Source organism: Anopheles aquasalis, chromosome X, assembly GCF_943734665.1.
Source record: "Anopheles aquasalis chromosome X, idAnoAquaMG_Q_19, whole genome shotgun sequence".
Lineage (NCBI taxonomy): Eukaryota > Metazoa > Arthropoda > Insecta > Diptera > Culicidae > Anopheles > Anopheles aquasalis.
Genome location: NC_064876.1, coordinates 7,174,503 through 7,245,411, shown reverse-complemented (window position 1 = coordinate 7,245,411; position 70,909 = coordinate 7,174,503). Strand labels below are relative to the sequence as shown.

At 47.4% G+C, this 70,909-nt stretch overlaps 4 protein-coding genes across 7 annotated transcripts in view; 2 read left to right on the top strand and 2 right to left on the bottom strand.

The window, feature by feature from the left end:
- Positions 1–10,854, top strand: part of LOC126571102 (uncharacterized) — an 11,252-nt gene extending 398 nt beyond the window's left edge. The window contains exons 1-5 of one of the 4 annotated variants that reach the window (XM_050229389.1): positions 570–732; positions 1,084–1,359; positions 5,364–5,462; positions 9,654–9,842; positions 9,921–10,854. In XM_050229389.1, the coding sequence (XP_050085346.1) occupies positions 1,189–1,359; positions 5,364–5,462; positions 9,654–9,842; positions 9,921–10,130 (669 nt within the window). In that variant the 5' untranslated portion in view covers positions 570–732; positions 1,084–1,188 and the 3' untranslated portion in view covers positions 10,131–10,854. Of the gene's footprint in view, positions 1–569; positions 737–1,083; positions 1,360–5,363; positions 5,463–7,255; positions 9,347–9,653; positions 9,843–9,920 lie in introns of those variants that run through there. The other 3 variants (XM_050229373.1, XM_050229380.1, XM_050229397.1) reach the window with 3 other exon arrangements.
- Positions 10,855–12,263: 1,409 nt separating this feature from the next.
- On the top strand, positions 12,264–13,223 carry LOC126571190 (uncharacterized). The gene is made up of 2 exons (XM_050229511.1): positions 12,264–12,634; positions 12,724–13,223. The coding sequence occupies exons 1-2, from the start codon at positions 12,290–12,292 to the stop codon at positions 12,817–12,819; spliced, it is 441 nt and encodes a 146-aa protein (XP_050085468.1). The 5' UTR covers positions 12,264–12,289; the 3' UTR covers positions 12,820–13,223.
- Positions 13,224–32,158: 18,935 nt separating this feature from the next.
- LOC126577682 (luciferin 4-monooxygenase-like) lies at positions 32,159–34,329 on the bottom strand. The gene is made up of 4 exons (XM_050239546.1): positions 34,186–34,329; positions 33,882–34,092; positions 33,463–33,820; positions 32,159–33,369 (listed from the first exon to the last, which is right to left on the bottom strand). The coding sequence occupies exons 1-4, from the start codon at positions 34,327–34,329 to the stop codon at positions 32,361–32,363; spliced, it is 1,722 nt and encodes a 573-aa protein (XP_050095503.1). The 3' UTR covers positions 32,159–32,360.
- A 19,671-nt stretch (positions 34,330–54,000) lies between these two features.
- On the bottom strand, positions 54,001–63,636 carry LOC126577609 (uncharacterized). Its single transcript, XM_050239418.1, is given in 4 exon segments — positions 54,001–54,022; positions 55,822–56,179; positions 59,662–61,839; positions 61,842–63,636. Coding segments are annotated over 4 exon segments (4,353 nt in total).
- Between the last annotated feature and the right edge of the window lie 7,273 nt (positions 63,637–70,909).

The window sequence follows — 70,909 nt, the reverse complement described above, 5'->3', positions numbered from 1 at the left end:
CTCCGTTTGGGGTACGCCGATCGCAACCCAATACCCCGCCCCAACCGATTCCGATTCGATCGGAAGCCTCGGCCGAAAGCCCAAAGGGAAGGCGATAGGTAGGGGAGTCTCGGCCCAACCTTGACCAGCCTTCTTGCTCCACATACCCTCTCCCTCGGGGTGTCGGAAAAGGGGAGAGAAAAGGGGAGGGGGGGGGGGTGTGGAAAATCGAAACAGAGAGTGAAAGGCTTCCGAGCGACCGATCGACCGAACCCGGGTGGTGGCTCGCTGGCGCTCGGCCATTTCTGCTCGGCCTCCACCTCCCACCAAGGGTGCCTGCGTGCGTGTGTGCATCGTGGTGGTAGGCACACTCTTCGGCTCTTCGGATTCGCGCTGGAGGAGATGGAGGAGATAGCTGCTGGTTAGCAGCACCGCTGTGCTGCAATAGGGGAAGGGATCGATCGGGCGCGCTGGCGCTGGCCCTGATCGGTGGAGCAGGCGCGCGCCCGGGTGCGAGCGCGCGCTTGCGCGCGCTTGTGTATGGTGCGCAGCGGCGCGTTCGCGCCAAGCAAAACACCAGCCATCGGTTGGTGCAGCCAGCATTTGAGTGTTTGGAGCTGTTAGAGCCACTTGCCACAGTCCACCGACAGCCGGGCGCAGTCAGACGCCACGCAGCCACCAGCTTATCCGGTCAACCAGTGCGCTCTCGTCGACACCAGACCGAGCCGAGCCAGAGCCGAGCCACAGAGCCTAGTTGGTAAAGAGTGTTTGACAACATTCGCTATTCGTTTGTCCGTTGTTTCCTGCTTGTTTTTTTTTGTTTCTTCCGGGAAGCAGGGTGTTTGTTCCTCCGGGAGGGTGGTTTACACTCCCAGCAGTTTTGAGGGGGTGTTTTTGGGGCAGTCAATCGCAGCCAAGCTTCTAGTCGAACCCGTACTGATTACATCCTTTTTGTCTCTCTCTCTCTCTCTCTCTCTCTCTCTCTCTCTCTCTCTTTCTATCTATCTTTCTATCTATCTGTTTATTCTTTCCGTTTCTTTCTTCATCCCCCACCCGCTTCAACCCGCTGCATGTCATCGACACGTACGACGAACGGATAAGCAGACATTAACGCAGTAGTCCTTAGCAGTAGCAGCAGCATCCTCCAATCAATCGGCCAACACGCGTATAACCGACAGCAGTAGCAGCAACAATAGTAGCAGAAGAAGCATGAAGCCATTCCGCAGCTGGAGTAGCGCCACGGTCGCGTTGGCCGCCATCGTCCTGTGTGCAGGGTTAGCGGTGGCCGCACCGGGTGTACGCGTCAAGCGAGGTGAAGCAGAGACCGGGGAAGTGGTCGGAACGTCAGCCGATACCGCCGTCAACCCGCTCACAAACGAGGTTAGTGTTTATTGGCTAGCGCGCGCAGCCCTTCATCATCACCCTTTCCCCCCCCCCCCCCACTCCACCCTTCTTATTAGGCTTTGCGCATTTTTGTTTTCGTGTGACTGTGTGTGTTGTGTGTGTGTGTTTGATAGTGACTGGCGATCAAATCAATTCCGTGATTAAATCCTCGACACCTCGCGCGAATACGGCCCCCCGGGAGGCCTCATTGCTTATGCGGCCAGTATCGCCCCAGCACAGTACATCATCTTCTTCATCATCATCGCAGCCGTTAGCTCGTGGTACTTGGCATGCGGCATACAGTGCAATCCTCCCCCCTCCCCCCTCTGTCGGAGGGGGAGGTTTGGTGGCCTTTCCACGTGGCCTCTCGTGGCCATTGCTACCGCCGAACCGATCTTGCCTCTCTCGATCTTTTTCGCGGGCCTGCCTAAGTAGGACAGATCAGTCATAAGCTCACCTCGAGGCCCAACGGATGGTGGGGGGGTTTGTTGGAGTTGATGTTGCCTGCCCGAGGTAGCCGATGTTCGGCCGTTGGTCGTTGCCCAATTTCGCCGAACCGGTTTGATCGGCGCTGGCGATGCTGTTGACACCCGGTGCACGCGTCTGCATACCTTGCTACCCCTTAAACCCCTCGAAAGATTGTGGAATGGGTTGTTCTCGAACGGCACAGCAGTAGCAGCAGCAGGCTATTAGAACCGGGCCACGGCTACCGCCGATCGATTGATTGTTTAAGTCAGTTTTCCATCGAGTGCACCCCGATTGCTCCATTTTGGGCTCAACGCCACCCCCGGGGTATGGGGAGAGAGGCCAACGCCTGCGATTGCAGCCTTGCAGCGTTTGCGTCACCGGCTGCGGCGACGGCGATGGTGCACTTCGAGCGCTGTGCTTGTGCCTTTTACGCGTTTGCCGCGCTCGTACGCCCCCTGCTGCTGCTGCTGCTCAGGGAGGTGAGTGTTTTGCATGTTTTATGCGAAATCACCCCTTCCCGCTGCTTCTCCTTCTCCTCCTCCTCCTCCGGATTTTGCACCTTCGATCGAGTACCTTGGCTCGGACACTCGGATCCCTTTCATTCTGGTTCGCGCGCTGTTGCGCTGATTGGTTAACTCTACCTTTCGGTTCAACTATTTCTCTCACCCTTGCTCTCTCTCCCTCTCTATCTTTCTCTCTCTCTCTCTCTCTCTCTCTCTCTCACTCTTGCTCTCTTTTCTGCGTGCAAACACGCTCCCTCGATTCATCGGTGACCTCGATGGCCAGGACGAAAGTGAACCAAGTAAAACCGTGACCGAACCGCGGGCTTCAGCACCGTTACGCCTTTCGCGCTTGTGCCGCCGCCTCCACGGATGGAGTCCATGCCACCGGAGACGTTTTAAACGCATACTGGCCAGCCGGGTTGGGGCCAGCTGTCGCGTATGTGTCGCGAACATACAAATCCTTCAATGCAAGATGTTTCAACCTCATGCATCACAGGGACAATCGGAAGATCTTGATCTTGCGAGTACCTGCAGCAGCAGCAGCAACGCTCGCAACGCACGATGAACACCAAAGGCTCAAGGGGGGGGGGGGGGGGGGCGCAAAGAGAGCGCAGTTAAAACCGAAGGGCGACGCACATACGCATGTCTACCAAAACTGGGTGATCCACAATCGGAATAGCCCGATGAGATGTGGCTCTCTCTGACGCGACGTGAACCACGCCACCCACCCCGCCGCCGACGTGCAAGAGGGTACGAGCGAACGAGGGTTGTTACCTGAGCAGTGGACGGGGCGGGCAGGACACGGTCGATCACGATTCGTAAGTTGAAGGTCGCCCGACGCGAGGCTACGATTAACCGAAATTGAGGCCGCGGCCGCTGAACTCATCCCCAAGCACCACCACCCCCGATGAGAGAGGTGCGAGCGAGCGTGACGCGTTGCTACACCCGCTGCCGGCTCACCGTTGTGTACGTTATCTGCGTTTGCGTAACGTTACGGGCGTTAAATAACGCCCAGTGATTGCAGGATCTGGTTTTTTTTTTTAGTTTTTTGGGGCAAACCAGCTCATCTTGTGTATAATGCTCCCCCCCCCTCCCCCCGCTCACCCAACAACCCCTGGAGACCGATGAACCGGATGGCATGGCTAGGAAAAGCAACCTTCCGCCGGAGCCATTTTTTTCGAGTAAGACAGTTTCTACACACAGCCAAAATTTGGCGGCTAAAGTCAAAATTGTCGGCAAAAGTCAAAAGCTCCATATAAAAAAAATAATGGTGTGTGTAGGGACGCTTGAAAAGAAGAACTTCAGAAAAACTACAGAATCATCGCGAAATAACTTTAACACACCTGCAAACAGCTTTTTTTAAAATGTAATATGCTTTAAGCTGATCGGCAGACACATAATGCTGCGCTCCAGTGTAGGCCGTACCGTAGATGTAGATTTGTCTCCATCTGCCATTATTTTTTCCAAAATGTTGGAAAAATGAAGTTCTCTTTTTTTGACTTTAGCCGCCAAATTTTGGCTGTGTGTAGAAACTGTCTAAGGAGACAAAATTGCATCCCCCTTTCAACCCCCTGCTGGCTGCAATTATCCACAACAGCAGCAGAAGGATGGCTTTCCGTTTTCGGAAAATATTTTCGTATACCTCTGCTCGCGTGTATATGTGTGTGTTGGCTTTTGTGGGAGCGGGTTCAACGATTGAATGACGCAAAAGAACCGGGCAGAGTTGTGGGATATAGAATCGATTGCGCACGGGAGTCAAGTGCACCACAGCAACACGTGCCCTAGCTCCCCAGCCTTCATCAACACCAAAACACACATTTATTGAGCAAGCGTTGTGCGAGGCGGGGCAATTTTGAGGGTTTTTGTTTTTGCCTTTTTGGCAGGATAGGGGAGAGGGGCAACGAAGTGTGCGCACAATCTCATCGGACGGCGTGCGTTACGTTACGTCGATGGGATTCGTTTGTCCATCCGTTCATGTTTTGTGTTCGCGATTATACAATCGAAATGGGGCTGCCGATGGCCGGTGTTCACCTTCTTCGAGCAGGAAGAGACCCCGAGCCACACTCGAGAGAGAGAGAGAGAGCGAGAGAGAGGCCTCAAGGTGATGCGACGCACATTTAACCGTTAACGACGCAACCCTCTTGGAGACAGGTGGTCTGTAACGGGGTGGTTTGGGTTGAAGAGGGTGCTATAAAGCGAGGTGGCAGCACGTCCAGCTCCATCCATCTGCCAGTCTATTAGCATTCGCTCATCTCAACACTCTCATCATTCGGCAACACTCAATGTGCGAGCGACGTAACCGCAGTGCTAGCTGTGAGAGCAAATGAGAGAACGAGATAACAAGAGAGAGAGAGAGAGAGAGAGAGAGAGAGAGAGAGAGAGAGAAATGCGCTATGTGTCTCAGGACGATGCCGTAATCCGTAATCGAGATCACTGGAGCTTCTTCTTTATTCCGCATAGGGAGAAGAGACGAAACGAGGTAAAAAAAACAAACAAACCACCCTCCATCCTTCCTTCCTACCACCTCTTTGCACGCGTTATCGAGATTCGCTTTTCGCGATTTGCTTTTCGAGGCTCACTTTCTCTCACTAGCACAGCTTGCTCGCTTGCTCGCTCGCATCGCTTTCACTTCACGCCAAACGCGGTTACTGTTACTGCTGGTGCTGATGGGGCTGCTGTTGATGATGATGATGATGTAGACAGATCGCTAAGAGGCACAAACGCGGTCACGCACGCAAGCATTGCCAGTATTTATGCAACATCTCGTTCCGGGGAGCGAACCGCGTGCGCTCTTTCTCTCTCTCTCTCTCTCTCTCTCTCTCTCTCTCTCTCTGTCTCTCTTTTTCTTTCTCGATCTTGACATACATCGCGAATCTCGCGCGCGCGTTCCTGATCCCTGGCTTCGTTCTTGGCCGGGCCCGGTTTTTCCCCCGTCCCTTGCCACTATCCCGTTAGTGTACTTACTCTGTATTATTTGCGCGTTTCTTCCTTTCTCTTTCTCTGGCTCCCTGTCTGGCGGCGGATCCACAGGATGCGGTAATCATCGGAGACGACCTTGACCGTGACAAGCGAAAAGTGCCGGATCCGAAGTACGAGACCAAGAATGCCATCCTGGGTTTCGTGTTTGGAGTGAGTACCCCTTCCCCTTCCCCAGTTATTAATCCCCCAAATTCGGCAAAACCATAATCAAGTCCCTACCAATGCGACCAACCACTAATCAAGGCTAAGCCGCCCCTTTTTGGCGCCATTTTGTTTTCAACTGTTTTGCCACTAACCCGCTACTAAACTGCGCCTTAGCCTAAGTTTTGTCTAATCTTAATAATCTCGCTACTACCACAAGGGTGGTGGAGGTGTTGATTGATTGATGAATGATCCGTTGTTATCCGGCGGTGACGGTCACTCACAACCCGGTGCCAGGCACCGTCACTCCTTCTGCTCTTTCTTCTTTTTTTTTCTTCTTTTTTTCTTCTTAACATTGGAACCGGTGCTTGTTGTTGCTAGCGTTTTTGTTGTGCGGGGTGAGCCATTAAAAATTGAGAGCGAGATCGAGACCCTCCGAGATTCGATTCGCCGCCAGCTAATGAGCGGTGCAGACTGATGTAGGCTGCTCTCATTTCGCTACGGCTCATTCACGCACGATGACCTTGGCACGCACCTGTCGACACCGAACGCGTTAGTTAGTTTTTTTTTTCTTTCTTCCTTTCGTTTGGGTCTCGCTCTTTCCGATCCGAGCAGTAGCTCTGGTCTGGCTCTGAAGGGTGGAACTAACGCTCCAAGAGAGTCCGAGAGGCCGCTTATTGTACGACCGCGATGCTAGAAAAGCAGCAGACAACAGCAAACAAACAGCAAACGAGGGAACACCCCGGCCGTTCGTCGCTTAAAGTCTTTCGAATGGAATTCGCTGCTCCACAGACCGTTGCATTCTATCGCATCGCGGCTCTGTTGTTGTATTTTCATTTTCTCCCTTTTCGCGATTATTTTTCACTATTTCCTTTTCCTTCTGATGGCCACCGGGCCACCGGTTTCGCCTTCGTGGTTGCGCTGAAAAGCAAAAAAAAAAAACAAAACGTCGCGAGCTGCTAAAGTGCCCCTCGTTCTAGTTCTAGTGTTAGTGGCGAGGGGCTGCTGCCGATAAAACCGGATTAGTTGCCCCCGGGGATTACAGCACGCAATGGTACTGTGCCGTGTAACCGGATCACACTGGATTCGGAAAGACGGTGATGGCGGCCTTCACCAGTCGGTCAGCAGTTGGTTGGAATTTGACTTCGAGTTTTTGTTTTTTTTGTTTTGTTGACGAAGGCCAGCCTCGGCGCCCCAAAACGCCTTCTCCGGTGGTCCTTTGGAGGTGACCTTCGCTCGCACACCCTCCATGCACCCTACCAGCCACCGTCTTTTTCCATTTTAGAACCACACTTCGAGAGCCGCTGTTGCTCTTCTGAATAGGGGGGGGGGGGGGGGGGGAGGTAAACAGCCAGCCGCTCTCTTTCTCTTTCTCTTTCTCTCTCTCTCTCTCTCTCTCTCTCTCTCTCTCTCTAACAAACACCACCTTGTTGTTACCGTTCTGCACTGTACTCAGCTTCCGCTTGGTCCACCTTTGTTTGGTTATTCTGGTTTCTGGTTTCTCTCGGAGTTGCACTCGTCACCCACCACCACCAGCAGCAGCATCCATCACCCGTCACCTCGACCAACTCGACTAATTCCAAACTCTCTCTCTCTCTCTCTCTCTCTCTCTCTCTCTCACCCCTCTTCCTCCATCCATTCCCATCCCATCCTTCCCAACCCATTCTTGACTACCCTTGGCAACTCTTTCCTGTCACAAACAAACATACAAACAAAAAACGCTTTTTCGATACCGAATGGCCATCTGCGGCAACTGACGCCTGTCCTACCAATCAATGGCGTAACAACAACAACATCCACAGAAAATCAACTCATTCATCGACGCAAAGACGCGCTTCATCGACAAGCTGGACCACGCCAACATCGAGAAGAACAAGCAGCACCACATCGAACCACCGAAGCCAGTGCCGGACTTCCAGTCGTTGATCTCGTCCGTCATCACGCCCAAGGTGCAGTTCATCACGTCGAAGATCGGCTCGCTGAGCGGTAGCTTCCTCGGCGGTTCGTCCGGCGGTGGCCACAGTGACGACGGTGACGGTCACGGTAGCGGGGGTAGCGGTGCGCCCGCGCTCGGCAACATAGTCTCGTCGCTGCTGAAGCTGTCCGGTCCGATCCTGTCCGGCTCGTCCGGTGGCGGTGGCCACGGTGGCTCCAACACGGTCTCGCTCGGCGATCACGACGATGACGACGAGTAGAGCGGGCCCACCATCCCACATCCCCTTCCCACACTCCTCGGGTATCTAGATAGATAGGGAGGTACATGGCGCAGTTCATCGCAGCATTCACCCTCGCCCTCCATTGTCATCATCTCCATCACCCCCCCTAAGCGTCGATCAACCGCCGGAAGCAGCAACCGGAGCAAGCGGACCCATAAGGATCATCAACAAACCCGCAACCACAAGCAACCAATACAAATTGCAAAGAGGGCGAGAGAGAGAGAGGAGGAGAAGGAGGAGAGCGAGAGAAAGAGAGAGTAGGAAGCCACCACACATTAGTGGCGTGCTCGTGACGTCACAAGGGGGTGGTGCAACACCGCTGGTGTAATGCCTCTTATTTATGTTGATTAATAATCGTAGCCACCTACCATACCTGCGCCCCCTTCAACACCTTAGCTTCTACAAGCCCCGCATCTAAAGGCCACGTAAATCCTGGGACACCTGGGACGTCTCGAGGGTGGCCCGCCTGTTTGGGGGTGTGGGGAGGGAATTCGAAAACGGGACCCATTCTTCGGGTACTAGCCAGACGAGCCAGCAATCAGTCACAGATGCCTCTATCTTTCTCGTTTTCTATTTCTCTCTCTCTCTCCCCCCCTTTCTCTCTCTTTCCCTCTCTTTCTCTGTCTCACACACTTTCTGTCTCTTCTGATCTAAGAAATCCCTGTCAGCAGAAGCAGGGCTTCGATGTAACTCCTCAACTGCACTCTGTTATCCCTTCCAGTTACTCATTTCCTCTTCATAGTTTTCCCTCCGATAAGGCGTTTTTGGGACTCCTTACGAATCCTGGTTCTACTGCCTTGGCCGCTTCCAGCATGCGAAGAGAAGAAGTCAATCTCTCTCTCTCTCTCTCTCTCTCTCTCTCTCTCTCTCTCTCTCCCTCTTTCTCCCTCTTTCTCTCTCTCTCTCTCTCTCTCTCTCCGTCTTTCTCTCTCTATCTTTCTCATTTTCTCTCTTCCTCAAACCTTTAGTGGAGGTAAACAGATAACAGCAGTACGCGTCACTTTCAACCGACTCTATCCGCGTACCCTTCTTCACCCCAATATTCACACCTACCCCCCGCCCCCAACCACCCCTTCTCCTCGGTGTAGCATTTGTAGGTTGGGCGCTTTCTTCGCTCTTTTGCTGGTTTTGTTTTGTTTTGTTTTTCTGTTTGTTTTCTTTTGATTAGTTGAATCCGGCCTCCAATAGTGTTTAGCAATTGCATGCGCCATGCTGAATGGCAGGGTGCGGAAGGGCCGGGGGAGCATGTAGGGAGTATAATTTAGAATGAATGGATGAGGGAGAGAGAGAGATAGAGAGAGAGAAAGAGCAAAAAGTAGGGTTGAGTGCGAAACAAATCAAATGGTAAAATGAAAGAATGTTAGTAAATCATACACACGTACATACGTAAACTCACACTAAAAAAATTATAAAAAATAATGGAAGGAAAAAAGGTGAAAGTAGAGCTTACACTAGCTCAGATGCCTGTTTGTGTGTTTGTGTGCGCGCGTATGTGTGTAGATAGCTGGTGGTGTGCTACGATCTAGCAAACCAGCCGAGCTTGAACGCTTGGTAGCTGCACATGCTCACCCACACCCACTCGCACACACACACACATGCTTACACACGCTCTTAGCATTCGTAACTCTTATAACGAAATGTAAATAATGGAATTAATAAATGGAGAAAAAACCTTATTCACAATAACCCCTCTCGTCGATGCCTTCACTCTGTATGTATGCGTGTTTATGCGTGTCCGATGGCCACTGTAAATAGGTATGTTCTGGCTCCGTTTTTAGACTGTTCACTGTTGTTGCTGACTAACGCATGCATTTTGGGGTGGGTGGGCGCCTTGAGTGGGTCCTTGAGTCCTGGGTTTGATCGCACGATCTCTCAATCGATTGGTTTAGATCCTGATATTATCTGCTCTCTCTTTCTCTCTCTCTCTCTCTCTCTCTCTCTCTCTCTCTCTCTCGCTGTTTTCCTGTGTGTCACGCATGTGTAGGCTAGCAAACAGTCGGCCCAGGCGGTCAAGGACGCGATCCATCCGACACGGGCTCCCATTCTGGTGACGACCGACGACACGCCGGATTTCGATCGGCAGAAGGTGTCACTCCAGGTACCGGACGCACTGTTCGGTAGCTCGTTCACGCTCGTCACCAACCTATCCGGCCGCTTCGGGGACCTCATCATGGTACCACCCTTACTCATGCCTCACTCTACTCCTCCTTCTTCCCCTGTCCTAATCGTTTCGTTCCGTTCCGATTCGCAGAGCACCGCTCGTCGGACTGGCGAGTTCTTTTGGGTGTTTCAACCGCTGTTCGGCAAGCATCTGACGATCGAGATACCGACCACGACGACCACAACGACGACGCCGCGTACCACCACCACCACGACGACCCGGACGACAACACCAGCCGCCGGCGAGACACCGCTCCTGCTGGACCTGCTGTCTACCGCCACCGATGCGAACGAGATTTAGGTCCCCCTGGGCGTGTGCCCCATATTTATTGCACCATCTACATCACCAGCGAACTCACAAACCGTCAAAACTCAGGCATATCGAGCGCACGTGTTCTTTCTTTTCTTTTGTGTTATCCTTAAGCTGGCTAGGAGGTAATGGAACAAACAAGCGAGCGGGAAGTAAGATAGTGTAGCGCACCTATATACGATAGTAAACTGGCTTTACTGGCTAACTAAACGCAAACCCTGAATGTCAAGAATGCTGCTTTCGATAAACCCGCAATGCCCGCTCGAAGTAAATACGCCCGAAGCTATGCAATGGAAACTATGTATCCTCGGCAACGCAGCATCCACAAAAATTGGCACAACGAAAAACCACGAACTGGAAAATCATCCCTCGAAGTCCCTCGAAGGTAGCAAAAAGGGACATTTTGCCTTCGAGAGACTTCATTCCATTCACTTGTGCACTTGACGCCACCGTTCCCCCTCCGGTCATGGTCATCCTTTACTTGCTGGCTTGTTGAACAAAAAAAGCAAACAACTTTCACGGCAAAGCATGTTCCGAGCTTGGACGTGCATGCACGGGTCTGCATTTCAAAAGTAACCGAGTTCTGACAATGTTGCCCAAGATCGTCATGTTATGTGATTTCCTAGCCTCGACACTGGACTGGACTGGACACAGTTTTGCAGTGAACTGGCTCCTCAAGGTGTCCTTGATAACTTTTTTCAAGCATTCCCGTTTTGTGAGCTACACATTTCCTAGGGTAGGTTCTGATCAGCAAGCGCATTCCGCTCGCGTTGTGCTGTGATCTGCATAGCCAACCACTTCGCTAGAGAGGCCGTCTGTGGCGTCACCCTCCGGTACTTCACCTGCACCTAAAAGTCTGAAGATCTGATCTTGGTCAGCAGGAACAGACGAGCGCCTGTCCCGGAGACGTATCAGCTTGCGTATTCATAACTGATTGATCGTTATTTTGTTGTCCGGGCTTTTTTTTGTAAACATACGTCCGTCCTATACATGAAAAAAAATAATAATCCGTATTTTGAAATACTTAGAATGAAGATTTGATCATTGATCAGTAGTTAACAAAATGATTGTTCTACGATATATTGACTTCTTTCTGGCTTTTTCTTTACCATTCGCCGGTGATTCTGATTTTATTCTTAAAAAACTTGGACGAATACCATACCAGGAGATCTGCGTGCAAAATTAAAACAAATCACAGTGTGATAGTGCAAGGAGAGGGCTAAACGTGGGTGGGTGGGCATCAACATTTCTCGGATCCAAGCTCTACTAACTGTCTTTTTCAAAAGATTTCCTATCATATTCGTTTCCTCTTTTTTATTAAAAGCTGGTTCGGCGGTTTCAGTTGAAGGAAAACGTAAATTGTGCCGAACATGCTCGTCATTAGACTCCATATTGAAAGTCGCAGTCATGCCAGACACACATACAGTTTTACAAGAAAATTACACACACTTTTCTAAAGACTTACTTACTTACTTATCCGGCGCCACAAACGACGAGCGGTTTTGGCCTGCCACAAAAGATTATTCCACCTGATCACCAGCGGTCGCCGGCCAATTCGTGATTATTCTGGTACTCTGACTTGACAATGTCGGTATCAATCAAAGTAAATAAAAAAAAAGAAACCGTTCAAATAACCGGTGATTTTCATCTGTATGGGAAAAACGCAATTACATTTGAATCGACCTATCAGACCGGTTGCGGGCACTTGGTTCACCCCAGGCCCGTCATGTGACCTTGATCCCCTTTCGTGTAGAGTGCTTAGAAGTGGAGAAGTGGCCCTGTGTCCTAGATCTGCGCACCGGCTGGTAGCGTCTTCAGATTGAGTCAGAACAGCTTCTCAACAGCCGTCGTTTGGCGCGCAGGAGAACAACTTTCACTTACCATAGGGGCTTAAAGGGCCGCAGCCACACATGTTCATGCATGTGTTGTGTTCATTGACGCGCTAGGTCGCGGTGAACTGGAATCTGGGCTTGGCGACCTTGGATCAATGTGCAGCGCGCCTGCGTGCCTGTCTGATGCACTGTGCAGGTGTCATGCACCGCACTCTCTTCCTCTCTGCAGCGCTCTGCACTCTGTAGCGTGGCAGTTCCGTCGGCCAGCCAGGCAGGTCGAGACACAGTCTCAGTCAGTGCACAGCGTCCGTGCTCACGATGTGGTGTCCCGTAACGGAGATCCTGCCAGGTAGCAGACAACCGAAGTGGATCCTGCTGTTTGCGATGGGCCTGGTGCTAGTGGTCCGGACCGGACTGGCCCTTCCCCTCCCATCCACCACATTGAACGATTTTTCGATTGCGGCGAACGAGCTAGATACGACCGATCGGCTGGAAGGATCGATGACTTCCACCGAGCTGACGACAACGACGACGACGACAACAACCGAGAAGATTCCCGTGTTTAACCGGCGCCGGGTGTCGCTCGAAGTGGCCTCGGATCTTTTCTCTTCTTCCACCAGCCTAGCGCTCGGGCTGAGCAACATGCTCGGCGACGTGGTTCGGGTAAGTAAGGATCAGCTCGAACCTGACGAGCTAAACCTGAATTCCGTGTTTCCGTTTTTTTTCTTCTTTATGCCCCGTGTGTCTCGCAGCGAACGTCGGTGCGTATCGCCCAGCTAGTGCGGTTGTTCCAGCCCCTGTTCGGCTACCATCTGATGATCGACGTACCGAAGGAGCTGGATACCTGACGGCCGAGTCCCGGCGACCACCCTTCCATGACGAGCACCAGCAATATTGAGCTATTGAGATTGAGCATCAACATAATGATAATAATTTATTTATGTGTATGAGTCTAGTGTGTGTACGCGTGTGTTTGCTTGTTTGTGTGTGTGTGTGTGTGTGTGTGTGTGTGTGTGTGTATGTGTGAGCTGTACATGGCTTAACTTAAGGGGATATACAATAATTTAACATTTGTTCGTATAGCTCGTAGTTCCGAGGCTACTCTTCTCGGACCCCCCACAGCTCCAGGGGTCCAAGTCCTCCATCAGGCTCATCAGGCTGCTTCAGCTGTTTGCGGCCGCTGGTGGTGGGCTCGGTGTTGGTATTTGAATAAACAAATGACGACCGGCGAGCGGTTGGAAAAGCTTCGCGAACCTCGCTGTCCTGATGGCCGTGTTCTGGTGTGAAGTGATACAGAGTATGTGTGTGTGTGCGTGAGAGAGAGAGAGAGAGAGAGAGAGAGAGAGAGAGAGAGAGAGATAACTGATGAACGAAAAAACAGGGAAAAATACGTATAGCTACATCTCTAGCAAATTGCACAATTTCAGGGGTTGAATATTTTCACTATCTGGGCGGGTATTGGGGTTAGAAGGGTAGTATTTGATATGGAATAACTTCTTTTCCACTACCACCCCACCCCGGTGAAGAATTTTCCATGAAGAGGAGTCTCTTTGAGACGTTTTTTACTTTCTGGCACATTTAAACGGCGTTTTTACTAATTGTGCAAATTCATAGAGATGTTTGTTTTGTTTTTGTTTTTGACCAAAAACCGGAATGATTGTCGCCCTTCTTACCGTGATGATGTCTCCAAATAGCTTCGCCGCCGCCAGGACAAAGTTGGTCGCGTTGCCGAACAGCTTCCCCGGTAGCTGCAGCATGATAGTACCGTCCGGGTTGAACTCTGGCACGTCGCTACCGTCACTATCGCGCCGCTCAGCGATCCGCTCCTGGCGGACCTGAGGTTTTCTCGTGGTTGTCGTCGTCGTCGTACTTTTGGTCTTGCTACTCGATGGCACCGGGCGCGTTTGCTTCAGCTGCGCCAGCAGATCCAGTATGGCATTGGCCGCGGTCCACTCTTCGGGCCGGAACTTGGCCCGTTTCGTCCGGTACACATCGTCACCGATGGCGTCCTGCACAAGCGGTAGCAGATGAATCACGGAACACCACGATTAAAATGATGGTAATGAAAAGTTAAGAAATGAAGAAGAGGAAGAGGAAGAAGAACGGCGATGACGACGACGACGACGATAACGACAGTGACACGTGCAGACGAAGCAAATGTGAACGCGAACTAAGCGAAACGAGTGAGCGATGCTCAGATTGAGGTTATGGCGTCATAGAGTCCACTGTCATTCCCCGAACTGACAAAACAGGACCATTGTTTGTTGCTTTGTACTGGGCGGGACGGATGGTTGATTACGACACACCACACACACACACGGATGAGTCATTGCGCGGGGAACACAATGGGTTCGATGGTTGGATAGTAAAAGCGACAGTGCCTAGCGCCCCTGAATCTATGCACCTACATCCGGGATTGGAGTTTAGTTTTTTTTTTGTTACGGAGGGTTTTGTTATGATCCTACGCCCTCTCTAGCATCACACTCGCACGCACGCACGCAAGCGCACCGGGAGATAAGACACCGGCCATTCACTCGCGCTGACAGCGGCTTTTTGTGTCACGAATCTGTCATCCCTGGTGGCTGGTGGCAGAAAGTGGCTCAGGTCGCAAACAGCCGTCCATCAGCCGGTACAGCCTCACCGCATCTCTCTTTTCTGCTGGTTTTTGATTGATAGCAAGCCTCTCCTGTGAAAAAAAAAATGGCATTCACAAGCCGCAGAGAGCGGGGCTGAGTGCCACCAGGGAGTTGATTTGACAAGCGTTCTCCGATTGTTTCGGCGTCGAGCGATCGCGCAATCTGTGCGCATGCTCATCCGTCTTCATCGGCCTTTTTGTAAATAATTTTAATAAACCACCGGCACCCCCCCCCCCCCCCCCCCCCCCCGGACACCCTCTCTTTCCAGCGAAAGCGAAAGTCGGACGGAGATCCTCGATCCGCGTGCTAGTCTGTGGATCCTCGATCGCACGATGACCATTTAGGGGGCGGCATATTTAAGGTGATGAGGTGCTGGGGTGGTCGAAGGGGTGGTTAAGTGCAGGAGAAGGCCACCGTCGCCATCACGCGTCGCCGTATGGATTGATTGAATTCAACTGGAACAAATGGCTGCTGGTGGTGCAAGCATTACGCTGCTGCTACTGCATTGAGCGCACATGAGTGCAGCCGGTTCCGCGCAGTGGTCTCTCACACCCCTCCCCCAACCAACTTTCTTCCTCCTTACTATCACACTATCAGAAGCCATCGCCCTTAGCCGGGGGGCCGGCCGGGGAAGGGGATCCGGGTTGCTAACACCAGCAACTAGGTATTCACTTTCACTGCTCGCGTCTGTTGGCCGGCCAGCCGGGGGTTGTTGGTTGGCGCGCACTAAAAATTACACAAGAACCGTAGCGGTTCGGGTACGTAACCGGCTGTGCTAGCGTGCACGGCTGTGCAGCGCGAGAAATGGAGGGTTGCACCGAAGCTGGCCCATGCTGGAAGCCGGAAACCCGGCGGCGGCGGCGGCAGCGTCATTTTGAGGGCAGCTTTTACATGTGTATGTGTGTCTAACACGCACGTGCATGATGTGACGTGACCGTATTGATGGTGAACTGATTGGTGGCGTTGCGGATCAGCATTCGTGGGTTCGTCGCTTCCGGTTGAAGTCTTTCGTTACAAATCGCCCATTCCGAGCCGTTTTCCGCTGCTTTCGGCGCTCCGATGTTGATCGTGGGTGTGTGTGTGTGTGTGTGTGTTACACACACACACAAAATCACACACACAAAATCACACACACACAATCACACACACATACAGTCAATCTGGTGGGATCAGCATTGGACTTGATCGATGGAGAATCGGAGTAAAACGCACCTTCGACTGTACCGGGTCGAGGGATTGGTCAGCGATCGCCACTCGGTAGTCGGTTGGGTTGGGGTGGACCGGGGCTGCACTGCACCCTAGTACCAGGAACAGGAGGAGCAGCAGCTCGGTCAGCAACCGAGTAACCGACCACCGGCAACAATCCGGTCGGCATCCACCTTGGCGCGACTGCGCCATCAACTTGCGACTGTGCCCCCGGGGGGAGGGGGTGGTGGGGACGGACACTTTTCCAAAGGGCGAAAACACACACCCACACACACACACACACTCACACACTGTGCACTACACACTTCTCAAGGGGTGCTCCGAGAGAGTCCTTCTAGCGATCGTCGGGATGCGTTGGATTAATCCTTGCATCCATTATCTCGCATCGAAAAACTTCCCGCGATCCGAGCTGTGAGCCTGCGTTCGCTCCGACTCGTGTACCACAAATGATGCGCGGCCGGTGTCGACCGGTTGGTTGGTTGGTTGGTTGGTTGGTTGGTGTGTGGGCCCTCTGCTCAGCGACCGCGACACTCTGCGTTGTGGTGGTGGTGGCGAAGGCGAAGTGGCGCGCGAAGTGAAGCAGTCGATGATGGTGACGGATGGTCGGATGGTCGGATGGACGAAGAAGGAACAAAACCACCTCGCCTCCTTCACCCCGTACACCTTCACCAATGTTTTGCGCGTTGATTTAAGGAAGGAAGGTGCGTAGCAGCAACCGCAGCGTGGTGGCGGTGGCGCGACGCGGTTCAGCGCGTCTCCGCCGGGCCAATGTGCGTTCCGGCATCATCATCATCAGTGACCTCTCTACCATTGCATCTCGTAACCAGAAGCAGCAACAGCCTTCGTTAAGATAAGGATGACTCGACTGCGACTTGATCTACAGGACGAAAGCGCAAGAGAGAGAGAGAGAGAGAGAGAGAGAGAGAGAGAGAGAGCCGGGCCTTGATTTTGGAGGGGATGTACTTGTAACCCCTAACCTTCCCTCTCCTAGATCCAGAATCCTTGCAACAGCAGCTCGCTACTGCACACGCTTTCTGCTCATTGCCATAAGCAGCATATGGTCTTGTCGCGCTCGGTTACGCTGGTGATTATGTAGCGTAGCGTACTTGCCATGCCGGGACACACATACGCACGCACACCAACAAGTATAACCAGTAACGCCTTTCCGGTGACCAAGCGCGATAAGGTTAAGCAACGAGCAGTGATAGCAGACTGAAGAAAGAAAGAAAGAAGGAATGAAAGGGAGAGGGACTGGGGAAAGTAATCGCATGTGATGGTGAGGGGAGTGGGGAGGGCGGGCGGGATGAAGAGGGGGTTGAGCGAGCGAGCAAGCGAACGAGAGTTGTGTTATCGCATCACATCGCACCATGAACGATCGCATTTCCACGCGATTTCACGCGGAACCAACACACACAACATTAAATTGCACCTCTCTTTCTCTCCTCCTCCTCCTCCTCCTCCTCCTCCTCCTCCTCCTCCTCTCTCTTTTCTCTTTCCTCCTCTCCTCTCCTCTCTCTGCTGTTGTTGCCTGCAGTTCGCGCATCGAATGCATCGGTGACCGGTGTTGACCTCATTTCCATCGCAGCCTGCAGGATCTACAAAGAATAGTGACCAAAACAGAAGATGAATAAGAAGAAGATGGAGAAGACGCGCAACAAATGATGATGAGGATGATCCCAAGCAGACATTTGAATCGGCTGTGCGTTGGAAATTGGAAACAACGCTATTTTCGGGACGAATGTCTCGGCTCATGGTCTCGAGTCCTCGAATCGAGAGCAGTTGAGAGCTGTCAACGTGTTGAGCGCGAATGCAGTTCGGTAAGTCGTTCCAGCTAAAAAAGATGGATTTTACACCGTGTCCAACATATTCTCTTATCCTTTTTTGCTGGACGATTTTGCTATGTTCACAGCACCTAGTTCAAGTATCAATATTGTTTTCGCAAATTGTAGTGTTTACTTAACATTAACTGGACGAGACTTGTATTCTCAGATGAAGAGCAATTTTTCTAGAGCAAAGTTGAAACGTCCAAAACGATGGACTGTGGTCAAGAATGTATCAGATAATCAAAGAAAAATCCCAAGGTTTTTAAAAAACGCTTAATGTGAGGGTTTGGGGGATTACTTGCAAGCGCAGCAAATATTTTTGAATGAAAAAGTATAAAAAAATTACTTAACGTGTTATAAAACAGATAGTTCAGAGAAAGTGGTGAAACATAGCTTGGAAACATTACACGGGACGACGTTGATGTTGGAGGAGAACTGGTTGGTTCATAACTGGTGCAGGAACAATTTAACCAGATTTTTACCGAAGAATGAATGGTCTCCCAGTTCCCAACTGGACTTTATCTTAACCCACTGGACTTTATCGTCTGTTTATACAATTATTGAACCTAAACGAACAAAAATTGTCTAATTTTATTCAATTTGAAGCAACGATCCCAAAAAAAAGGGAGGAAAAGTCTATGACAGTCGTCCGTGCCACGTGCGTTGGACTTTACAAGCGATTAGAAGCTCGTAAGAAAGGGTGGGAGGGGGCTAATTCCGAAACTTGGTTTTTAATTGATTAGTATAAGTTTCTTTTTAAAAAACACTCAGAAGATAGAAAATGGTCCACCCGTTGAGTAAATATAAATGATTGAATTTGTATGAGAATATATTGGACACGGTGTAATAGTAAAAATCAATCATTTGCCACGGTCTTTTCAGTGCACTCGGATGCTGAAGATGGTATAGATGCCCTTAAGGACGGAGGACATTCCTTTAACGATGATCGACTTGGGTCTGTTTGGTCTTCAGCCACGGTTCTTGGCGAGCAGAATATGTCGTGAAATGGTGTTTCCCGAGCTAATCAGTGCTTTTCTGTGGCACGAATGGCTTTCATGTTATTCTAATGCGTGATAAATTAAAAAACATAACCAGTTATAAATAAACAATTATTATGAAAATGTTTTCTGATGCTCGAAAGAAATCCTTCAGGGACAGTACCAAAACCCCACCGGTTAGATTGAAATCGATCGATCGATCGAGGACAATTCATCGCCATGCCATTACTGAATGTTCTTGGACAATATCACGCCTTTGCTCCACTTGCATGGCGCACTTTCCTTACTTGGAATGCTTTATGTTCCCATTGCTTGTACCGAAAGTCTTCAAAAGTCCGCTTTCGGTCGTCCCGTTGGTTTGGGGCTGCGCATTTCATCATGCATGCTACCAGGCAAAAAGGGGTGCTTTGGAGGGTTAGACAGGGGCACCCATTAGTGGTCGAGAGAAAAGAAACCCATCGTTCGGTATTCGTTCGGTTCGGTTCTGTGCGCTGTAGCTACCAATGGAGGCATTTGCGGTGCTCTTTTTTCCCCTCTCCATGCGCAGCATCCGAACGATCGCATTGCTTGGCGTAGGCGTGTGTCTCACTAATGTACACATACTCACGCATGCGAAGAAGGTGACCTGCCGCGTTTTTTTTTATTATTTTGTTGGGGCAGGTGCGCCATGTTCCGAGCTCAGTTGTTTGCTCAATCCGAGTCGGAGACAAACGAAAACGTGCTCTCCGCCGTGAGGGTGGCGATGAGGTGAAAGAATGATGCGGTGCGGTGCGGCGGTTCAGGACCAGCAATTATTATGCTGCCACATTATGATGCGAGTGAGCCTCATTTCTCTTTTCTTCCATCTTCGCGTTCGTTCATGCGTTTGTTTGCTTTGTTTTGGAAGCGGAACCCTTGAGGGGGTGGGAAGGAGGCTCGAGAGAGAGAGAGAGAGAGAGAGAGAGAGAGAGAGAGAGAGAGAGAGACGCTTTAACCTCCGCTTTGCACGCGCTGGTGACACGCGACCACCTATGCGATTCTTCCCCTTTTTTACGGCCGGGACGGGACGGGATGGGAATGCGAAATTGCACGGAACCATCTCTTCTTCTCATGTGTGAGTATATGTCCGTGTAGCGATCATCTCTAGCGTGCTGCACGCACAAGTCATGTGAGTACGATCATGGGACGTGATGAGATTCATGACCACCTCGTGGAAGAGGGAGCGAGGGATGCTCGGGGGGATGAGGTCGCGCAGAGAAAGTTGCGCTGCGCTGGAACACGATCAACGAGCTGCACCGTTTTTTGAGGTCACTCTAGACATGACTTTTGGTCCCTTAGGTTACCCCGTATATTCATATAGACACTATTAAATTGAATTCGCACCCCATTCCATCAACCCCGCAACCCCTATCGAAGCCCCCCCTCCACCTTCGTCACCATCATTCCATTCGCCAGCGCGATGCTGGCTTGATTCATTGCTGCTCGATTTTCGACGTTCGCTTGCTCTTCATTTTCTTTTGCTGCTGCCGGTGTTGTGTGCCGGTGTGCCAACCGTCGGGGTCGGTATGGTCACACGCACCTGATCCACACATAACCACATGCGCTCATCGACAACACGATCGTGCGTATCGATCGTGCGACTACTGTTTCCCGCGCTAACCAAGGCCAAGGACCGTGTGATTAGCGGTCCCTCTGGGATCTTTAAAGTCACCCCCTTCTCCTCTTCCTGTGACCTTTCTGGGTGGTTGATGAAATGTCGATCGCTCTATAATGCAACCTCGGAGACCCGACCTTTGACATATTAACGAGCAGGCGACCAGAAAACGGTTGGTGGTAACAGTGCGGTAAGAAGGGGGTGGAATAGTGAAGGGTAGTGCTACACGGGCAGGCATCAAATCAATTTGGAACGCACCATTCCACGCACCGCACCGGCGTCAGTGCGGAGTGCGTAGCGCGCTGATCGCACATGGCGCCGCGTCGCGTTAATGTCGCTTTAATTACTACCTCGCTAAACACCCTCATCCCACCTTCATACTACGCCAACCCTTTTCGTGAAATTGTGCGAGTGTGTTTTTTGCTCGATTTTCGGGGGCAATTTTTGGTTCAGGTCGAAATCGATTCGGTGCCTGGTGCGTGCTGATAAAGCCTGCCACCCAGCAGACGATGATTATCTGCCAAGGATGGACGGCGCGAGACCGTGGGGACTTGGCCCCGCTATGGCCGTACGGGGTAATGATCGCAGGAAACTCCCCGGGGGCTTTTTTCGTAACGAAACGGAACGAAATGCCGTTCCGTTCCCTCGAAGTTTGGCGAGGGGTGTTCGCGGCCGTGGACGGACAAGCTTCGACCAGCGAGAACAAATTGTATCCGTGCGTGCGTACCGTACGCAAGCTAATGAAATCATGTGGATGGAGAGGTTGTGAGCGGTAAATAAATGGTTTTTCTTAAATTAGTAAATAAATTAAGGAGGGCTTCGGTCATTTCTAGCCAAAAAAGGCTCTTTTTTGACGATTTTTTGTGAAGAAACCATTCAGCTTTATTCGTTGTGTGAATGGCATATCAATCTAAAACTTTTGAAGAATATTTAGAGTATTTTGGGTGAAGATACATTGCAAACTTCATCCATGGCATCAAATTTATGAAGGTGCGTCTGCGAAAAAGTACAATTTCCGGTTCCCATCGTAGCAGCGTGATGGGTCATCAGAAAAATACAATTCGATATTTGTTTTATAGATTATAAGTTTATCCAGGTTGCACCGTTGAGTTTTTGTTGAATTTCCTATTTTTCGATTTTTGGCACAGTTTGAAATTGAAAAAGTGATGTTTTTGCAATATTTAAAAAAAAGAGTTTTACATAACTATTTTAACCCTGCTGTTACGTTCGGACCATTTGGTCCAATTTTAGTTCTTTTTTTTATATCTTTAAAACTAAAAAGTCGATCGTCTTGAAATTTTCAAAATGGTATTTTTTCAGTAAATAACCATAAATACTGGGTGCGCCATCAGGATGTATCCTATTTTAAAATTGAATAACTATGTCATTTTTCATCCGATTTTAAGAACTAAACCAGTTTTATTTAGGTTATTCTATGCCATTTATTGTGCCATACTTAAAATATGGTATCGTTCAAATAACCGCTTTCTTTCGCGCACACAAAAGCGGCCTTTTTTCGGGCATTTTGTATTGTTTTGACAGCATTTAGGGAGTTATTTGGCATTTTTAATTCTTATATTTGCTTTAATTTGTTTGATTGCCTTCAATTTGTTTGCAAAAACCTTATTTTTCAAACAGGTTTACAGAAAAAAGCCCAGCGCCGAGATATGCGGCGAAAGAGGAAACCACTATTTATTCATCATCCATTGCACGATCGCAGTTTCCATTATTGACCGATTTTTTTAATGTAAAGTGTATTCGACTTTAAAATAGGATACATAGTGATGGCGCACAGTGTATACATTTGAATTCATGATTACATTTGAATACATGGTGAAGGTGATGATCGAATGATTGTCAATAATGCATCTGATTAAGCGGATGCCTTGGTGATCGTTACTTCAAACCTTTTTTAGCCGCTGTGCATGCCATATATATATATATGTCACTGTCTTCTGAATAGCACCAGTTGCTTGTCTATTGTTACATTTTCATGGCATTTGTAAAAGAACTTCTATCCATCGATCGAATAGATCTCGAATCGAAATGAATTTATCGGTGCTACGGTTTGACTTCGTCGAACGACATCACAACGTTTTGCTCTTACAAGCTTTTGAAATTTCTCTTGCGACATGATAGCACGAAACCATGGACAGCCAAACGTACCATCAAACATACTACCATGATCAAAAATAAACCGGAATTTTGTATTTATTCCTCGCGAGCTTATCAATTTTGAATTCTGTTTTTTTATTACGTTTTATTACGGCTCTGTTAGTGATGTACATGCCAAGTTTCAGCTTGCCAGGTCTTCATTTACGTCTACAGCAGAGATTTGCTTGCATTAAGTTTTTACGTCATGGCGATTTTTAAAATGGATTCAAAACATGAACAACGTTAAAAATTAAATTAAGTGTTCCGACACATTAAAAATGATACAAAAGTGTTATGGTGACAATACTCTATCGAAAACACAGATGTACGCTTTAAAAGTGGTCGTGAGGCTGTTGAGGACGATTATCGTCCTGGAAGGCCATTGACATCCAAAACTGACGAAAACGTCGATGAAATCCGAAAATTGTTGATCGAAAAGCGCAAATTGACGACAAGGGAGATAGCTGAGATCACCAAAATATCATTTTGCTTTATCCGCAAACAAAAAAATCTGCTTTGTGGTGTAACAACTCGTTGATTCTCCATGACGATAATGCGCCATCTCATAATGCGTTGATTATTCGTGAGTTTCTCGCCAAAAACAACCCCAATACCATTCAACAACCGGCCAATTCACCAATTCTCGCACTATGTGACTTCTTCCTATTCATTTTACTCAAAAAACCACGGAACAAAAAAAAACGGAGGCACTAATGGTTATACTACAATTCGACTCCAGAAAAGTTTCCAGGAGTGGATCAAACGCTGGCACAAGTGCATTGCATCCGGCAGGGGACTACTTTGAAGGGGCCGACTACTTTGAAAGGGACAATTTGAATTTTAAAGAAAAAACAAGTACTTTTCTTTTTATGACAAAATTCCGGTTTATTTTTGATCATGGTAGTATATTGAGGTTGTGAAGCGATTGGCTCGGGGAACGGTTTATCGCTCCACAGCATTTTCTTCTATGCAACGAATAAAGGATCTGTCGATCTTGATTGATTTTGTTCATTTTCAATATTTTCGTCACTAGCTGATATACCCGATTTCATACCGGTGCACGGGTTGGTTTCTTTTCATTGGTCTATTTTTCTTATCATATTTCTAGAACGATATCATTTGTACAGGGTGAAATGACAGAATTATTCAACTGGGAATTGAATTATTCTATTGGGAAAAATGACAGAATTATTCAACTTTAAAATAGGAAACATCCTGATGGCGCACCCTGTAGAATCTATCGCGTCTATTATTTTGAGTTTTGTCTTGAGAGCGTGCGGGATATAGAAGATACAGACCAAAATAAACAGAGTAAAAATAATAAATTGACATTGATGATTTATGATCATAAACAGCAGCCAGTTAACTCGGCAGTTAACTCATAACAAATCCCCCATTTGGGCAATGTGCAAGTAATGAAAGTTATCTTCGTTAAAACAACAATTTAACGGTAACGCTAGATCCGATATCTTGTGTTAAAGATCGATGCCAATTGAATTCTTGTTGCTAACTGGAAAGCTATGCTCTCCATTTCCAAACTCAGCTTTCATTTGGCGGAAAAGCCTTGCGTGCTGGAAATGCAATGATTTGTGTCTTTACACTTTGCATTCAGACTTTACCAATCCTGCTGAGAGGGATAAACACGCAAATTGTGCCACATAGTCAACGAATTTGGTTTTGGTATCTTTTTTATAAGTTGCGGTCGATGTACTGCTCTCTTCTCTCCATTTCTCTCTCTCACTCTCTCTCTCTCTCCCCCTCTCTCTCGTTCTTTATCTCTCGTTCTCTCTCTCTCTCTCTCTCTCTCTTTCTCTGCCTCTCTCTGTATCTTTCTTTCTCTTTGTTTTTGGATCAATTGGAATTTAATTAGTATACAGGGTGTACCATAAAAAAATGAGAATGCTTTCATTGCTCTGTTTTGAGTATTTTTTCAACACCAATATGGCATTATGGGGTATCGTTGTGTTCGTAAGAGTCTTATCTATCAAATGATGTATAATAAGTACCCGTGCAAAAGATGTCTGTCCGGAAAAATGTATTCAAAGGCGACAGTGTCGAGTTTGCTTCGCGCCCAAGAGAAATCTCATAGATATAACAGCGGTCCTCAGATGTAATCTTGGCATTGTTTACAGGATTAAACGTTCTATTCATGAAGGGCCAAGGCCTAGGAAACACGGTAGTGGTTGGCATCGATCTGAGCGCACTGAAAAAGTGGTAAGATCGGTTAGAGCAAAAGTTAGCGAAATCCAGTGCAATCCATATGAAAGCTTGTGGATCGCTTTTAGCAAAGAGGCTGTAGTACGTTTCGTTTGGTGGTCAGAACTCAACTGATTCTTTATTCAGTGATTAGATGTGGTGTTAGTAATGGTAGCAGTGGTATCGTGTTTATTCGGTAATTAGGTGTGGTGTTAGTAATGGTAGTAGTGGTATGGTAATCCGCCACACTACTCCCCCCCTACTTTTTTTTTTTTTTTTAGACTTTTTGGGGGACCTTCACTACACGACCGTAACGTGTTCGGTAGAGCGCGGGCTCTTTATCTGTAGTGGAACGAACTTCTTCCGGCTGGACCGCATGTTCCTCGCGGTCCAGGAACGCTGCTTTCAAACGGTCCACCGAGATAGGTTTGCGTTTGCCTCCCATCTCCACGATATACACCTTTCCCCTGCGCTCCATCACGCGGTATGGGCCATCGTAGGGCTGAGTTAAAGGTGGTTTCACTGCTCCGACCCTTACGAAGACGTGGCTACATGTGGTCAGCTCTTTTTGCAGGAAGGTGCATGGCTTCGCATGGTTGCTTGATTGTTTTGGCCGGATTTTGGCCATGTCTGCCTTGAAGTTTGCGACGAAATCTGCTAGGTAGATTGCTTTCATGTCTTCCGTTTCCTCAAAAAACTCTCCTGGCAACCGGAGCGGTGTTCCGTATGTAAGTTCGGCGGTCGTCGCTTCCAAATCCTCTTTCCATGAAGTTCGCATCCCTAGGAGGACGAGGGGTAGAACCTCTGTCCATCGCGGGTTTTGGTGACACATTATTGCTGCTTTTAGTTGGCGGTGTACTCGCTCAACATGCCCGTTCGCTTGCGGGTGATACGGAGTCGTCCGTAGATGTGTAATGCCGAGGCGTTTCACTAAGGTGTTAAATAGCTCCGACTCAAACTGCCTACCACAATCTGTCGTGATCTTTGCTGGCACCCCGAATCGAGCTACCCAACCTTCGATAAATGCTTTTGCTACCGTTAGTGCTGTCATGTTGTGTATCGGAATTACCTCCGGCCATCGTGTAAACTTGTCAACGATTGTTAAACAATATGCTTTTCCCTCTGAGGGCGGAAGTGGTCCAATAAGGTCCATATGTATGTGTGAAAATCTGCTGTTAGGAACCAGTATCGGGGTTATTGTAGATTTGTTGTTCCGTTGCACCTTAGATTTCTGGCACTGAATGCAATGCGTGACAAACTGTTTACAATCGCGACGCAGTGCTGGCCAGACAAATCGCTTTGATACTAGTTTAGTTGTGGCTCGAATGCTCGGGTGTGCGAGATTGTGTATTTTCTCGATCACACGTTGGCGGAACTCTTGTGGCACAAAGGGACGGACGTCTTCTGCTGATGTGTCGCAATATAAAAGCGTTGATGCATTTGGCATTTTTAGTTGTTTTAGCTTTACTGACGTACTGTCTGGTGGACTTTTTAAGAACTTTTGTAGGTCGGGGTCGGTTTCTTGTAGCTTCGCCATGCTCTCAAAGTCGATCGTGTCACTGTCAATCGTTTCAATGCGACTAAGCATATCCGCTACGTTATTATCTTTGCCTGGTACGTGTCTAATGTCCGTTGTGTATTCGCTGATGAAACCTAATCTGAGCAGTTGAGTAGGACTAGCCCTTTCTGGTCGTTGACGAAATGCAGTGGTTACAGGCTTGTGGTCTGTAAAAACAGTAAAATTTCGACCCTCTAATAGATCCTTAAAGTGCCGGACTGACTCGTAGATCGTATACAGTTCTCGATCATATGTGCTGGCTTTAGTCAAGTGAGGTGTTAATTTTTGCGAAAAGAAGGCTAACGGCTGTGACTCGTTTTTTTGTATTTGGTGCAATGCCGCGCCGATGGCTGACCCTGATGCGTCCACTTCTAGCACTAACTTGGCCTCCAATGCTGGATGTGCCAGCGTGACTGCATTTGCTATGTCCTGTTTGCATTTTTCAAAAGCTTGTTCTTTAAGATCATCCCATTCCAGCGATGTCTTATCTTTCTTTTTATTCCCGGTTATCATACTTTGCAGAATTTGCTGGTGCTGTGCTGCATTTCGTGTAAACCTACGATAAAAGTTAGCTGTTCCCAAAAATCTTCTGAGCTCGTGCGCTTCTTTGGGTTTTGGGATATTTATGATCGCTTTTACTTTTTCGGGGTCTGTACTAATTCCTTCTGGAGTAATGATGTGTCCGAGGAACAGTACTCTCTTTTGCCCGATTTGGCACTTACTCAAATTGATTACTAAGCCGTTTTCACGTAACTTTTGAAATACTTCTCTCAGGTGTTCTAAATGCTCCGTTTCGCTTTTCGATGCTATGCATATATCATCAACATATGGAAAAACGTATGGCATATCTCTGAATATGTGGTGTAGGAACCGCTGGAGTGTTTGCGCAGCGTTCCTTAAGCCAAACGTCATATATTTGAATTCATATAAGCCAAATGGTGTTGTGATGGCTGTTTTTTCTATATCTTCTGCTGCCACGGGTATCTGATGGTACGCCCTTTGGAGATCTACGCAACTAAATATCTGTTTGCCATGTAGTATCGTGGACATATCTTGTATATGTGGTACAGGGTAGCGATCTGGGACGGTTATTGCATTTAAACTCCTATAGTCGCCGCACGGACGCCATGTACCATTTGGTTTTTTAACCATGTGCAAAGGGCTTGCCCAACAACTTTTTGAGGGTTGGCAAATTCCCATATCCACTAAATACCGGAACTCCTCTTTTGCTACTTTTAGTTTTTCTAGAGGAAGTTTTCGAGGTTTCGCAAAAACCGGTTGGCCTGTGGTGATAATTTGATGTCTCACTGGTGTTTCTGGCGTTTTGTTTCCCTGTTTTTCTTTTAATGCCGTGATGTCAGCAAAATCCCGAATAATCTTCGCATACGCAGATGTAACGTTATATGCCGATATGGAAGGTGTGCTGTTAATGTTCTGTAGTTGGCAGCTCTTACCGTTCGAATTTAGTGACAACGTGTTTCGGCGGACGTCCACCAGGAGGTCGAAATTTCTCAAAAAGTCGGCACCAATTATTGGTGAATTTACATCAGCAATAGTGAACGACCATTCGAACGACCGTGCGAGGCCCAGATCTATGGTTAGCTTCTTTTCCCCGTATGTTGCTATTTGGCTGCCATTTGCGGCGTATAACGATTTTGTTGTCGACTTGTTTCCCCGTTCCGCGTATGTCGGCGGCAGAACAGAAATCTCTGCTCCTGTGTCGATGAGGAAACGATAGTTTGACTTGTTGTCAATTAGAAAAATTCTTTCGATTTTAATCTTTTTTAAGATTGATGCTTGTGGTGTCGTGGCGTTTAGATGTGTTGGCGTGTGCGTTCTTATCAGCGGTGTCGAGAATGTTACTCGCCGCGGGTGTGTTGGTGTTGAGCTACAAGAGAAATTTGTATCATTGCTTACGTTGCTGGTGTGAGCGTCTACTTGCCCTTTCTGCCGCTCTCCAGCTGCTCGTCGAAAAAAATGCAAGGCATATCCCTGCGTTCTGGCTTATGCTGTTCACATTTTGTGGACTCCTTTCCGAATCGCGCATGGTACCAACAAATAAAGTTTCTCGATGGCGTTCCTTCGCGTTTGGTTGCGCGAGAGAATCGGCCCGGTGTCCTTGATCGTCCTCGGGTATCTCTCTCTATTCTGGGTGATTTGGAGATGAGTGCCTCCATGCGGTTTGTGAGCGCTTCCACCTGCCGTTGGAGTTCGCTTATTCTATTCTCCACCGTTCTATTTCCTCCTTCTCGCACTTCACTAATACTGCTAGACGGTGTTTCGAGAATCTTATCCGCTACTTTCGCTTGGTCATCCAAGGTTGCCGACGCCATTGCCGCGATTATTGAACGTGCCGTGCTTGGCAATGCGCGTAGCCAAATATTACTGATAATCGTATCAGAACATTTTTCTCCGCCTAGGCGTCTCATCTCTGATAACAGAGTAGACGGTTTATGATCTCCTAGAGCCATGCCCGAAAGCAGGCTCGTCAATCTTTGGTTCTCTGACGGCTGAAATTGATCCAGGACCGCCTTCTTTATGGTGTCGTACTTTTCTTTTACCTCCGTTGAGTTGCACTTGGTGATCGCGCTATAAACGTATTTAGCCTTGCTTCCTAGGCCAACGACCACTGAACTGAATTTGTGTCGGTCGATCGTGGCCGCACTTAACTTTTTGCCACTGTAGTTCATACAAAAAGTAGCTTCTAGACAGATGAACCACGTTTCCACATCATCTGGATCGAAATTGGGCAGCGAGAACTTGCCAATCACTACGTTTTCTTCTTCCATGGTTGGGGTAATAATTCTCTCCGGCTCCATACTTCCTTTTACGTCGGATGCCACCGGCTTGACGCTTTCCGTACTCATTTGCTCGCTTTTTCAAAGTCTGTGGCTGCCGAATTCTTCCGTTCTATCTGTTTTTTCTTCCTTCAAGCGGGTTCACTCTTGTTCGGGGTCACCAATTGTGGATCGCTTTTAGCAAAGAGGCTGTAGTACGTTTCGTTTGGTGGTCAGAACTCAACAGATTCTTTATTCAGTGATTAGATGTGGTGTTAGTAATGGTAGCAGTGGTATCGTGTTTATTCGGTAATTAGGTGTGGTGTTAGTAATGGTAGTAGTGGTATGGTAATCCGCCACAAGCTTGCATAAGAGACGAATATCTCAAGATCGTGCATGCATCGGTTGGCCAAATATGACCTTAAAGCAATCTCTAGAGCTAGGGTGAAGCTCAATTTAATAGTTGAAAGGATAAAACATCTTTAGACAGGATAAAACATAGTTTGAAAATAGCACCAGTTTTCATAAAATCCAATACTAAAATGAATATTGATGTTTATATCACTTTTTTGAAGGAACACGTTTTAGCATGGATTAAAGCAAACTTCAAAACACCAGAAAATGTTGAGTTTCATCAAGATGGAGGCCCCTGCGATACGTCTTAACGGTCTGAAACATGGTTGAAGGAAAACATGAATTTTTGGTCGAATGATTTATGCCCTCCAAGCGGTCCTGAATTAAATCGGTTGGGCTATTCAATATGGGCGTTTGTTCGACCTAAGACCTGTGAACCATAACACCATACACGGTTGGTTCGCTGAAATCGTTTATCATCAAAGCCTGGTCTTCTAAGTTGGACACCTATTTTACCGAAGGTGTTCTCGAATTCGTAGCCGCTTGGTGAAATTAATTGAGAAAACAGGCCGACAAACTCACTTATTTTGTTTGTTTTTGATAAACAATGAAATATAGAGCGAATGAAATACTTTGAAACAGTAGAAAATATAAAAAAATGGCTTTAAACTTCAATAAAAGATTTTCTCATTTTTTATGGTACACCCTGTAGAAGGACCAAAAACCAACTATTGATTTAAGCTTACCATCAACCTGCTTTGAATTGCGAGGCATGAGGGAATGCGGAGGGTGAAAGAATGGAGTAAACTCCGCTTTGATGCAATCCATGAATTTAGAGACCCCAAAAGCATTGGAAATGACACCCATATTGCCCTAGAAGGGATTTTCAGGATAGGGAGTGTATGCCATACCCTCCCCCTTATCCGGCAAAAACCAAACTTTGTCACATGGTATCTAGAGCAACCAGCAACAATTGTGAGAGTTTTGGAGAAATTTGCTTGAAAACCATCAAAGCTGTGCGTTTTTCTAACACATTGGTATTTGGGAGGGGGGAGAAGGGAGGGAAATCCTGGGAAAAGGACCCCCAATGATATCATCTGGGGTGATAAGCTACCTTTGTGAAAAGATCGACCCGGTAGATTTGGAGTGATGCGCGAACATACAAACATAGACTTGTTTTTATTCATAAGATTTCACCGTTGGCGAAAGGACAAACAAATGATTATTAAAAAATACACTCGTCGTCTCGTCGTCTCGGCTCGTATGCTCGAAAATTCGTAGGCATTTTGTATGCAAACACATGTAAAAGCATACGGGTCTGGCCAGACCCGGGACTGCGGATTAAAGTTTTAAAAAAGGACTGAGGACTAGGGTTAAGTAGCTGAAAGCGGCGGAGATAGTTCTCATGTCCTTATGCTTAGTGCAATGTTTCAACCTGCTATAACTTAATCAAAGTTTAACAAACATTGGCACCATTGGAGTTAAAAATCTTTTGTAAATTACATTACTATCTTTGAGCAGAGCTACTAAGTATAGGGGTGGAAGATAGCATTAATTTTGCCATCGTTGATTGACGATTTTTTTTTCAAACTCATTTGCAATCAATTCCATCATATGGGTCTAGTTTCTGTGGCATACGCCATCAGTTATTTAACTCTCGCACCAACTGATGTTTCGATACCCCTCGGACCAACTGATGGGTCTGGCCAGACCCCTATGCTTTTACACGGGGTTGTATGGGCGTACATGCTGTGTTTGAAACAATTTTTCTACCTCTAGGAATCACATAATTGAGCTCTCTCTTTTGCATATGTGTTTAGCATAGCCTAAACTATGTGACAAGACAAAATATGATCAAAATCTGTTCTATTTTTGGAAAAAAACACATTTTAGTTTCTCGATTTTTCCCATGCAAAAAGTGCCTAAAACTTGTATGCGAATTAATACTGCCAGACCCATCAGTTGGTGCGAGGGTTAACCGTTAAATTTTGAGATTTTTTGTTGTGAAATTGCTAAAATAACACCGTAGTGCTAGGCTGCAGCGAAAGCGGTAAAAGCGGTAAAAACGGCACAAACACCAACCCCTTTACAATTGAACGCAACTTGTACGGAACGGACCAATCTGTTGTGTGAAAGTTGTAATACTTGGAAATACTGGCACAAAAAATCTCAAAATTTAACGGTTAAATAACTGATGGCGTATGCCACAGAAACTAGACCCATATGATGGAATTGATTGCAAATGAGTTTGAAAAAAAAAATCATCAATCAACGATGGCAAAATTAATGCCGTCTCCTGATCTCAACCCCGTTGGGAATCTATGGGTAGATGTCAAATGTGCTGTTTCGAAAGCAAAACCGAAGAATGCGGAGGAGTTTTGATCGGTAATTCGTAAATCGTGGGCTGCAATCCCTGACTCTCGATGTGAAGGACTGGCGAGCTATGCGCCTGTGTAATCAAGAGTAAAGGCTATACGGCATAATATTGAAGTGGAAAAAACAATACAAAAAAACAACCAGTACAGCGGAACCTTTTTTTCTTTTCCATTTTGATATTCTCGGATGAAAGTACCAGGAACGGTGCAATACTGCTATTTTTGTGAACAGCTACTTTTTTGTTTATTTTAAAATTGTCCCAAATATTGATTTGGGGCAATTGAAATATTGGTTGATTTTTAAAAGTAAACTATGCATTCTTGTTTCATTTTTGTCCCTTTTTATATAGACCAAAAACAGATTCCGAATGGATGCATGAAACATCATTTTATGTTACTTTTTAGCCTTTGAACCACTCACTGCTATTATTTCGAAAAAAAAACTACTGTATGCTGACTGACGATGACCACCGGATGATGGAAATGAAATGGAAATTAATTGAAAGCGAAACGGAACGAAAACAATTCCACCATTTATTGCGTCCCGGGACGGGATTCGATTACATCCCTCTGCTCGTACGGATGCCGATGCCGATTATTGGTTTTGCGATGATGTCCAATCGCCATCGTTGGACTGATGGTTGACGAACGAATTGCAGAATGTGTGGGCGACGTGGCCCTACAGCTTCGAGGAAAGGGAAGGCACCGCGTAGCTCTTGGCAAGCTCTCGCAGCTCCCGGCGCAACACCTTGCCACTCAGGTTCTTGGGAATGGCATCGATGAAGCGAACGCCACCGCGCAGCCGCTTGGCCGGTGATACCCGCTTCGCGACGTAATCGACGAGGTGCTCGGGCCGCAACCGTTGGTCCGCCTTTGCCTCCGCCGCTTGCAGTACGACGAACGCCATCGGCAGTTCACCGGCGGTCTCGTCCGGCACCCCGATCACCGCCGCGTCCTGCACGAGCGGGTGACCGAGCAGGACGGCTTCAATCTCGGCCGGCGGTACCTGGGAGCCCTTGTACTTGATCAGCTCCTTCAACCGATCGATGACGTAGAACTCGCCATCGGCGTCGTAGTAACCGATGTCACCGGAGTGCAACCATCCGTCCGCATCGATCGTTTGCCGGGTGGCCTCCTCATCCCGCACGTATCCCTTCATCACCTGGCTACCGCGGAAGCACAGCTCGCCCCGCTCACCGGGGCCGAGGATGCGCCCCGTCTCCGGATCGCATACCTTCACCTGCGTACCGATCTGGGGCCGGCCAACACTGCCCGTCGTATGGCCGTCACCGCTCTGCACCAGGGTCGCCAGCGTTAGCTCGCTCATACCGTACCCCTGGCGGACGAATCGAACACTCGGCAGCCGCTGGCGGACCAGCGCCTCCGTTTCGCTAGCCAGCGGTGCCGCACCGCAGATGATGGTGTGAACGCTCGTCAGGTCGTAGTCGGCCACCAGTGGGTGCTTGGCAAGGAACAGCACCAGCGGTGGTACGGTCAGTAGCGTGTTGCAGCGGTACTGCTCGATGCAGGTGAGGTAGGTCGTCTCCTCGAATTGGGGCAACGCCACCATCCGCTCACCGTTGCACAGCACATTCAGTAGACTGAGACAACCGAAGGCGTGGAACCAGGGCAGCACGCACAGAAGCACCAGCTGCTCACCGCCCAAGTCCGTCATTGCGTTCGCCTCCCTGTGGGTGAAGAAGTGAAAGAGTAGCGAGGGCTGATTATTAAAGCTTTCAACCCCTAAAGCTATGCAAAGCTGTCGTTGATTGTTGATCTACTCAGTCAGTGCGACGCTCGCCATGACGTTGGCCTGCGTTAGCTGCACACCCTTCGGCAGCCCGGTCGTGCCCGAGGAGCACATGATGAGGGCGACGTGCTCGTGCACATCCGTCGGTGCGTGATCGAGCGAGCGCGGGTTGACGCTCGATACCGGGGCCAGAAACTGCCCGAGCAGCTTAACAAACTGACCGCTGACGGCCGGATCTTCACCGATCGTCTCCTCGTCCTCACTGAACAGCACCACGAGGGGGATGAGGTCCCGGCGGCGCTCGGCCACCGCGATGATCCGATCTGCTGCGTACGGCGACGCAAACACGATCCGCGGTCGGGACAGCTGGAACGCATGCTCGAACTCATCTGCGCGGGGATAATGGTGCGGTTAGTGAGTGCCGATTGTTTGGATGGAAAAGTGACGTACGTTCCGAGTAGGTTAGGTTGACCGGTGCGACGCTAGCGCCGAGCAGGAAGGCACCGATGACAACCACCGGAAACTCGAGCCGATTCTCCGACGCCAGCCCGACGGCGTCACCACTGCGCACACCGGCCACCGTCCGTAAGCATTCGGCCATCCGGGCCCCCTGCTCGAGCAGCTCCAGATACGTCGCCTGCGTTCCGAACAGTCCATCGTGCTGGGAAAGACGGGTTGGAAAAGAAAACAAAAAAAAACATGAGCACCAACCCGTCCGTCCGTCCGTCCGTCCGTGTGGGCGTTCGGTACGTACCAGTGCTACCGCGGAACCGTGCTGCTGCAGCTTCCGATGAACAAAGGCCCCAAGTGAACCACACCCGGCAGTAATGTCGGACCGATGAGGAGGTCCACTCTGGATGAAGCGCTCGTCGTCGCGCGCGCTGTCTTTGGCCGCCATCGCACACTCGCTCACTGCACAGCTACCGTTCTACTGCCGGTGCTGTTGCTGCTGTGTACGCAGTCCCGTAAAACCGGCTGCACCTGCCTATCGGCTTATCAGCCGCTCCCAAATGAAGGGTGCCAATTCACGAAACGAGATAATCATCAAACACTGACGACGATGAGAAGCCCCGTTCGGGCGCTTTCTCGTGGACGACTGCAGCACAGCCACAGCTTTTCTTCTTCCTTGCGCTGGCGTGGTCATACGTGCTGATAAAGCACCATCCCTGCCGCTTTATCGATAGGAAGCGCCTGACGCACCATATTAATCCACTGGCGCGGACGTAAATCGGTGGCCCCCTTTCTCAGTGCAGCCAATCCACACAGAGATGTGCTGGTCTCCGGTGCGTTCGGCCTTTGACCGCGCCCGCGGCCTTGTACCTTGTGGCTTTTCAAGCCCACTCCAAAAACCAACACGACGAAAAGGTGCAGCGAGCTGACGGCATTGTAGCTGGCGATCGAATCGAGGGTATGTGTTCAGTGATGTGAGTCTCGCGTGCTTTTGCTTTTGCGACATGCCGAAATGTTGATTATTTCGACACAATGCGGTGCTGAACAATACGGAGCATAAAGTCACACCCGGCCACGGACAAGGAAGCGCCCTCCGCCCGACAAATCCCATACAAAAATGCCAGATTTTGTATGGGAAATGTCTACGGGGGCAGCATCTTCAGGAGCAGGTGCAAACGCTGTTGCAATGAGCGATGCGCACAATAAGCAATAGCAACTGGCGAGGTAGGGTAAACTATCTACGGACCTAATCATCCTAATCATCTTCTTCTTATACATAAAAACAAGTCTGTTTTTTTGTTTGTGCGCGCATCACGCAATATCTACCGGGCCGATCTTCACCAAACTTGGCACAAAGATAGCATATTAATTCAGATGATCACATCGGGGGTCCTTTTCCAAGGATTTCTCTCCCTTATCCCCCCTCCCCTATCCATGAGTTGTACTTTGGGGATCCGGAATTTCGTTAAAAAATATTGACGGGAAGGCATTAATTTTTTCGATGGAGCTTGAAATGGGAACCCGGGTATCCGGGAGCCCAGCCGAGGTTTAAAGAGTAAGCCAAAAAATAATTTATTCAAAGTATTTGTCCTATACATTTTTCCCATCTTTCGGGTGATTTATGTATACCGTACCAAAAGAATTGTTGATTTTGTGAGGAAAACCACACGTCAAGCCATTTTTCGACACCTTCATACAAAGCGATGTGCTGCTCGGCCAGCGCGCGACCGATCGTCGAAAAGTGGTGATACTTGGAATGGCCCAGGTCCAGTTAATAAGCGGGGTGGGGTATAACATCCTGGTTGAATGAATTGAAATAATTTAATTAATTAATTAGCGGGATGAGGTATAACAAAACATTGTTACAAGACGATGATAGCTCAATTCGCTCGATAAACTCATATAGAAGCAAACAGGCATTTTAAGCTTGTAAACCTGGTGTTGGAAATTTAAATAGGTGGTGAGTTCTATTATTCTGGTGGTAGGTTTAATTATCATGGTGGGGATTTTCGAAATTATACAGAAGAAGGGGGAATAAAAAGGGTTTTAGATTGGAACGGTAACGGAATCCGACGCAAAAACAGTCTAATTAATTTCGGGAAAATCGGTCACGCCGATTCGCAACACCTGGTAAATCAGAAGATATTCAACAATATATGTGTTTGATTCCATTGGGATGTAAAAATCGACCGTAACCGTAATCGAAAAAGGTACCAAAATCAACTTCGTTGAATATGCTGCACAATTTGCATCCCTATTCCTCTCAGCAGGATTGGTAAAATTTGACTGTAAAGGGCATAGACACAAATGATAGCATTGCCAGCATACATGGCTTTTTCGTCACACAAAACAGAAGGTACCATGTGTGTTCTCGGCAATGCTGAGTTTGGAAATGGAGAGCATGGAGAATTCCAGTTAGTAAGAAGATTTTAAATGGTATAGGTATTTAACACATGCTATTGGATCCAGTGTGGCCATTGCATAGCTGTTTTTAACAAAGATTACATTCATTACTGGCGTATTGCCCAAATGGGGGATTTGTTATGAGTTAACCGTGGACTGGCTGCTGTTTATGATCGTAACTCATCGATGTCAATTAATTATTTTTACTCTTCTCAGTTTGCTCATCATCTTTTATAACCTGTACGCGCTCAAGCTAATATACGCGATAGACTTTACAAATGATATCGTGCTAGAAATATGATAAGAAAAATGAACCAATGAAAAGAAACCACCGCGTGTACACCGACTTACCATGTGTGCCATGTGGGAAATGGGCGCGAAGAAACCGATATGTTGGAACGGAAAATGTATAATAAACCTGATTCAGATCAATCAAATGTAATAGAGCCGAACCCTCCGAAACGAATCCGAAAAGATCGATCCGTAGAATATTGCTTTGAATTCGCGATCCAAAACCAAAGCTTTTTCTCGATGATGTTGTAAAATGGTTTTTTTTTAACAATCATTAACTTAAAAATTCATGGTTCAGTCCGTTCGACTTCGACTGCAAACAGGATAGTTGAAAGGATGAAACAACTTTGATATGCGCGATCGATGCGACTTCCCGCTCGAATAAGTTCATATCGCCCCAAAAGCTAAGGAAGTTTCCGAAAACACAAAATTCCATTTCACTTTCGAGCACCCCGGTGGAATAATGATGTTTGAGCAGTTGTCTCTAATGGTTTGAAAATGACTCCAGGGTTCATAAAATCCTATGTTAAAAAGAATACTGATGTGTTTATCTTTTTTTTAAGGAACAATTCATGGTAAATTTATGGCCTACAAGCGGTCCTGAATTAAATCGGTTGGACTATTCAAAATGTGCGTTTATTCAGGCTAACGCCTGTGAATCGTTACACCATACGGTATGCTCGCTGCAATCGTTTATCACCAAATCCTGGTCTTCTAAGTTGGACACCTATTTTACCGAAGGTGTTCTCGAATTCGTAACCGCCTTGAGAAATTGATTGAAATTGAGAAACCAGGCCGACAAATCCACAAATTTTGTTTGTTTGTTGATAAACAATGAAATATAGAGCCAATTCAAATATTTTAAAACAGCAGAAAACCTACAAAAATGGCTTTAAACACCGATAAAGGTTTTTCTCATTTCTTATGATTGTGATATTTGTTCCCAGCATGGGTGGACGCGAGATTTACCGGACCGACTTGAGTGGACTTGTCAACCTTTTCTTTCGGCAATTGGTATCCAAGCTATGGTGAACCGGGAAGGTTATCACCAGCGAGGACCAAAGGAAAAGTACTCCGATGAAAGTCCAGATCAAGAATCAATACTTTATTTGGCGCTCATCGCCTTTTTATACTGAATTACAGATTTATTTAATCTAAGTTCCTGTGAGCGAGAATGAGATTAACTTCTTGGATTGATTATGGTTTCTTTCTCATTCTGCTCTGTTCTGCTTATTGATATACTTTGTTGCGCATGTTTGGATTGCGACACTTGACGCTTGGCTTAGCGCAGCATCGCGTATCGCTCTTCGATAAACAATTTTGGTTTATGTTGCCTAACGGTTTGAATTTATGCGATGTGATACTTTGTAATAATCCTGTTGCATTATTGCATTGTTGTGGGATGGCTTGGAGATTGGTATACGTGTGCGTGATATATTTATCTCTGTACATTATCGTACATGTATGCCACATGATACACCCTGTAGTACGTTTCAGTTAATGGTTCGGTTCTATTTTGCGATTTTACTACGATTTTTAATACATACCATATATTCCGACCTTTACTTGACCTTATCCACCGTTCCATCCATCCAAAGGACCGTTTGTAATGCGGTACACTATTGCAGACATTGTGGCCAAGGAATTGACTGATTGACTGACTGAGAAAGGCCACTAGTTTTGTAATGTCTTAATAATTGTTATTCAAACTAAATCCAAATTCACAGAATTCGGGAGGCAAGCATTCTTCATAAAGCTACAGTAAATGACAGTTTACAGTAACAACCAGTACCAGTAGGCCCGGCGGACTACCCTGACAAACACCCTGAGCGCGTTCTTTGCTAGTGCAGTTGTTGTGATTGACGCTTTGCGCGCGCTCCTGCTTTACAGAAATTCAGGCAACCAGTCTCGCCGTACTCGAACCGTAGCCGCCCCCCTCTAAGCCGTTGATGATTGCATGTTTACCACCCGTAAAACGGTATAAGTATCGCGGAAACCCCACCACTCTCCATCCACCAACACAGACAGACTGTCAGTTAAGACTGCTATCGCTTGCGGTAGTAATGGCGCGAGGATAAGTGTCACTCTCACTGCTGCTGCTGCTGCTTGCGATGCGGTTCCCTTTTTCCCTGTATTGTACGTTGTACGGCGTTTCCTCAGGACCCTTTGGAATGAACTCTTCCACCTCCCTCCGTGGTTTCGCGCGACTTTAAATAACAAAAAACCATCAAGCACAAGCGCTGCCATCCGGTTCGCGGGGATCACGCCATCACGCTTCTTGACGTCGCCGTTGACCGTCGGCCAGCACGTGGTGGTAAGATATCTTTTAATTGAGCAGTGCAATCGGGTTGACTCTGGCTCTCTCGTGGTGGCTGCCGGTGACAATCACTTTGCGTTACGTGCACCGCACCGTATGTCAACCGGCACCGCGTCGACAAGCTCCCTTTGGGGTCCTTCACCCCCCCCCCCCCCCCCGCCCTATCGCTTTTTATTTCCAAAGGGGGTGAATTGCTCCCTGTTGGCTACATATCAGTCACGCCCCCGAGCAGCAGCGCGTTGAGCGGTCTTTCGGCGTCATCTTTTCAGCGGGTGGATTATCACACTTTTCCCTTTTCCCTACCTCGTCCTGCTGCAGGACCTCGTTTACCTCTTTACCGAGAACGGGAAAGGATATCAATCACTCACCCGGTGACAGGCGGAACTGAGTCCATGCCCAGGCCTGTATCTGTCTGTGTGTGTGTGTTTGTGTTACTGTGGTTGCTCTGCTCTGTTTTGGTGCTGGATGCCGCTTCGCTGGTTGCTGGTTGGCATTCCAGCAAGCTGTAGCGGAGGCCTCCGCTCCAATGACCCCAATCCTGGCATTCCATTGATTGGGGCTGAGGTGTGTATTACCGCCGGCGACAGCGCCGGCATGTCACATTTCGTTGTGCTTGTGTAGTGTGTGTCACCGAGGAGTACGAGGAACATCTTCGCAGATCAAAAGGGTGCCACGGAAGACGGGAAGGGAACCGTGAGGCGGCCCCGAGGCAACCAGCCCATCCATCGAACCATCTTCGCATCATCGTATCGCTCGCATCGCTTGTTGCACAACGCGGCCAATCTACACATGTGGCGGGGTGGGGCGGAAATATGGAGCAGAGTGTCTCTGTCTCTAAAGAATGAAACTAGATGGTGGTAGCTGGTGAGTGGTGGGATGGAATGGAAACAGCTCCAGGCGGGCACTGGGTTTGTCTAGGAGGGCAGGGACCAGGCTCTCGCCGGGGGTGGGATTCAACGGCGTCAACTTTAAATAGGAATGTTGATGCATTTGCCTTGCTGCTGCTGCTGCTGCTGCTGCCGGTCGCAGGCATCTGGATGGAATGGTATAGCTCTTCCTCCTACTCCTCCTCCTTCTCATGTGCTCCTCTTCTCTATCCGTCTCTCTCTCTCTCTCTTGCGCTTTCGTTTGTTTTGCTATGTCGATCCAGCTTCGTCGGCGTGCTTAAACGTTTTAAGCCATCTTTTACACTCTCTATAAGATCGATAGCGTCTTAACTTCTTAAAACGATTCGGCGACGTAGGGAATGCGATCGGCTATGCACCGAGCACCCAGCATGGTTTTGTTTAGGCCACTTTTATACTGCGGCACGAGCCACAGCAAGCACCGCTGGAGGAAATATCCTTTGCACCCCTTTATGGTGACGTTTTTTATGCCAAACGTCGGAAAAGGAGATTTCTTTAATAAGGTTATAAAGAGCTTTTAAACACGTTATTTCTGTGTTTTTCTTCAAATAAATGCTTGTCTTTTCAACAGTGTTTTGTATAATTCTGGGATTAATCGAAGCAAAACTGATAAAGTGATTGATTTCTGCAAACATTGTGCTCAATGCATCTCGCTACTACGAAGCCGGTTGTTTTTTGTCCGGTGTTCATCTACTACTACCAGACCACTGGTTACCAGGGGTTCCAGCCGAGTTTTCGTAAAAGTTGGTCATACCTTTTATTAAAATTATTATGTGAAACTTATTTTCTTGGGCAAAATGGTAAACGGCATCACTGTTTTTTTAATTTAATAATGCAAAACAGAATGGGGATACCTCGATAAATTGTCCATCTTAACAAAATGTGAATCGATTTGAATATTTAAAATGAGAACGCCGCTGGACATTAGACAGCGAGAAAAGAACATTTTGTAAAAAAACACCCCCCTGAATTTGCTTTCAGTTACAAGCGCTTTTTAATATACCTTCCACAAAATGCTAATACAAATATTATTGAAAAGTTATTGTCATGGTCATTGAGAATTAACCGAGCAAGCCCGTGATATGGCGATGGGTAGTGAAGTCCTACCTCACTTCATTGTTATTTGCTAATAAACATACGGCTCGTTCGTCATTATATATGATTAAAAAATATAAGACATTGATGATTAAACAATAAAGATGAATAGTTTCCACACACAAAAAAAAATATTCGAAAATAATCCTTAAGGATCCAGTTTATTGTGAGTTCTTTTAGAAAACGTTAATGCACCGTGGCTACGTTTTTGACTTGCACGTGCAACTATGTTGTACTGGTGTCAGAGTAGCACCAGCAGCAGCAACAACTACAACGAACAAGAACATACAGCAACAAGTACACGAAAACATAACGACAATCGGACATAGTGTGCATCGGTTTACGCGCGAGCCACTGGAGTGAATAGAGCGGTGAACACAAAGGAATGTTCCGATTTCTCGCTCGCTCGCGCTTCGGTTTGGTTTCGGTTTTCCACGGTGTTCCACCGCCGTTTCCCGGTGCCTGTGGAGTGTGTGAAATACGATGAATATCGAGCGCACAGAGGCTCGCACGATGTCGCTATGCGATTCGCAATCATCCATCCAGCGTGAGCAACATCACATCAGAGAATGCGGAGGCCTCCTATGTTATTATTACCTTCCCTTCGCTCGGTATCACAAATGTGTTTCCTTTCAATATTGTTTGCACGATAGGTGCGATGGAGAGCAGCAACTGTTCATACTAACACGCTACATGGACGAGAGCGAAACTGTTCCCATAAGAACAGATAGCTTTTCGTATCCCCCCGGGTTGCCTGAAAAGGAATATGTACGGGGAGCCTAGTTCTTCTTCTTAGCAGATTAATGCTATATCTATTTAAAAAAAAAAGCTTTTCGTACCCTTAGCTTTTAGGCTCGCGAAAATTATACTGAACTTGCTAAGAGCAAGCGCTGCGTTCAAGAAATGCTCTTTCGAAGAGATAGAAGCCCAGAAATCTCGCACAGAATGGGACACTCGTTGGTGGGTAGGTGAGTAAGCATGCAGCAGACCTTAGGTTTAGGACATCATAAAACGCAGTCGCAATGTAATCAGACACCATGGATGCAGACCTGTTCTATTTAGCATTAGTCTTGGCGTTCACATATGCGATCTGGACGACAGATCATTGAATTTTACACTCCAGCGTCGGGCGTCCCACAAGACAGCGTACTTTGCTCTGTTTAATATATACTTAGCAGACATACCGAAAATGAACAACTGCTTCAAATATCTGTACGCGGACGATCTAGCAGTCTCAAGCTCATCAAAAAGCCCAAAAGCTATAATAAAAAATCTAAATTCATCCTTGAAGACATATTTTAAGTACTGTACAGGGTGTACAATAAAAAAATGAGAAAATCCTTTATCGAAGTTTAAAGCCATTTTTGTAGCTTTCCTACGGTTTTAAAATATCTAAAATGGCTCTATATTTCATTGTTTATCAAAAACAAACAAAATGAGTGGATTTGTTGGCCTGCTTTCTCAATTAATTTCTCCAAGCGCTTACGAATTCGAGAACACCCTCGTTAACATAGGTGTCCAACTTAGAAGACCAGGGTTTGGTGATAAACGATTTCAGCGAGACAACCGAGTATGGTGTGATGATTCACTGGTCTTAGGTCGAACTAATGCCCATGTTGAATAGACCTCCATGTTGCTGAAACTCAACATTTTCTGGTGTATTGAAGTTTGCTTTAACCCCTGGTTAAACGTGTTCATTCAACAAATTGATATACACATCAATATTTCTTTTAATATGAGGTTTTATGAAAAAATGGAGGCATTTGTAAACCATTAGAGACAACTGCTCCAAACGTCATTATTCCAGCGGGGACCTCGAAAGTGGACTTTAATTTTATGTTCACTGAATCATCCTTAGTCTTTATGGTCAATATGAACCTATTCGTGCAGGTATTCGTTGCTGGATCAATCGTGAAAAGTGCCTCATCAGAGAACACGACGACCGGTTTCTTCGTCTTAGGAGCTGACAACAAATGCATCGTTCGCTCATATCAAAGATGTTTTTCATATTCATATTCGCTAGCTTTTAGATCATATTTAGCCAACCGATGCATGGAGGATCTTGAGCTATTCGTCGCTTTTTCAAGCTTTCGTATGGATCGCACTAGATTTCTCTAACTTTTGCTCTGACCGATCTTACCACTTTTTCAGTGCGCTCAGATTGTTGTCGACCACTACCGTGTTTCCTAGGCCTTGCCCCTTCATGAATAAAACGTTTACTCCTGTAAACAATGCCAAGATTCCATCCGAGAACCGCTGTCATTTCTATGAGATTTTTCTTGCGTGGGAAGCAAAATCGATACTGTCGCCTTTGAGTAAATTTTTCCGAACAAACATCTTTTGAACGAGTGCCTTTTATAGATTATTTCATAGATATGAGTCTTATGAATACACCAATACCCCATAATGCCATATTGGTGTTGAAAAAATACTCAAAACAGAGCAATGAAAACATTCTAATGGTACACCCTGTAAAACATCGAAACTAAAAACAAACAGTTCAACATCAGAAGCAATATCCTTCACTAGATATAGGATCGCCAGGAAATTAGCACATAAGAACATGACGTTAGATTCATCACCAATAGAATGAAAATATTAAATAAAATATTTATTGCTAATTTTATGAAAAGCATGTCACTTTCAAGGCAAACATCAATAAAACTATCATAAAAATGGACAAGCTACTTAAGATAATATTCCCTTTCATAAACAGAAGATCTAAGCTCAATCTAGCAACCAATCATGATGTACGCATCACCAGTTTGGAGTAGCTGCGCTATCACAAATAAAAAAAAAAACTATAAACCAAACTAATCCAAATCCTAAAAATGATGCCAAACTATCGAATACACCAAATAACTACGAATACCGTGGTACAGTACAAGCTTTACCCAAAGAGACACAAATTCCAAATTTTAATGAATTTATAGAAAAATTAAACAATAATTACTCTAACAGGAGCTTTGCGGATAATAAAGCACAATGAATTCAGACACCGACGGAATCGGTTCTATCGTGCTCATTCCCATTATTATATATACAGAACATGCGAGGGAGGGGTACGAAGATGAGGGTCAGGGAACAATATCGTTATCGTTGACGAATTTAAAGATGACGGAGAGGAAAGGGATGTCCCGAGCAGCCAAGATATCGCGAACAGGGACCGTAATCGATCTACCCATCGACCTTACGGTTGTCAGCAGAGAGGGTCTGGTAGCATGGAGCTCAGGACATGTAGAAAATCCTTTTTTTAATTTTTTTGTGCGTTTTTTTATACTTTTTCCCACATGCCAAAAGTACAAACATTTCAACAAGACATTCACATTCGGCAACGCCATACTTAGGTTCTAGATAATGAGGAAAACGTAACTGTAAACCCAAAACGTACATAAAAATTAATACTAATAGAAGTAAAATAGTCACATAGCAAGTTAAGAAATACTAAAAATGAAATCAATAGAAAACACTACTACTACATAACTACTACAGATCTTTGAAGAAGCATAAAATGGAATGACTGATTCAAGGTTTTATGTTGTTGTCATACAAGTCTCTACCCTATCGCTAATGATACACCATGTTGCATCCATCCGATGCTGCACGCGAAGCGAAGTCAATAAAGAAACAATAGCCCGGAGAATTGGGCCCAGGCAGTTGCATATACTACTAGCCAAAATCCTAAACCGTGGACATCGTGGGTATGTGTGCGTCAGTCAGCACGCAGCGCCCGGGCAACATCACGTACGCGTATGCAGCTCGACGCTAGAGGTGACGACGGCGACGCATAACAAACAAGATTTACTTGCAGCGCAATATTTCCATAGTCCGCGTGGTAGTTCTCGAACATTCGAATGCTGACCCTGATAGTGGATTCGCTCCGGTATCGGCCTGTGAACATCCAGAACCATGGTGGCATGGTGCCCTGAGTGGCGCCTTAAAAGCAACAGCACCAGGAACCAGTGTGCTACAGGGAGAGGGTGTCTTTTGGGGGGATGGGGGTGGTGGTAGTAAACCACTCCAAACCAGAGCTCCGAGGCACCGACCACCAAAATAGGGCTAGGCCCACCATAATCCACGAGCGAGGGATACCATACTAGCCCTAATCCCTCGGCCGCATCCCGGCATCCGACTTGTGTGGTTCGTCTTTAAGCCAAGGCGCAGAGAGAGAGAGAGAGAGAGAGAGAGAGAGAGAGAGAGAGAGAGAGAGAAAGAGAGAGCCATTCCGATGGTACACAACACGCGGCCACGAAGCTTTAAAGCCCCGTACTTAACGGAGGATATGTTTTATGTTGCGGCGGCGGGCGCGTGGCAGCCGCCCTTCCCGAAAACCAATCGAGCTGCGAGTCGGCTAAGATGTTGTTGGAACACGGATGCCCACCCCTTTTTTGTGGCCTACCAGCGATCTGATTTGCGAAATTGGCTCATCCTCATCGTAGCAGCAGATCTCTCTCTCTCTCTCTCTCTCTCTCTCTCTTTGTGTCTCTCTCTCTCTCTCTGGCTGCGCATTCTTCGCATGATTAGGCGTCCAGTAGTAGCGACGCCGATGGACATACTTTCAAAATGCTTTTGCTGTTACGATGGCTAATTGTCAGACAGATTTCTGGATCCACAATGCGAAAACAAGAAAAAAAGGGGCGAACAGCGAACCCAGCAGCAGCCAGTAGCTGGTCAAGGGCACTTGTTGACCTCTTTGCTATGGGGACAATCAAATGTATGGTTTTATGGAGCACCCAATAAAAATAACTCAACACGAGGGCGTCAAAAGGGGCCCCCGTGTCCCCGTGGCGAGAGTTAGGTTTTGCCCAGGGTTTTTGTTGGGTTGTTGTTCAGCGGACGGGATTCGGGGCTTTCCGGAACGGGATTTCCGAGTGATCCCCGTATGCCCGGAATCCCGTGCCCTCGTGGTCCCCCGGGTAATATTCCACGGGTAATGTAATTCGTGTTCCAATGCCTGTAATGGCATATTATCTTCTACACAAAAGGACTCGGATCCCCCGTGGGTGGCCACGGGGTGAAGGGTCGGTACTCATATTATCATTTTATGTTGTTTTGTTGTTGTTGTTTTTTTTGTATCAAACCAAACTGCTACTGGATTGGCTCATCAAAAGCGAATGCAAGATCTGTAACCTTTTGGGAATTGGGTTCGACTAGTTCGATCGCTACACTCTCGTGGTCTGTCGGTGCTTGATCCTACTACGTCGCGGATACGTTTTTGCTTAGCGAGCCATCTTAGTTCCACTTGAAACTCATAGAAAGGAATATCATGAGCACAGCTGCAGCAGTATTTGAAAAAAGCTCTTCCACAGTCCGCAAAAACCGAACGCAACGCTCGCTCTTCTGTCAGTTTAGTTCAAAATATGGCGACAAAGGCTGTCTTCTTTTAAGACAATTCTTTACTATTCTGCTTTTTTTTTTTGGTTAGTTGGTGGTGATGGCCAAAATTGTTTTGTTAGTGGTGATTGGCAAATTGTAAGTGTCGCGGACGGTGACAAAAATGACGCAAAAAACGTGGGGCCGCTGGAAGAAAGTTTTTCCAAACCGTGGGCACCGTGGCGGTTGGTCAAAACGTGCTTCCGGTCACGGCCAGCTATCAGTTCATGGACCGCCGTTAGCCGCGGGGGCATTGGCATAGGAAGGAAAGAGGGCAGGAGAGCGTTCAGTCGCAACAACAAGTGTACACAATTGACGGAAGATTGGTTTCGCGCGTCGCTACCCACTGCGTGCGGAGCCACTGGTCACAATCAGGAATCGTAAGCACGGTCCAGTATAACATAGTAAAAAAAACTTCCGAAGTATCGCCTGTCTGCTTGCATCGGATGGGGGAAAATATTTTTTTAGGTGGGGAAAAAAAGAGGCAACACATTTAAAGGATGATAAAAGGGATAAGGAAGGAAAAGTGCGCGAGGGAAAGAGAGAGAGAGAGAGAGAGAGAGAGAGAAAGAGAGGGGGGGCAGCGGGAGTGTGAGAGAGACTACCTCACTGGTAGTGGAACTGAGCCGGGGTATCGGCCGATTGAAGACGTAGGAAGTGGCGGAGAACAGCAAAATTAGTTTAACGATATTAACGATATTTGAACGTTTCGAGCCCGTATCAGGCCCGTGCCGTTCGTGGCTCGGTCTCGGTTCGAGCGGGAAGTCGGGTCGGGTGGAAGGAACAAAAAAACAAGAAGAAGAGAAGAAAAAACCCGGACAACCCGAACACAGAAAAACGAAGCCTCGGAAAAGTGTGAAAAATGTCCCTTTCTTTCACGCTTCCGGGGTGGTTTTTGGCTGGCTGGCACAGTTTGCTGGTCCGGCGAGCGGAGTGGGGGAGAGAGATGCTGTCAAGATGGGCGTGTAACGTGAATTTTTCCGGCGGCCGCCGGTACTGGTTTCGGTAACCTTGCGCAACAGGCCCCGGTGTTTAGGGTAAGGGCAATGGCGGTGTACCAAGAGATGGAACCGCGGTGAAGGAGGGGTTGTTATATTGGTAAATTGGTAAAAGCTCTCCGTACTCCGGTGCTTTTCACACATCACGACGCGCGCACCACTATCGATGGGTGTCACTGCAAGCTGCAATTTCAATTTTAAATTCCAAACGAAGCCTCGTCGGTTTTGTAAAGATTTGAGATTTTATTTTGGGGAAAATAATCAACGGTACATACATTTTAAATTGGTAAATAAAATAGATACTACCTGGAGTTGGGGAGAAAGAAATCTTTAAGTTTTCGGCAATAATTTAAAACACTTCCCATGGTTCGATTTACGGCAAATGTTAATGTGCGTTCTATTGGATAATTTGCCAACTTATTAGTGGTAGTTTCACTATCCCTCAGTTCATTAAAAGTTTTTTTTTCTTATCGGTGAACGTCCTACTATCAAGAATATTGTATGCAGCGCAAAGGAGAGCAATTAAACACTGAGTGCCTCAATTGAGCTATTTATGAGGTGCATTGGAACATCCCAATGAAGCTCTCGGTGTTCCTCACAAGCCTTTACAGACTTGTGTTGTTTGGTGTTGCCTTGATGGATAATTGCAAACACCGCTGTTTGTTGATGGAAAATTATGGCCATTTCTGGTTAAACTTCAAACGACCCAGAAGTTGAGAGTAAAGATCTGAAATTAGTGCTTGAATGTTCTCTGATGAGACTTGCAACCTTGCAAGTTCAACAGTATTGTATTTGTGGCAACCTTGTCCACAATATTTATTTGCGAGTCTCAGCACACGTTGCGCGTTGCTAGGCAACGCGCCTTACCATCAAAGCGAGCTGGATTTTTCTCTTCCCTTTTCGTTCGCAGCTCTCGGACGAGCTACACGCGTCCACTGCAAGGGCCGAGTGTGCTCACCGCGGTGCAGCCAATATACAGTGAAATAAACATCTTACACTCGTAATCACACCAAAATCCTTTTCCTCATCATAAAATTAAAACAGGAACCATCTTCGTTCCTAAATATTGTTAAACCCGTGAGCGAATTGTTTTAACCCGTCCGTTAGCATGATTTTTTTAGTGCAATATGTTCAAAAATGGCCGGATTTCATTCCGTTTGGTCGAGACAGCACTGAGGACATAAAAAAGAGCGAGCATGTTTTATCTGCAGCACCCAAAACTGCGACTACACGATACCTAAAATATTCGCGAATAGTTTTGTTCACTCTGAGAACAACTAGTTGCGAAAACATTAGTCCTTCGCCAGAGATTTACAACAGTCTCTGCAGAGCACAATAACAGTCACACTTTTTACATGAATTGACAGCTTTTTCTGAAGTTCGCTCTTGCTCGCTGCATGTGCATTCATGTTTTCGCGAAGTATTTGTATGGAATGACGTTTAAATAAGACTTTTCTGGTTGAGAAATTCTCCAACATTCGCTGTCGTGTAGGCGCAGTTTAAGGCTATCAGTAATTCAAAGCCAGACCTACCTGAGATACACTTAAAAGGCGTACAGGATTACTGAGGAACACTATTGTTAAACGTTACGCATTCCGAGTTCCCTCTAAAATCAGGTGCCTAGACCAGTGAGCCACCGTTGTTGCCACCATTCGCCAACAATTCAGAGGTCGAGGTACCCGAGGATGCATCTCCTTCGAAGACGAGACTGAGCTGGGCGAGTAGCGAGCGTGGGCTTCGTGGTCCGCCAACACACCAAGCGCACATTTGCATCGCTCGGTATCATGTTTCAGCCCAAAGCGCCGTTGGCAGGGCGCTTCGCTACCTAGCCAGTGAAGTAGATCTAATTCACCCGCGCAAATACAAATTCCCTTCTACAAGTGGGCTGCACGACAACCAACACGACGACAAACATGGTGACTAGTAGTGAGACGGAATAGTACGAGATGTCTCGTGGTGATGGTCAACGGACGCTCTTGGTGTCCAGAGGATCCATGCTGATGCTGTCAGCAACAGAGCGCGCGCGTTGCCTTCGTCGTCAGCCTGTTTCGCATTTTATTATGATTATCCTCCAGGGTCTTCAGGGTGAGCATTGGTGGGGCCCGGGAGTGCCATGGTTGCCACGGAAATCGGGGTCGATGGGCAGCTTACTGATGCCGCTGCTGCTGCCGCTGCTGCTGCCGCTGCTGCTACCGCTGCTGCTGCTGCTGTGCTTCCGCTCGAATGTTTCCAATCAATTCCGGAAATTATCGTGTCACATTATCATGCTCTTCAAGGTGAGCTTTGGGGCACTGTGACCGGTTTTACCACTTCAACACCCGACCCCGCTCTCTGCCCAACTGTCTGCCATGCTTTAAACACTCAGCCGACGAGCACTTGACGAAGCGCAATCTGATGCTCGAGCCTCGAAATGGAAACGCATCGCGGCTCACATGCTCTTCAGCAGCTTCCTCAAGCTGGGTGAGCATTTGTATTCCAGATCATACGCCGGTAACATGCCACCCGACGGTGTTTGAAGTATCTTTCTCCATTTGAATCTAAAGCAGGGGGTCGACTAAGGTAAATTTTTGAATTTTTTTTTGCTTTTTTTTCTGTGTGTGGAAACTATTCGTCTTTCTTTTCTTACCCCCAAATGTCGTATTAAACAAACTGATTTTCATGAATATTTCGTTGCATCTTGTGGAAGATATGTTGTAAAATTGCGCCCATGCCGACACAGTTAGAGCGTTGAGGTTGAGTTGTTGTTGGTTTGAAGTTTTGGTATCATTTTAAAATTCAAAACAATGATGCTCTACACGATTTTGTTTGAGGAAACGATTTTTACATAATCATTTAACAAAAAGGTATAACAAAAACAAAACTAATGGCAACTAGTGTCTTTAATAAGGTATTCAAAATTTTAAAAGGAACCAGCCCAGACAACACTGTCTGGCACCAGCAAGGATTCAGGAGCAGTGAGAGCAAAAACGGTAATGCACCGCGGCATACCTCAAGCTCTTCTAATGGTTTTCTTGTTCGCTACTTCTGCGACGAACTTCCGAGTAAGAAAAATCTAAATCCAATCTAATCTAATCTAATCAAAATGTAAATGTAATCCCTAAATGACTGATTTTTTACATTTCGCAAACGAAAAAGGAATCAATAACTGGCGCGATCCGATTGGCAGAGCGGGGAGTGGGAGTTTTGGGGAAAAGAGAGATAGAAGTATTGACCAGAGAGAAAGATCTGTTCTCTAGTTCCTCGCACAAAAGCCCCCCCCCCCCCCCCAATCCCCTTCACCACCACCCCCCATCAGTGGTGCGTCGTAGCAAAATAATTGCCGACCCGCTGATGCGATGCGCGGATGCTATGAGGAACACACAAAACGATAACAAACTCAAGGTACCCCCCCCCCCCTCCGCATCACTGTGTTGGTTGCTGTATGTGTGTCTTGTGTGTTTCCTGCGGGACTGCTCCTGCTCCTCACGGTGTATACAAAATACCTTCATTTGTTGACAATTTGTAGCGGCGACGGTGAGCGACGTTCCTTCCGGGGGTTGAAAAATGAGACTCCCGGTGGCGCATTGGCGGAAGAAGGGTGCGGGGGTGGGGGGAAGGGGGGGTTGTAGAAGGGCCAGATTACCAGACCGAGGGTGGAAACATCCCGGTGGAATCGAGTCCGATAAGGTGCGACGACGGCGGCGATGAATATTGCTGCCTATTATTCAAGACCTCCTTTTCTGCTCCCATCCCATACGCGCGCGCCGCAAACTCGTTGAAATTGTCCGTTAATGTCCGCTTCGTCTCTTCTCGGCGGATTTTCTTATTCTTCTGCTTCTGCTCCGCTTGGTCCACTTGGGCCTTGAAATTGCCGTGATTGTTCCGCGCCCTAATCCACCCCCAAACCACTTTTCACTACCAAGTTCATTTAGTGTCATTCGCGATACAGATAGAGAGAGGGAGAGAGAAAGAAAGAAATAGAGAGAGAGAGAGACTGGAGAGAGAGACACTGGAGAGAGAGAGAGAGAGAGAGAGAGAGAGAGAGAGAGAGAGAAAGGAATGGAGAGAGTATTATGAGTGGGTGTATTGGAACCGTCCTCACTGTCATCGCAACTGCCACGAGTCCGCTTGGGTTTTCAGTGAGAAAGAATATCGCAGATTGATGATCTAGCACCAGCAGCATCTGTACAGCCGGGAGTCTCGTAGCGGAACGTGTATAAAATCACGTGTAATATTGAGCATGATTTAATATTCTTCGGTGCACCTTCGGATCCCGCTCCGTGCACTCCGTTATCTGTCGCACTCTAGCTCTGACAGCGGGCGCCTGCGAGCAACAAGCGGCATCCAAGGAGCCATCACCGACGCTAACCCATGACCGTGACGACGACGACGACGACGCCGACGTCGTTGGGAAGCAGGTTCGTCGGGAGGGAACCGGTGGGGTGCAGTACAAGCGCGCAGGCGCAGCAGCAGCAGCTCCAAAGTACTGGAAGAGCACTGGAAGTGAGCGAGTGAGTGACCCGAGCTCGAGTCGCCTGGGTCCGAGCTGTTTTTCCGAGGCCAACATAACCCTTACCCAGAAGCCCCCGGAGAGAAGATTCCGGTGTACGGTGTAATGTGGAAGAGAGATAGAGAGAGAGAGAGAGAGAGAGAAAGAGAGAAAGAGAGAAAGAGAGAGAGTGTTCAAGGTCCACAAGTCCCTGGTGCTGCGTGCGCGCGAGCGACAACAAAAGGAACCAACCAGCGATGGTGTATGTGGCAATTCCTTTTGATCAACAGTTTGCTGGGTAGGAACGTGAAGGCGGAGGGAGGGTGATGGGGGGGGGGGGGGGGGGGAAGGGTGACCCAGACGCAGGCGACGACGGTGCAGACGAAGAACTCTAGACTCTTCCTGTTTTGTGGCCTCGCCTTTGCTTTCGTGTTTCGGTCGGTTTTTTCATTCGCGTCCATCCAGCCAGCCAGCGAGATAGAGAGGGAGGGTGGGGTGGATAGAAAACCTTAATAGAATGTTCCATCTGTGCCCGACCAGAACCGGAAGTACCGGTGGAAAACTGGCTCAGAGGATAGAAAAGAGAGAGAGAGAGAGAGAGAGAGAGAGAGAGAGAGAGAGGGGAGGGGGGGGGTTGAGTGAGTAACGGAAGCAGGAAACGGATGGAAATATGCTGAACCAAAAACTTTGCCCGTTAAACTGTCGTTTCCAGCACGGCAACAGCAAAACGCACAATGGCGGCAGTGGGAGCAGGAGGAGAAGCAGGAGGAGAAGCAGAGAGTAGGGAGCCCAGACCAAAACCGATCGGCACTCTGCAAACTACTAATCTGCAAACCTCACGAGGAACGCGAGGTACTAAACGCGATTCTCTAGGTCTCTCACTCTCTCTCTCCAGCTCAATCTGGAGCACATCTGGCAAATCTGTTAAATATCCAAATCAATCCACACACCACACCACACATACACACAGGCGCACATACGGGGAGAGGAGATAAGGCATCCTCAGAATCGGCACGCAACCCGCGAACGGCGGGTGTAAACGGGTGCACGCCTTCCAACAAGTGGGTTCTATTGTGTGGGTACGATGCCATGTGTGTCTGTGTGTGTGTGTGGCCACCACGGTGAATTCGATCGATCTGCTAATGTGTGTCTGATCTGGTCCGTGTAGGTTGTGTGCAACACCATCCCACCCCCTCCCGCATACATCCCTTACACTACCATTTATGGCGAGGCCGAAGTTGCCGAAGCGCCCGGAGAATGAGGTTGCCGTTTCCGGTTTCGGGGCTTTCGAGATACCTTTTCTTTCTTTATTTTTTTTGTTCTTCTTCGTCCTGCCCTCCCTTCGTGTCCTGGTTGTGTTTGGGGGAGAAGAGGTGAAATAGTTATTTTTAGAAAATGATGTAACGGACGCTACCACCCACCCACCCACACACACACACACACACACACACACATGCATGGGCGGACATGCCCGGTAGTGGTCATCGTTCCTCGAAGGCCCTGAGAAGGTCCCGAAGCCCCGAGGCGAGTTTTCAGGGGTAGAAGGAGGATAAGGGGTGTATGATGCTCACGTTGCTCGGGGGGCTCACAGCTTCTCATCTCACAGCTGCTTTCTCTCTTCACTCCGATCGATCGAGGAGAGGAAACACGAGCGGCCGTGGCGCTGGTATTTGCTGGTAAAGAGACTGTTGCTGACCCTGTTGCTGACTCGCCCGCCGTTGTGAGTAGCTCGCGTGAGTACTGTGGAAGTATAGGGTGCTCCCGATTGTACCGATCGCATTTTGTTGGTAGATAGAATGGTAAACATAGGACAGTTGGACAAAAGAGACAGAGAGATAAACAAGAGTGCGAGAGAGATGTAGAGAGAGAGAGAGAGAGAGAGAGAGAGAGACGGAGAGAGAGAGAGAGCGTGAAAAAAGCGCAGATGAATTCCTTGGATTCCAAAAGGTTTTTAGGTTTTGTTTGGAATGCGAGCTAGCAAATTAGCTGGTCGATGCTAAACTGACAAAGTTATAGATTTTTCAAAACTCGCGTTTTATTCAAGGCTCCATGCAACTTGCTACTTTGAAGAGCGTTTCCCAAAACCAACGTTTCCAAAGTCGGTGCCCATCGTACCGTAAAAACTATTGGACCGATCGATTTGAAATTTTTAACACATATTCGGTCCACTCATTGCCAGCTAGCTTCGTCGAGTTTTCATTTAAATTGTTTATACTTTTTTTTAAACAAATCTTTAAAAATTGTGGTTTTAGGCAACATGGAAAAAGGATCACTTTTTCAACTTAAAAAATCTGCCAAAAGTCGAGAAATAGGAAACATGACAAAAATTCGATGGGATTACCTAGATAAACTTATAATCTATCAAAAGAATATCGATTTGAACTTTTTTGATGACCTATCACGCAGCTACGATGGGTACCGGAAATAGTACTTTTTCGCAGACGCACCTTCATAAATTAAATACCATGGATGAAGTTTTTTTATCAATTTTCTCGAAAATAGAACTAAATATACTTTAAAAGTTTTAGTTTAATATGCCATTTACCTAGAAAAATAAAATGTAATGGTTACGTCACAAAAAATCACCAAAAATGATCCTTCTTTGACTACAAATTACCGAAGCCCCACCTAAAAGCGCGAATAATGCGCTTAGTGCAGATGGTCTCGTTGTCCCGTTGTCGTCCCTTTCTTGTTGACCGGTTCCGTTTCGGTTTCCTTTTTTTTTTATTTGACGACCTTGTCCTACCGGGCCCGGGAGGGTGGTCCTAATCTTTGGCGGATAATGCGGATTTGGAATTTAGCTGGTTAGAAAAAGTCCCTTTCTTAAATCAGGCAGCTAAGTGCCCCCAAAATTGGGGCTGATACTTACCGCCGAACTTGCGAGGGGGGAGGGGGTTAGCGTGGGAAGAAATAAAAAAACTGAATCAACAGCATCAGGTGGGCAACGGGACTGACGTCGCCTTGGGTTTTACCAAAGGTAAAACAAAAAACCAATATCTAAATCTCTACCAAACGGCCAAAGATTTAAGGGTTTCTAATTGATATTTCGGTGACTAAATAACTGTCATTTGGTGTATGTTTCGGTGATTTATTGCAGACATGGCATGGCCACGATAGCAACCAAGTTGCTGTAACTCTACTATCGTATATCGTAACTCAACGTACTTATCAAGTCGGCAACTACAGGGTTACTGATATGAAGTGTTATCCATTCAAACGCTATAACTTTTTTTGATTTAACCCTCATAGGTACCACAAAAATTGCATTGAATCGGTTCTTGTGTATGCGCGCGCATACACACATTTTTCCATTTTGTGCCAAAAAATCCAAAGCTAAAACTAGCCACTTCTGATAATTTATATTTATTCATTGGAATGTCCTATTTTGAAAAATAAAAATAAACTCGTGTCAAAAATTCTAAAAATTGTGTAGTAAAGCTGGCAAATAGAGAATATTTCTTTTTTTTTACAAACCAGTCGGAATACTAATGTATGCTTCACGACCCCCTGGAGCAGTGTGGAACTGGCAGTGCCAAGGCACTTGCATCGAGAAAACACCTGTCTAAAACGACATTATTTGGGAGGGACGTTTACTCAAGCCACCTTACTTATTCGTCACTCCGAAAATGCTCCTCCCAATCTTTTGGCGAACCGTGCCTAAGCACCAAAACATTGCGTCTAGTCACAGGCTTTCACCCTTGCCTATTTCGATATCAAGGTCAGCGCGGGACGCTGAGTGACCCAAGCGGTTGCCCAAGGAGCAACCGTTTATTTTCCCTTCACCCTTGCACTTGTGGCAGGTCCACGCCAACGGCTTGCAATCTCTGGAACTCCCACCATTCCAGTTGTAGCCTATACATAATATGACCCACGCACCTATAGACCGCATCGAAAACCTCCTTCCTTCCACACATCGCTTCTCCACCGTCAATCCCTCCGCTGATGTAGCTATCATTTCATCCCTCGCTTCAAACAAGGCATGCTCCGGCGACTCAATGAGACCCACACAGACCGCGCACCCCGGCGCACGATGAAACGCTGCGGCGTGAACCAAGGTTGCGTCCTTCTCTTCACTGTCGCCTGTTTTTGCCTCGGTATCGCAACGTCACAAGCCGTGGCCATCACATCGGCCAGAGCACTGAGGCGTTCGCCGCTACCGTTGTGCCGGAAAGCGTCCACGAACAGCTCTCGATGGAACAGTCCGGTTTTCCAGCCCGTGGACTTGATCACTTCGACGGGCTTTGGTGTCGGGAGAATGAGGACCACGGCAGGTGATGCTCGATGTAGTGAATACAGCAGGGCAAAGTGTTCACTAAACGTGCACTGGTCGCTAACACGCCACTGCGCCTCAGAAGCCAGGTCCGCACTACAAAAGGTGACATCGATCACCGACTCGCCTCCGTTTTGCTGATGTGGTTCCAACAGTACCGTGATATCGCACTCCTCGTCTATACAATCATATTTTTGAGAAAAGTACAAAAAAAACCGTGAAAAAGTACATTTTTCAAGTTTATCTTAACGTTTTGGTACATCTCTCGCAAACATCATATCGATTCTCAGCGCAATCAAATTTGGCACACTTTACACAACGTGTAGCACAAATATTTTCATTTGTTTTGGTAGTGCAGATGTGGCAACGGTCGTTTTTAGTAGTTGGTGTCAAATGGCGAATGGGACGAACATTATGAGAAACGTTAGCAGCAGCACTAACAGTCGGTCTTGTTTTTTTCAGCTTACTATGAGTGGATCAACAAGAGCTATTCCCAATGTTATGTTACCGGTGACGAATATTATGGTTGCTTTTTTTATTTTTTTCAGCCGGGAAACAACTCGGCGAACGTAATAATAGGCCCTATTGCGTGTGTCTTGTCTTGAAAACAAGACTGCTTTACAGCTGATGAAAAAACTCAGCAATCATGTTTTGAATTAGTGAATGATCCGGTAATTTTTTGTGAGTCCGAATACACAACAGTTCCTAATACGACCATAAAAATTACTAACACCACCAAAAACCAACATCGTTAGCTATCATTGGTGACTCTGACGAAACGGAAAAAATCGACCGAAACTTTACCGAGCCTCACTTTTCAGTCGTGTACCTTTTGGTACCAGACTGCGAGTCTGTGAAATGAGGCTCAAATTGGAGATGCTTGTTGCGATTTCTGCAGCTAAACAAACAAATCCAAACGATTTCTTGAACTTAGGGAGCAGACGTGTGGAAACAGTTTTTTTTCCTGAATTTTTGGATTTATTTGTGTCCGGGTCGTCGGCGAAAAATTGCTCAAAAATTCACAAATCATTACAGAAAATTGTAAAAGAATGGAAAATCTCAACTCCTGTTGACTAGCGCGTTTGCGACTTAAGTTCACTTAGTTGTTCGTGGAAACCTCTGCTTTCAGTGATCACTCCGCCTAGATAGAGCCGCCTGACTCTGCTTGGCGAGTGACCCTGATAACTGTTATCATAAGAGAAGAGGTGTCCAAATCCAGCTAGGCTTTATTTGCAAATAAAAAAAGGATAAACTTTATCACAGTGGACTTCACTATAGTCACCAGTTGAGCTGTGTCGTTTTTGGTACCCATTTTTTTTATTTTCGACGCAGTTGCCATTGATATTTCATTCATGGTTCATACAGTTCATGCTGAGTTTTTCACCAGTTTCGGGCACCAGTTACAGCAGTCTTGTTTTCAAGACAAGACACACGCAATAGGGCCCAATAGCATACTCATATTGTATACTATATAGCCATTTTCTAACGATTAATTTTTATTTTCCAAGTAATGGTTTCCATTTGATCCAAGGTGTCAATTGATCCTTTAGTATTCTTATGAATTTTCAATTGTGATTAGCTTTTTTTTTCATTACTGTTGATACCCACAGCTTTATAGTACATACTCGATAAACTGACAATTTGGTAGCGGCAGAGATATACGGCAACATAATGGCTGGTAATTTATGGTCATGCACTACTTTAGTAGACTATTTTAGCTCTGTACAATCAACCAATCAAGGATATCAATCAAGGCTTACAGAATTGCTTTCATATTTTTACGAATCGTGTCCAAAGCCCTGCGATTTTCAATCAATTCCTCAGCCAAATCATATGACGTAAAAATTGTCGCATGTTACATTTTGGTCGGATATTCTTTTTGTAAAATCCAAAAACATATGCCAGCCTAAGTTGCTTTTGGGAGTGGTGTATCGATCACGATCATTATAAATTTGTGTATTGGATGCATACCATCTTTTGAAACACATAAAACCAAAATTACCATGCCATATTTGGCAGGTTTGATGCAATAAGCAATCAAACGTTCCTCTCGATCATCCTATCGAATACAACCATGATTTCGCTTGAAAGATTACATCGGCATCGTTGCTATGAATATGGCTCGTATCTGAATACCAGATTGCTTCCAAATTTGAGGAACATTCAGCATACCGCACAAGAGATGTATGTAGAGATGACTATGCTCTCCAAACTCGGACCAGATAGAATGTTCCATCGGATTTGCGTCTGGCGAAATCGACATCCACTGTGTGGACGAAATAAAGTGTGAATCATGATTTTTTCTTCTTGGTTCACACTTGGAACTTTATGAGATGGTGCTGAGTTTTGTAGGAACGTCCATGGTCTACGACCAAACTGTTTACGTGCTCACGGCTCTAAAACAGCTTCCTAAAAATATTCTTAATAATGTGTCGCTTTCACTTTGACTCCAGGATCGATCGAAAACAGTTGGAGAGCGTCCATCAGTGGTCACAGTGGTCTAAACCGCTTAATTGCGATGGGAAATGGTCGTAGATGGAATAGCGAGTGGCCGTACTTAAGCTCAAATTCAACTATGAACCCTCTGTTAAGTAAACAAGATCGTTTTGAGAGTTTATGGACTGATTAATTGGGAAATATTTCCCATCTGACAACGCAATGTTTGAAAATTCCCTCGTTCGTGCAAGCGCAACAACTTCTTTGCTCGTTCGCACCCAACATTAGTTTTTGCTGCGGTGTAAGATCGTGTGATTTTTGGACGCTGTAAGGCTTAAACTTGAGCTCATTTTTCCTTAAGGGTTGCATACGATAAAGCGAAATTTACATATCTTTTGCGAGGTTTTATTCATTTTAAAGTTCTGAGACTGAGTTCATGAATAATAATAATAGCTGGTCGTGATTTTCTACCAAAATAAACGCATTCACACTATTACATTTGTTGAATAAAAAGCCAAAAACCGTTGGAATTTCGTTCGCGCGTCTGAACCGTTTTTTTTTTCGTTCGCGCGTCTGAACCGTTTTTCCGTTGCCTTTGTTCCCTTTATTTTCCCGCTTCTTTCTTCTTCGTCCAGTCATCCTCGCTTCCCGTATAACCTACCCGCTTTAGTACTTAAGTATAATGTAAATCCAGAAACCCACCACCACGCGTAAACCTAACATTTAATTAGAAATCAAACATTCCGGCCACCAAAAACAGAATGTTTTTCCTAACTGAGTTATCTCGAGCACCGATCTTCGAGCACCGATCGATCACTCTTCGATGTGTGGGTGGGTAGTATCCTCGTAACTGACGTGCTGACGTGCATTGTTTTGATTTGGCAGCAGTACCAATCGTGCTGCTGCACGTGTTATCTCTTTCCCTGATGAAATGCGCAAAGTGACAACCCGTACAACCCCGTCCCTCCCTGGATGGGTCCTGACGATCCTGCCCATTGGTCACACGGTAGGTGGAACGTTATCCTCCTTAATTACAACCAACTGCCCTTCTTCCAGCTTCACCGGGTTTCTATTGGAGTGCCTAGCACGGGCCTGAAGCTGCTGAACTTCCAGCTGATTTCGTTGCTCGCGCACCGCGCGGATGTCGCGACGATAACACAATTGGATGGATGGTGGTCATCGTCCCTTGAGCGTTGCGAAGCCGGCCACCGACTCGCAACGTACCTGCTTCGTCCAAAAACGGCGCCAACCACTTCAGCCGGGAGCTGCGTGGCATCTCTCGACCACCTTTAGCCGCCTGAATTTCCTCAAGAAAGGACTGTGCCAACTGGCATAGTTTGAGGTCTGCCTGGAGAAGCTCATCCCTTGTTAGCGGTGTCCACAAGCCGTTCGATGGTTTGTTGTTGCCAGTTGTCGCCTCCTGCCGTCTCCGAATGTACCGCTGCCAATATGCCGTGGCCCGCTGAAGCTTGGAGTACGTTGAAAACCTCGAAAACAGCTGCGTAGTGAAGCCCACGACCGTGGACGTCGCCGCAACCAGCTCCGGATCAGCTCGTTCTTCGCCCTGGCCGACGTCTTCATCCGTAGCAATCGCCTTTGCAGGCCAACAAGCCTCTGGGTGCGCCAACCACTCTGGCCCATGCCACCAACGACGACATTCTAGCAGCTTGTCGGGAAGTAGCCCCCGTGAGATGTCATCTGCGGGATTGTCCACCCCCAGAACGTGATTCCAACTGGAAGCCTTTGTACCCTTCTGTATCTGAGCTACTCGATTGCAGACGAACGGCTTCCAGCGTCGTGGCGGTGAATTCAGCCAATGTAGTACCGTCATTGAGTCCGTCCAATACTGTACACGCCATGACTCCGCAAATGAACGTTGCACCTTCTGCACGAGTTGTGTCGCCAATCGTGCGCCGCAAAGCTCTAGCCTGGCAATCGAGTGTGAGTTGGAGAGTGACACCACCTTGGATTTTGCCGTAAGCAACTGTACTGACACGACGTGGTCCACCTCTGCCCGAATGAAGATGCAGGCACCATATGCGTTGTGCGACGCATCCGCGAACGCATGCAGTTGGACGTTCGATGCCCGCGGAAGCGACGCAAACCGTGGCACCTTAAGCTGCTGAAGCGTAGGCAACGCCAAATGGAGTCTCCTCCATTCCGCGTCAAGCGGAGATGGCAACGCGGTGTCCCAATCCAACTCCCTTCCGTCGATCTTAGATGTCCACAACTTCTGCATAAACAGCTTAGCGACCAAGATAGTTGGCCCCAACAGCCCAAGAATGTCGAAGACCCGCGCAATGTATGATAGGACCAGCCGTTTGGTGAGAACCGGCGCGACGGTTGGAACCTCTATCCTGAATCTCAAGTGGTCGCCGGCAGGTTCCCAAATGAGCCCTAGCGTGGACACCGTGTCAGTGTCCCTCCATTCAACCGCCGACTGAATCGCCAAATCCTCCTTAGGCACTCCAGCCAACACCTCGGGCACGTTAGACGCCCATTTCATCAATGTGAAGCCGCCTGCCTGCAACATCAAAGAAATGTCGTTCCGCACAGCTACAGCGTCTGCCACACTCTCCGTTCCCGTCAACAGATCGTCGACGTAAAAATCGTGCATCACTGGCCCGGTCGCACGAGGGTATTGTTCCTTGTGGTCTATTGCCACCTGTTTCAGAGTCCTGGTAGCCAAGAATGGGGCTGAAGCGGTGCCGTAAGTTACCGTCAGTAATTCGTACGTGCGGATCGGATCCGATTGATCTCTCCTGTACCGAATTCGCAGAAATCGTCTATCACTAGCTTCATGCAGAACTTGCCGATACATTTTTTCCACATCCGCGACGAGAGCGATAGGTCGTGAACGAAACCGAAGCATGTTAGCATAGAGGTCCTGTTGGATAACCGGTCCCACCAGCAGCACATCGTTCAACGAAAACCCGGACGTAGTCTTGCACGACGCGTCGAAGACGACTCTCACCTTCGTAGTCGTGCTGGTTTCCTTTACCACCGCATGGTGGGGCAAGTAGTAGTGAGGCGCAGAATCATCAATCGGTTCCGTTAACCTCTTCATGTGCCCTAACTGCTCGTATTCATCCATGAACTGACTGTACGCCTCTGTCATTACAGGATTACATTTCAGACGACGTTCCAGTGCTAGAAGCCGCCGATCCGCGATCTGCTTGGATGTTCCCAACACGATGCTCGAGTCTGTGGTCTGAGGAAACTTGACTACGTACCGTCCATCAGAGTTGCGCGTTGTAGTGGCAGCATAGATGCTCTCGCATAGCTCCTCCTCCACTGAGAGCCCCGTATCCTCCGTGACCGTTTCGCTGGACCAGAACCGTTCCATAGCTGCCTCCAGCGCCGAACTGGTCGCCGATAGCTGACACACAGCTGATGAAGTGCCCGCTCCGCATACCGAACTTTCACCCAACCGAATGGAGTCTCAATCAACCATGGTCTGTCCTTGCCTAAGGACCGCTTGCGACCGGAATGAAGCTCCCAATACGCATCGCCACCGATAACTAGGTCGATCCTGCCGGGAAGATTGAAAGCCGGGTCGGCCAGGGGCACATCCGGTAGATGCCATCTCGATACGTCGATCGGCAATGTGGGAACGTCCGCAGCAGGCGCATCCAACACGAGGAATTCCAACTCCGATGCATGCGGCTTGATTTTCGACTGAATCGTTGCTACGATGGCACCTTTCACCCGCTGAGCGGCCTGCCCAATGCCTGAGATTGCGATGTCCACCTTGTACCGCTGCGTGGTCAGGCGACGAGCCAGCGATGATGAAATGAAATTGACCATCGAACCAGAGTCGAGTAGCGCTCGTGCTTCATGAATACCGCCGTAGTCATCGACGATGTCAACGATGACCGTTTCCAATAAGACTCGTTCGTCGCCAGATAGGACCGACAACGAGACTCGTGACGTATCTGCAGCCACATGCAGCAGCGTGTGATGCCGCTCACGACAGATCCGGCATGTATACGTCGACTGACACGCTCTTACCTGATGGCCCTGGCTTAGGCAGTTCCAACAGACCCCTTTCGCCTGCACGAGCTCCCGACGCTGCTGCGGGTCCTTGCCAATGAATTCCGGGCAGTCTCGCAGAGAATGAGGCGTCGCACAGCCTACCGGACACCTTGACTGCTGGACCGTTGACTGGTTCCGTCCCGATGATGAGGCCGTGGCAGCATTGGACACCGTGTGGCGTGATGAACCTTGCCGGTGTGTGCCGGCCACCTTAACCTGACTCGTCTTCGGTGCTCCTCTCCTGTCGCGATCTTCACTGAATCTAGACGAGGCCGTTAGGATCTGTATCCGATCTTCCACAAACTGCTTAAGCACCTCGTAGCGATCCTTGGCGAAGTGAACCGAATGCTTCTCATAAGCTAAGACAGTGGCATCGTCCAATTTCATGAGAAGGAGGCTCGTCAAAGGCGTGTCCCACTGCGCTACCGGCTCTCCCAACTTCACCAATCCGTTCACGTGCCGCGAGAACTCGTCGATCAGCTGCATCAATTGGTTGGGCCCTTCCGAACGCACAGCCGGGAGCTGGTGCAACTGATGATAGTACTCACGGATGAGTAGCCGGGCGTTGTCGTACCTCTTGAGCAACGCTTGCCATGTCGACGTGTAATTTTCCTCCGTGAGCGTAACATGCTCAAACGGTACTGCCGCGTCTCCCTTCAGCGATGATAGTAAGTACTGCAGCTTGGCGATCGCTGGCAGATCCATGGATGCGTCGATCATCGCTACGAATCTGTCGCGGAAGGACAGCCATTTCGTAGCGTCACCGTCGAAGGATAGCAGCTCGATTTTGGGAAGCCGAATGTTCGGTGCGTTCGGCCGGCCAAACGCGAAACTCGTCGAGTTCGCTAACCCTGAGGAGTCGTGGTCTGTGGCTGCGTCCTTCGGCCTCTTGCCCCGGAGGAATGCTCGCAGTGCGCGAACCCGACCGTCGAAGTGAACTCTTTCGAGAATCAGGGCGTCGATCGCTTCCGCGCCATCCTCCAGCTCCTCGAGCTTCGCCATTGCAGCGACGAACTCCTCTTTGTAGCGGTCCAAATCCGCCATCGCGTCGGGCACCTGTGTCGCGTCTTCCTCTCGGAACGTTTCCTGAAAACGCTCCAGCGTCTTCAGCCCTTCCACCGCACATCGCCGCTTTAGCTGAGCGGCCTTCAGCTTCTTGTCCATGTCTCGATCTTGAAGAGACTGCAACCACACACTAATCCACTCTTTGCACCGGAGGAATGCCGCGCGAACCGACGCGATACCGATTTCCTCAAGAATTCGCGCGAACACCTTCGAGAACCAACGAATAGCACCGCGCGAACGATCCCGTCACCCTTGATACGCAGGGTAAACCGATCGAGATACGGTTCGAAGGACCAAAATGTTGAATAAAAAGCCAAAAACCGTTGGAATTTCGTTCGCGGGTCTGAACCGTTTTTTTTTTTTCGTTCGCGCGTCTGAACCGTTTTTCCGTTGCCTTTGTTCCCTTTATTTTCCCGCTTCTTCCTCCTTCGTCCAGTCATCCTCGCTTCCCGTATAACCTCCCCGCTTTAGTACTTAAGTATACTGTAAATCCAGAAACCCACCACCACGCGTAAACCTAACATTTAATTTGAAATCAAACAACATTTAAATTACATTACGATTACAATAAAATCTACCAAGCAGAGTAGTGAAGGGCGCTCGGAATCGCACCCACGATTCCACTCCGATTCCGCCTGCAAAAAAACGGAATCGATTCCAAGCCGGAGTCGATTCTGAGCCGGAGTCGATTCCAAGCCGGAGTCGATTCCAAATCAGAATCGACTCCGGGAGTAGAGTTCAGCTATGATTCCGGACGCTACCGGAATCGAGATCAGTCTTGACTTGATGGAGGGAAAGTTTGGCACAACAGTGACTGTTCTTCTGCTTTGATCTGGCATTCGCCGTACATATGGATTGTTTTGTTTTAGCTTCCGCTGTCGTTTTCGCGGCCCACCTGCTGCTTGACTTCCGGAGCTATCAATGATTGTAGGTCAGCGGCCACCTTTTCCCTCTTCAACGGAACTGTGTAATTAAATGCACCCGATTCATTCAATACTTGGGTGTAAGCCGTTTGCGCTTCTTCTACATTTAACCCTGCTGTTACCTTTAAAAAAACTCACTAATTTAACCCTCGGGGTCCATTTGGTCCATGGTGTATTGTCTATGGAAATGGCTATGTACACGATTGAGTTTGGGATGTTTTGCGTTTATAACCAAAAGACATTGAAATATTTAGCGATATTTTGGTTTTAAATTTGTATTAGAAACTATAAACATGTAATTTTATTATAATATTGGTCCACAATCCAACTCACGCAAACGAATTTGGAAGCGAAAAAAGACATTGTGGAAGAAAATGAGACATTATTCAGTCTGTGTTATATCATTCTAGCGCTTAGGCGTACATATTTGTCGTGATGTGTGATTTAAACGATTTAGACAGCAATTTACTGCAAGAAATTTAAAAAAAATAACACTGAAACTGCATATGATTCGGGTGACGAAATGCATGGAAGATTCCTTTGGTAGCGATATACCGTTCCTCGAGCTTATCGGTTCACAACCTCAATATATAATCACAACACGGCCAGGAACAACCCGATTTGCTTCGTCCATTTGATGTTCCGATATATAATCTGATTTTAATTATTTTTTCCTGCGACAATTGAAGAGAGTGTGATCGCAAACACCAACAAAAAAATCCTAAATATTGCGACAGGTAGCAGAATATTGATTCGGCAGCCTTGCGAACACACATTGGAATACTCATTCTTGCTAGTGTTCGGTGCGCTTCACTCTTTTTTTTGGTTGGTATCTTACGGACGGAACCGTATATTTTAGATGGATAGAGGAAGATAGAGTACAACCAGTAGAGGGAACAGGCATTCGATGCGCTTCATTCTTTGGTCTTTTGAAAGATTATTTCATTATATTATTTTTCACAAAGTAAAAAATGAAGAAGTGCATGGTCCGTTTGATGCTTTTTTGGCCTCTTATTGTTTCGTACTATTATGTCGCAAGTGTGATTTCAAAAGATTGGAAGAGCATTACGTTTTCATAATGTCGATAGACGAAGACAAAACCGTAACACGGATAAAATCACTCCGATTCGAGATAATTGGATCGAGAGGAAGAAGTTCTTCTATAATTTCTAAAATTGCCACGAAAACAACAATAACAATTGACAAGCAACTAGCGGCATTCAGAGGACGGTGTTCTTTTCGGCAGTATATGCCATCCACACCGACTAAACAAGGTTTGAAGTAACGATCACCGACACTTCAGCTTTATCAGTTGAATTATTGACAATTATTCGATCATAACCTTCACCAGCTCGCCAACAAGATGGTCTCGCCCGGCTCATCACTTTCGTCTAGCACTAGCACCTTCAACTACCCTAAAGCGTGGTCAGTGGCGGTGCTGTAAAAGGTGCTGTAATCCAATATGAAATGTACCGTATGTAGTGTATTTGTGTGCAGAAATAATAGAGAAATGTTATAGATCGCATGAATCACTGGAAACTTCCAACCAATAGCTACTGAATAGCTATATTATGAGGAATATGTACTATGGCCCAAATGGTCCACGGGGGTAAAATTAGTAAGTTTTTATTTTTTTCGACCCTTTCATACTTTTTATGAACTTAAATGTATATTTATGCTTATTTGCTGAAAATAGCACCATATTGAACATTTCAAGACGATCGGATTTTTAGTTTTGAATATATAACGAAAAAACCAACGTAAAATAGACCAAATGGTCCGAGGGTAACAGCAGGATTAAGAGGATTTACTTAGTTAACGCTTTTCTGCTTTTGCATGGTATTTATTGACCGTGAAAATTATCAGCTAATTGCTGCAATACCCAACAACACTCATTGTTTAACAGAGCCAAGATCACAATGAATAAATACCACAAACAGTTCAACATTGACCTTTAGAAGTTTATTGATAACATGATACCTGATTAAAAGCCTCAAAGTAAATCATTATTGAACTGTGGCAGTTGTGTGACTTGGGTTAATCTGCACAGAATCTGCAACAACACCTCCACCAAAACCGGCCACCCCCCACAACAAACTGGAATCGTGGGAATCGATTCCGGGAGTCGATTCCGGCTAACGTCGGAATCGTCCGGAATCGATTCCGGGCTGAGGCCTGTTTTGCCCATCACTAAAGCAGAGACGCAAATGCTTTTGGTGGCTTGTAAACAATATATTGAACTGTAATTGAAACTATTTTATCGTCGATGTTATGAGTGGTTTGAAAGATACAGCAGTGTGAAGTTAGTAACACTTCATATCAGTAACCCTGTATATCGACGACCCATTCCCTCGCGATACGAGCAACTTGGATCGGAAAGAAAGATCTGGCTTTTAACTTATCCGTATTCGGCCACGATAGCAACTTTATTAAAATCACTTTTTTTCGACCGTTAATTGCGGAAAGTTGCACATTCGTGGCCTATGCTGCTACTGCTTCATAAACCGGCAGGAAAATTAGGGTTGCGCCAGTGCGCAACCGACGTTACAAGATAGACCGTAGTTGTACACCTTTTTTTGCGGGAAGTACTCGTGCCTTGCGGTAATTTGCCCACGAATTACGACTACCAATTGCGAGATGCACGGACAAAAACAATGAATGAACGATAGGAACAAAACAAAAAACAAAAATAGAAATGCATTACAATGCAAACAATGTTGCATTTATTTCAGCTGCACGACGATGACGCATAAGTTTCATGTTAAATGTTTTGGAAAGACAGCCAGTAGGAGGATGGAGAACAGAAAACGAAAACCAAAACAAAACAAAGTGGTCCGGCAGTTTGCGTGTGATACGGAGTGCGACTGACAAACTGAAAGAGATAGAGAGAGAGAGAGAGAGAGAGAGAGAGAGAGAGAAAGAGAGCGCGGAGACAGGATTGAAGTTATGTGAAGATGATTTTGTGTGTGGTTCTCATTGACAGGAGTACACCAACGCACAGCAAGCGAGAGCGACTAAGAGAGAGAAAGGGACGGATGGGAAAGGATGAAGGCAGGATGCATCCTGCGTACTTGTGGGCCCCCCCCACACACACTCATACAGGAGCAAGCAACAGCGATCTGTCGCTCACGCTCGTTTGGCCCGTACGTCAACGCCACCGCCACCCGGGTGGTGCGTGTTGCGGGGGGGGGGGGGGGGCTCACGGAGAGAATTGGCACGAGAACCGAATGGGACACACACCGACCCATCAAGTGCCCATTTTCCCAGGCTGCTTTCCAGGCCAGTGTGTGCGCTCGTCCTTCGTGTTCCCATCTGTTGGCACTCACTGGAAGAAATCACCCCCTCTCCACCCCCCTGCCGCACTGGTTTGTCTCTGTTACCGTCACTCATTTGGCGAACGCCCCCGAACCGCCATCATCATCGTCGTCGTCGTCGTCGTCCGATGTGGTTTGGCTTCGTTGATGTTCTGAATCCCGTACGGAGCGGAACCGTGGCGGGGGTTTGGGGGTGGCTCCCTTCCCACCCACGGTTCCGGATGCCGGAGAGAGCGTAGAGCGAAGGCGTAGTAGGTTTAGCAGCAACTGGAGCTCTACTTCCGCGACGAGCAACCCCCGACGATAACCATCCCCTTCCCGGAACCCCGCTCCCTCGCCACCCACCCACACACACAGACATGCCTGCTTCCAATCGGGGTTGCTGCACGGTTTGCTGCTCGAACCAGCCAGCCTGTCAGTTAAGCCAGAACCGTGCAACGGTCTAGATCGGAGCGTAACGCGTGTGCGAGGCGCGCGGTTTGTTTGCCGTTGCGAGCAGAGCGACCCCGCTCAGAGCCTCTCAGAGCAAAAAGTTGAGCCCACCCCCGCAGGGCCTAGCGGTCCAAGCAAAAGCGCCAGGAACCAGGCACAGGTACAGATACAAAACAGAGGTCGCCAGCACGTGTCGACAGTCAATTTTGCGTGGTGAGGATGACGAACAGTTTGATCTGCTAGTGGCAGTGATGTTTCTAGACGACAGGAAAGTGAGGGGGGCGGGGTGGAGGTGGTCAGCTGCAGCTTTCTGGCACCACGGATCTCCCGATGGATCCTTCATTCATCGTTAGCAGTCACTGCATTGTTGAATTGTTCCTGCATATGACGGTGTGTGCGCGTGGTTTATGTCCGGCTGACCGAGCCTGCTGTGTTGGTGGCCCCACAGTTGCGGCTGCAGCAGCTCTCCTATCAAACACCAACGCCACAGCCATCCATCAATCAATCCGTGACCGCGCTCAACCCCTTTCCCTGGTGCATACACATTCCCACACACACACTCACTCACAGGCTCCTTCAATCCGACCACGAGCGTCAATCCGCTTACTACGACGACGCAACAACGAGGTGCAACAAGCGATTAATGCTTGGGCCGCGTGCAGCAGCAACAGCAACAGCAGCAGCGGAAGTAGCGAACCGAATGTGACCTTCAACGACCAATAGTTTCCGTTTGTTTGTGCTGGTGTGTGTGTGTGTGTGTGTGTAGGTGCTAGTGTGTGTAGGTGTAAGGGTGTCTGTGTGCCGCCCGCGCTTGCTAGAAGGCACGCTGCCCGGGCCTGCAGCCTGGGGACTGCAACTGCAACGGAGCAACTGTCCTGCACTTGCCCCCACCGAGAGTGGGGCATTTTTTGGGGCAGTTGAGGCGCACGCTCATCCATCCATCTATCCTTCCGGCCATCATCACACACCCGTACCTGGTGGCCGGAATACTGCGTTGCAACGGCTCGATCTTTGCGGCCATTGGATAAATTAATTAAACTCCTTCCTGAATTACATTTTCCCGAAGGCAGCCAGATGTTTTATGCCGAAAACCCCCGACGTGTATTGCGGCGCTAGCGAGTAGGGATCTTCCCCCCCCACGACCCTTTTGTTGACCGACAACCGAGTGCGATTAACCAATGGCTTGTAGATGGAATTTTGGTCGGAACTTTTGATCCTTCTCTTCCCCATACCCCCCACCCCCTTTCACAACTCCCTGTCCTTCTTCTTCTTCCTCCATCACGGGTGGTCAACAGACTACCCGGGAACTGCTGCTAAAACTGCCAAAGCTTGTTCAATTCTAGACGCTCTCCCCCCCCCCCCTCTTTCTCTCTCTCTCTCTCTCTCTCTCTCTCTCTCTTTCTCTCACTCTCTCTCTCTCTCTTTCTCTCTCTTTCTCTCTCTGTCACTCTCTCTCTCTCTCTCTTTCATCGATTGTCTTTTACACACTCTCACCCCCGGTTTTCCCCTGGCACACACCCACACATACAGTGGCAGTATAAGTATTCATAAAATTTGATTTAATTAACCTAAAAAGCTGTAGAATACCGTTACTAGCAGTTAGTAGTCAACAAAAGTTTTGCTGCTCTAAGCGAACATAGTTTAGCATTCTTTTCCCGTTCCTTAATGCTACCAGTGCCAACAAGCAGGGAAAAAAGGGACCGGGGGCAGAACTTAGTGTAGGTGGGAGTGATGGTTACAGTGCGCCTCGCCTCGCCCTCGTGAACATTGGGACTCCATTCGTGCGAGCTGCCCAGTTACTGCTCCAAGGATTGTGCCTAAAAACGGGATAAAAACCCAATATCTACTACTGTGTTCATCAAAAAAGTGTATACGGCACGGTATATGCTCGTGTAAATGATTTTTTTTTCATTCTCGTATGTTTTGTAGGATGTCAGTACTGTGATTGATAGCCACGACAAGTTTTACGATAAAATAATGATTCGTTTTTGAGATATGAATTTGCTTGTGAGATACTCATAGTCCATTCTTCGTTTTTCACTAGGACAAAATTTTTGGAGCAAAGAATTTGCATAAAATTTGGTTCGCGGATAAGTAAACAATGATGCACAAAGGCTTTTGTGACAACGCTAGGTTAAATAAAATTGTTTATAAGTGGGAAAAATACTTCCAGGATGAGCAGGAATATGTTGAAGACGAAGAACGTCCAAGCACAGTAGTAGATCAACGTTAGCTGACAAGGCTCGACTGGCACCGTTGGAAGCAGCGACTGGCGTTGGTTCGCTGTGACTTTTTCGCCAGAAACCTCACTCATATCGTTCCACAACCACCGCATTCACTTGATTTAGCACCATGTGACTTCTGACTACTATAAAACTCCTGCAGGGACTCCGTTTTGAAACGATAGAACAGATTCAAGCCGCTGCGAAGAAGGAGCTGAAGAGAATTGTTGTTAATGTCGATTTTTTTTACGTGTTGTCAATTTTGATGGACATAGTAGTACATCACTATAAAAAAATGCCTAGTTGAGGGAAGGGTTGTATTTGATACGTAAGCGGTCCTTCCCGTTCCCCCCCTACCTCGCTTCAAGATCTGTTTAAGTTACTAGCACATTTGATCGTGTATTTAGCCACCGAAATATCAATTAAAACCTAGTCCAAGAATTCGAAAATTAGACTAATACCCCCCCCCCCCCCCCCCCAG

What these genes read in the sequence shown, in the direction of transcription:
- LOC126571190 (XM_050229511.1), top strand. Translation starts at nt 12,290, where the DNA reads ATGTGGTGTCCCGTAACGGAGATCCTGCCAGGTAGCAGACAACCGAAG. An exon ending in TGCTCGGCGACGTGGTTCGG is followed by an intron (nt 12,635 to 12,723) that starts GTAAGTAAGGAT and finishes TGTGTCTCGCAG; the next exon opens with CGAACGTCGGTGCGTATCGC.
- LOC126577682 (XM_050239546.1), bottom strand. Translation starts at nt 34,329, where the DNA reads ATGGCGGCCAAAGACAGCGCGCGCGACGACGAGCGCTTCATCCAGAGT. An exon ending in ACGGTTCCGCGGTAGCACTG is followed by an intron (nt 34,093 to 34,185) that starts GTACGTACCGAA and finishes CGTCTTTCCCAG; the next exon opens with CACGATGGACTGTTCGGAAC. An exon ending in CAACCTAACCTACTCGGAAC is followed by an intron (nt 33,821 to 33,881) that starts GTACGTCACTTT and finishes ATCCCCGCGCAG; the next exon opens with ATGAGTTCGAGCATGCGTTC.